This window comes from Aegilops tauschii, chromosome 7 (genome assembly GCF_002575655.3).
Source record: "Aegilops tauschii subsp. strangulata cultivar AL8/78 chromosome 7, Aet v6.0, whole genome shotgun sequence".
NCBI classification, from domain to species: domain Eukaryota; kingdom Viridiplantae; phylum Streptophyta; class Magnoliopsida; order Poales; family Poaceae; genus Aegilops; species Aegilops tauschii.
The window spans coordinates 49,970,514-50,042,132 of record NC_053041.3 but is presented as its reverse complement, the minus strand read 5'-3'; the positions used below and the strand labels follow the sequence as shown (position 1 = coordinate 50,042,132).

Genomic DNA, 71,619 nt, shown 5'->3' with positions numbered 1-71,619 from the left:
TGCGGCGGTCTGAGAGATGCTGTGGAGGAGTTGGCCGGCGCCTTGGACGAGTCCGTGCGTGCGTGACTTTTGCCCTTCTCTTTCTATGTTATAACTTATAAGTACTCTTGCTCTATCAAGGTTTGACTAGCTAGCTTTTCATTGCCGGTTTAGAAATTGGACGGATTGTTTGAGCAATAGATTGTTTGCGTAGATTATACCTCTAGACGATCAAAGAAGTAGGTGCTTAATGGATGGGTGGATGTTGGCTTTAAATCGGCTCTCACCTTAGTCTCCCTTATCACTGATAAGCGAAACTGTCTACCTTTGCTCTTTTTAATTGGATCTGTTTTGTTGTTGTATGGTATTGGCGTTGGTTAATTTTCCATGGTTCTTTAGGTGTTAAATAAAACAGATATTTATGAGCATAAAACATATATTTGCTTATATGGGAGGAGGAAGATCTTTTCTTGTGGAGGAGGAAAGATAAGGCGTAGTCAGGATTGACTCTGACTCGACTCTATGTGTTAAATCAGACACTCTGGATCATGGACATGCCATATAACTACCTGCAATACATTCAAGCTTTTCATCCGTGCTATGTACTATTAATAGGCTACAATTTATGCTCTCCATTAGCATTGTTGTTTGTCTCTCCTTCTTCACGGGGGAGACATGTTGCATGTCTCTTTTCATTCTATATACCATTCTAATTGATTTTGCGATTAGTCAACGGGGTTCACTGACAGTCACGGGGATCTTTCTTTTTTTTGCGGGTCCAGTCACGGGAATCTTTCTGATGCACATGTTATTCCAATGATAACATCCCATACTGGCTATTCAGTTTTTATTTGTCATCTCAGTGCTAAATGGGATTTTTTTTAAATTTATGTATATATATTATTGCCCGTAGCAACACACGGGCATTTAACTAGTAATGTAATAATGCCACATAGAAAGTTTCAACCCATTCAAACTTCTTTCATCCGCCCGTTACAAAAACAGCTCCACTTTCCATACAAAAGGGGTTTGAACTAGAGGCATGTGATAGAAGTGTCCAAAAAATTCTGAAATTTTTGGTGGGGTTTGGAAAAGCGATAAGAAAATTATGGGCAAGGTTTGGAAGTTAAGATTCGGTTAGAAGTTGAATGGGAATTTGGAGAAGTTGAAGTTGAAATTTAAAGGAGCAACTAAATAAAATGCTAAGGCTAACATTAAACTCTGAAGATATTCATTATTATTATTTCGATGTGAACTACTTAATGGCACGATGAAATTAAAATGCAAAATGCAAATATTACCACTCCAATAGGCATATTAATGTGGTTTAAAACTCTAGGCTGCTACTGAGAGGAGATGTATGGTGAGCGAACGCAGCATATCGGTCACATGCCAGCGGACAAATAGGCAAACCTCCGCAAATGGTAGGAGCAAGTAGTATGCCGGCCCATGACGAACAACAGCACTAGCGATAAAGCTGAACGATCCTGGAGCTGAAAAGCAAAGTGAGAGATAGACCAATGCGTGCCGCCACCCTCATGACCCCCAAAGAGAAATGGGAGAGCATAGTAGACAATTGTGCCAAAGCACGACGGCCAAAGAATTTGATCTTTGTAAATATTCAACACAACAAATTACTGGGGATTCCATTCATCAAATTTTGCCTTGCTGAACCTCCACAGAAAACATGCGGGATATATCCACTAATGTTTTTCTTGACGTGTATATCTTCTAATGTTTGGTTGGGACCCAATTGCCCAAACCAAATAACGTGCCATTTATTACCGATGCAAAATTTATTCGAGCATAGAATTCTATCCCCGAGACCCCGACGAAGGTGGGCATTTAGGGTTGCAGGTAGGGCACTTATCCTGGCACTCACTCCGCGTCCTGTAACACGGGCCGTGCTTATTGTGGCAGCAGTAGCACGTACCACTGTGCCCATCTTTGAAATGACATAAGAAAAAGCGGCTGCAAAATATCAAGGTGATCTTGCTCTCGCCTACAGACGTCGAGTTGACGATGGTAGCGTTGGTACTTGTTTTTGCCGCATGACCATCTTGGTTGACCACCGTTTGCTTATTATCGAGAACACCTATATATTATGTTTAAAATTAGTATGCAGTACCTCAGACGTATATGTATGTATGTTCTGAAAACTTAATGGCAAGAAGTTAACACGAGATGCTAATGACGAAGATGATACATAGTACTTACACTGTGCACACACCACAAAGAATCCAATGAAGAATATCATCGTCGCATGCACTAGACTGATCCCTCTCATATTGGTAATCTCTTGCTTGAAAAACTCAGTTCTAGTCTAGTGTAAAGTTCCACTAAGGAATAGTTGGACTCCAAATGTCACAGGCAAGGACTGCAAGTTTATAAATAGCAAGAGGCTGGGATATATTTTAAATGTTCATTACTGCACTATAAAGATTATAAAGATATGCATGCGCACGAGATATACGTTCGTTAATGTCGAGATTTTCGCACATATAATACTGAGCGAGACAAGCACTACCATATACATGCAATCTATCATTTTCCCAATTTTAGTTGTGGGTAGATTTTAGAAATTATGACTAGTCAAGTAACACCCTACACATGCAAGTATAAGAGTATAACAGCGGAATGTAGAACATTGCACATGTAAGTAAAAGGTAGGATTTGGAGAAGGCAAACGCAATGGAGATATGAAGATTTTTGGCGTGGTTCTGATAGGTGTGGTGCTATCGTACATCCACGTTAATGGAGACTTCAACCGATGAAGGGTAACGGTTGCGTGAGTTCACGGAGAGCTCCACCCACGAAGGGTCCACGAAGAAGCAACCTTGTCTATTCCACCATGGCCATCGTCCACGAAGGACTTTCCTCGCTTGGGTAGATCTTCACGAAGTAGGCGATCTCCTTGCCCTTACAAACTTCTTGGTTCAACTCCACATCATGTCGGAGGCTCCCAAGTGACACCTAACCAATCTAAGAGGAACCACTCTCCAAAAGGTAATAGACGGTGTGTTGATGACGAAGTCTTTTCTCTTATGCTTCAAATGATAGTCTCGCCAACACTCAACTCTCTCTCTCACGGATTTGGCTATGGTGGAAGAAGGATTTGAGTGGAAAGTAACTTGGGGAAGGCTAGAAATTAAGGTTCAAATGGTAGGAATGGAATCTCTTGATTTCAACATATGAGTAGGTGGTTCTCTCTCAGAAAATGAATGGTGGAAGTGTAGACACGTTCTGACGGATCTCTTTATGGAGAAGAAGGGGTGGAGGAGTATATATAGCCTCCACACAAAATCCAACTGTTACACACTTTTGACCCATCTCGGTGGCACTGATCAGAAAACTCGGTGGCATCGATCTGTTTAAAAATATGAACATTGGGAATCTCGGAGGGACCGGCGGGAACTACTAGGAGCGACCGATGTGTAAGGGCTTGGCGCAAACCTCATCTAGGTGGCTCCAATTGCATCATTTCGATGAGACCGAAGTGAAGCAATAAGACAATAGAGAATCGGTCAAGCCATCTCGGTGAGACCAATTGCAATTCTCGGTGGAACCGAAATAATTGTAACAAGCAATAGAGAGCCGGCAAGCCATCTCGGTGAGACCGAGATCCATATCAGTGGATCTGATTGCTTAGGGTGTTGGCAGTGGCTAAGTCCAGATGAACTCGGTGGCTCCGGATAGGCAATATCGGCGGAGCCGAGTTGGAATGTGGGATTTGGACATATTTGGGTAGAGAAAGTGGCAGTGGGTTTTGGAGCAATATCACTAAGCACTTGAGCAAATAGATCATTAAGCAACACCTCATCCCCTTTTAATACTATTGGCTTTCCTATGGATTCAATGTGATCTTGGATCACTTTACCAAAAATGAATAGTCTTGAACTTCTTGCCAATCCATTTCCTTAGCATTTTGAGGGATCCACATCTTTTGTCCTTGCCATGCCAATCATTGAACATCCTGAAATATTCATCTTAAATTAACATTCGTTCAATGAGATATATGTTGTTATGAATTACCAAAACCACTCGGTGATCAGTTGCACTTTCAAATTTAAATAAAATAGAAGTTTCACACATATATTCCAAAAATAACACAAAAACGACGTAAACATTTATTTCGCTTGAACAATACGCACATGAAAATGTGCATTTATATCATAAATAAGTTCTACACATTTTGAATAATGTTATGTATATTTTTAAATACCGTGACAAACATTTGATAAATGTACCCATACACATTTTATAAGTATATGCCAAACCTTTATTAATACATGATGAATATTTTTAAATACACAACGACTATTTATTTAATATGCCACAAACATTTTTATACAAGGCAAACCTTTTTTTAATATAAGATGATCTTCTTAACACATGCTGATTTTTTAATAAACTATAAATATATTTAATACGCTATGAAAATATCCGCAATACATGGTGACCATTTGTTTAGACAAGATGCACACTTGAAACAATTAAACATTTTTAATACATGGTAAATATTTTTAATAGAAAATGAACATTCATAATAAATCACAAAAAGGTTTTAATAAACAATGAATTTTTTAATACATAATGGACATTTTTAATAGATTATGAACATTTTTAATAGACAATAAATAGATTTTAATACATGATAAAAATTTCTTAATACATGGATCATCCTGTAATAGATTAGAATCATTTTCAAATAAACCATAAAAAATTTAGCACACGGTGAATATTTTTATAATACGCAATGAATTTTTAAAATACACGATGAGCATTTTAAATACAACATAAATATTTTTTAATATACGACAAACCATGTTTTAAGAGGCGAATGAGACTGTTTAGTACGTGATGAAGAAAAAAGAAACAGGAAACAGAAAATAAAAATGATGAAAATAAAAGAAAAACTTGAATCTTTATCTTTACCTAATAATAAAGGACGAAGGCTTTCATAGTTCTCCATACGTCACGCCTTTATATCTGTTGATTTTATGTTAAACATGAAGATTGACGGCTGAGATTTGAAAGGACCTGACGCCTTTATATCCGTTGATTTTATATTAAACATGCATATTGACGGCTGAGATTTAATATATTTCCATAGGACAAAAACATGTCATGGCTGGGCCTACACTTCTGTTTTGGTACATCACCCACGGACCGTCTTGGTGCAGGTGGAATTTATTAGGCCTCGGAATCCTCCACCGAGTACGATTCTTTTCAAACCTCTCTGACCTATATCTACACTATAGGCCACGGTTGTGTACGTGCGGCACTCAGGGCTGGAGCTCCGGCTGAAGAAGCAGGAGATGGAATTGCTGGAGGCCGTGACTGTCAAAGACGGTGAGGAGGATGAAGAGCTCGGGGAGGAGAGATTGGAGGGGCGGAGGCGGGAGTCGATCGCCATGAACGGCAAGTCAACAACATGTGCGACACGCGCATGCCACCACCATGTCCTCGATCAGTTGATCCCGTCGATTTGATCATCTGTAGCAGGATGAACGTAATCACTGGAGACGATGTGTCCATGTGCTGTGCTCTGGTGGTGGAGGAGGACCGAACTTGAGGCGGCGTCTCCATGTGTTGTGCTCGTGGTGGAGGAGGACCGAACTCGAGCATAGTAGCCGGAAACGGGGAACGGTGGGCCATCCCTCGATCCGGATTCATCGACCCAGAATCAGATTCGGGAAAGAGGGTCGATTCGGTAAGATTCGATGCGGATTCGGCGTTTCCGCAGCCGGATCGTCGATTCAGCTTTGACTCGACAGTCTTGGTTCTTGAATCGATCGAGTAAGCAAAAGGTCAGCCATATCAATCACGAACTCCTTGTTTTACTCTCTGCCCCGTTCTTTTCCACTCCCCTAAATAACTCCTCGTTCTGCTCTCCAATTACTCCAAGGCTGCTAATATATTTTTCATTGGGAAGGAGATGATTTATTTTAGTCTTCATGGATTGACGATGCAGCCAGTTGCTCCCAGCCCAGCCAGTTCCCTGTATAAGTACTCCCTCGGTCCCTCCCAGCCAATTATTCCCCGCATCCGTAAAGATTCACTTTCCTCGTTCCATGGTACCGTACCGGAATTGATTGGATCGCGTTTCCGCTTTAGAAAAATCGTTCTAGAGATGTATACCCCCGCTGTACCCTATTTTTTCCAGCCTCCGACTCTCGTCCCCCATTCCCGTTCCTCGTTCCCACCGTACCGGAAACATGGCAACTATGAACTCGAGGCGCCTCATCCCAGCCAGGTTGTTGATCCGTCGTCGGGGTCAGCGACACGGAGCTGTCGAGCACCGGCGTCGGTGGCACGGTTAGGTTACCGTCGAGGCGGCATGCGGCGGTTCAGGTCTGGACGAGGAGCGTGGCGGACGCGTCCTCTCAGACGACTTCATGGAGAGGCCGATAGATACAAACGTCGTGGCTGGGGAGGAGAGGAGCGAGGAGGGGGTTGCTGCCCTCTAGCTTGTGTCTGGACTATGGAGGAGTGGCCATTGTCCGTAGCGGGGGTTGTGATGTGCAGCAGAGGTCGGTGGAGGGGACGAGCTGTGGGCCGCCGGTCTTGTTGGGAGGAGAGGAGTGATAGAGGAGCCAGCGCTGCATCTCGCGGTTGTGTCTCGCTGAAGATCAGAAGGATTCCAACAGCTTGTGGAGAAGAAAAGGAGGCCCACGGCTGGGTGGATTAGAGGAGGGGGATTTGGGATTTCGTTGTATGTGCTAATTAAATTGATTTCAAAGCGTGGATCAAGCTGTGTCAAGATGTGGTCCAATTTTTAATCCCACTGCTCTTCTTGCTTCACACCAAATCAGTAACATTTCCTTCAGATTCAGATCATCAAAGCTTTGGATGTTGCTCTAAATGGAAAATTTTGCACACACGAGAGAATGAGCTGGAAGCCCTTGGTGAGAGGCCTCTGTGATGTTATTCTTTCAGGTTATCTTTACTCAAGTTGCTACTCATTTCACACTGTCCGTAATGCAGAACACATAGGCCAATGATTTTGTGCTTTTAGCCAAAGTCAGCTTCAGAGTTGTTCACTGTATTTTTTGGGCACAGCCATCAAGCAAGCCATCACCTGTTATTTAACTGAGGCAAAGGGCAGCTAAGCTATGAATGCTTCACTCTTTTTTCTGAACAAATGCAGCTATTACTTTGTATTTGATTTGAGTAAAGGTGCAATCAATTGAAGTTACTTTGAAGAACCTACACCTGAGTATATACGTTCTGTTTTTATAGGCTGCGGAGTCTGTACAGTAAAGTTTGTACATTTCGTGAATCGTGCTGTTGTAGTTTCCCTTAGTAGACAGTCTATATATACTGCATCAGGTTATTTACTATGTGCAGATTTGGTTTTGCCATTGCTGATCATGTACTTCTTTCTTTGCTAGGAAGCATAGTTTCATCGTATCCTCTACATTAGTATAAGTATATTTAGCTTGTACACTTGGCATTTGTTCATAAAAAGGCCCCCTCTGTGTCCTCTCGCCCTCCACAATCTTCCCATGGCCATGCGATCAACAAATTTATTGATCCATAGTGTTCCTTTTTCAGTGTTCTAATCATTATTCAGAAGGGACACTGCATGTTCCTAGAGGCACTGGATTACTAAATCTGGTGTGGGTTTGCCTTCGTCCTTCACTTCAGTGGAGCGTGGCGACCTAGGCAAGAATCTCACGGGAAAAAGAACCCATCAAGTATCTTTGAAGTTGTTGCTGCTGTGCATACCAGAGGGATCTCGCAAAGTTGACGATTTGTTCTTCTTTGCCATCCTTGTTGATGGTGAGCGTGGCCGGCGGTGGCGGGCTCGTCTTGTCGAGGTGGTGCTCCATCTGTGCGCCTCTGATCTGAGGAAGCACGATGGCCTTCCAGAGCAGGAAGTTGCCCCTCGTAAGCTTCTCTTGTGGTGGCGATCCGAGGGAGGTGGTGTTGGTGGAGGTGGAAGATGAGGCAAAGGTGGAAGATCAGGTGGTGGTGAGTGCACCCATGGTGCTTGGCGTCATGGCAGCGGCGGTGGTGGACATGATCTCGGTCGCGGAGGTAGCTAGATGCAATCTCTTCGATCTAATGAGGAAGAGCCTCTGTTACCATGTAAAACGATATGGGAAGCGTAGAACCCTTTGTCTCGGGCCGCATTGTATATATTGGGCAAAAGTCTTGGCATACAAGTTACAGAGAAAGAGATCGAGAGATCGACCAGGAAGGTCGTTACAGAGAGATCGGGGAAAAGAAGAGATAGAGATGAGGTACAGAATTTAAACAAACTCCTAACCCTATACATCTCCTATACGTTTATTCTAACCAGCACAACTGAACACTCCAACAACTAGCTGTGAAGAGCTAGCTGCAGACGTCATGATTGGTGATTGCACACAACAAACTAAGGTCCCATATTCTGTGTGCATGCCTATGTTCAAGAATACTCAGTTGGCCCTTGAAAAAATGTGTATAAATCTGTTACAGGAGCAAATTTGTGTGCAAGTGCCAAGGATGCCACATAGGCCAAAAAGTGATGTGGCAAAGCAATTAAAGAGGAGAGAGAGCATTATGATGACCCCAGAAAAAAAACAATGCTAAACACACGAACCTATCTAAAATGACTACCAACCAAGACATAAAGGAGTTTAATTATTAAACAATTTCATGAGAGGAGCTTAGGTACAAAATCTAAGTACCTATGCATTGAGGAGATTAATTGGTAAGATTTTTAATACACTTAACGCCTCATCTAAGCCCCTCGCAAAGAAAAGCCTCATCTAAGCACCCATGTATTGAAAGGGGCCTGGTATGGCTAGCTAGGCAGGAGTTCTTTTGCGGTACCTGTAGGTGTATTGCATGAAGACGCTGGAGTATGTCGGCTGGCTGCGTGCTAGCAGTTTCAGGGTGCTGTACCAAACAGGGGCGGAGCTCTCAGTGGGGCGAGGTGGGGCGCTCGCCCTACCTTGATTTCTTTCGATTTTTTCTTAGGTGTGCTTATTAGATCGATCGCATATGAAACCGGCTAAGAAAATCGCCTGTTCTTACAGTTACAGGCTCGTAGAAGGCATAGTCAACATTATTGGGCCATATTGGGCCACATGCAAGCCACTAATGCAACGCTCAAGAGTCCAGAGTCCACCTAACAAGTATGTTGTTAAAAAAGTCCACCTAACAAGTATGTTGTTAAAAAAGAACAGACTAGTACATGCCTTTGTTCTGTTCGTCATTCACGTACCTGCAGGCCACGGACACGATCATGCGAAGTCACGAACCCTAGGGTGGGTAGCAGCCGCCGAGCTGCGCACCGACGCGTGTTCCCCACGGCCAGCAGGAGAGCGCATGGACGGCTCTGCGATGGCCAGCAGGTAGCGCGTGAGGTCGGTGACCAGCAGTAGCGTCACCGGCGAGCACTGTCGACAAGTGCATGTCAGGGAGCTCCTCTTGGCTAACGGCGTCACAACCTCCGACGCGCTTCACGCTGTGGTGAGCATGAAATATTTAGAAGTCTTGATATTGATAAATTATGATTTTCTTTCAAAAGAAAGGTAGGGCACTCCTATTGTTTTGTTCTTAGACAATATTAAGTGTATCATTTTAAGTTGTTTCTATTCAAGGGTATTTATACTTCCATTTTATTTGTTCATTTTATTTGTTATGTTTAAGATCACGTAAAAACATTTGAGTGCATTTTAGTGTGTATGGACTACTTCGATTTCCATAGGAGGGGGGGGGGGCACTAGCCCCTTACTTCCTTTAGAGTACGCCCCATCTAATTTTTTTTCCGTCCTCCGCCATTGGTGCCAAATGTGTGATGCTGGTAGGCCCAGTTTTCTGTGAGCTCCGCATGTGTGGTTTTCAGAAGAACCAGACCCATTTTGAATGGTTGCCGGGATTTTTTATGTAAAAATTGACTATCGGTTACTGTGTGCACGGCCCCAATGGTATGAACAGTGTGAGAGTGGGTGCCAATCCAACAGAGCGTGTGCCATAGCAAACCGCATGGGGGCTCTCGAGAAGTCGATCAAAGGTTTTGCGGAGAGGACTGGCAAAAAGCTAAATGCGGCAAGTGTGGAGTTGAGGGCGCAGCAGGGGCGGACGCATGTTGTATCGAGTGGGGGCCCAGGACCCCACTCGATTCATCGTCCTCTTCGCACTACGTCCCGATGATAGCGAGCAGGCCCCCAGTCGGGCTATAGAAGGTGCCCCCACTCCCTTCCAGTTCGGCCTTTCTGTAAAGCCCAATACAAAAAGCTAATCAAAAAAAATTCAAGGGTGAAGGCGTGCGTCTACCCTGCTGCCGCCTGCCGCTTCGACTCTGGGAGCTCACAATTAATAGCGAGAAAAACAAAGAGGCGAGCCCTCGGCCGCCGCTTGGTTGGACCATTGGTGGATCGCGGCTTGGCGGGTGCCAGTCCTGTGCCATCCGGTCGCCGGCCACCGGCGGCGCCACCGTCGACGGGTGTACAGCAGCAACGGATGAACGGAGCATCCTCAGCAACTCATCTCTAATCAGGTCTGTAGCACCTTCTGGTCTCCTTATCCCAAACGACTACAAAGATACTTCTTAGTTCTTCATTTTGCTTGTTGTTGCCTGACTACACTCTGGTCCTTATTCTTCAGTTGATTCCTTGGTTTATCTCATGTCAAATCAAATGAAAACTTGCAGTTCGTACTACTACAGTAGTACTACTCTATCAGACATGTAGCCATGTACTGTTGGTTCTACCAAAAAATTATAGGATTAGTGTGACACACTACTTGTACTTGGAAAATTTCTATGGAATTCAATCTGGCATGCCATTCTACTACTAGTACTTTTGTTGGCCTACTAGTCTGCTCCACTAGAATGTTTTGTATCTGAACTTTTACAATTTGTGCTTCCATTATTTGATAGGGAAGACAATGGAGAAGTATTTGATAAAGAAATCAGCAAATGCCAACACCACCACCCAGCCCCAGGGGGCTATCACCAGCAACAATTCAAGTGGCAGTAGTAATGCATCAAGACCTGCACCAAAACATAATTCTGCTGTGCCTAAACTAGTTGATTTGAATAAGCTCCCTCGGGATCCAGCTAAAAGGAAGCGAATGGCAGATTATCACCCCAACCAACGTGACGAGATAAGAAGGAAGTATTTGATTTGGGGACCTAATCAGCCCCACAAATTGGAATTTCCATACAGGGAGATTGGGAAGAAGAAAAAGAAGAGGAGATTCAATCCGGATTGGTATGATGATTATACTTATTGGCTAGAGTACAACGAGAAGGAGCACAAAGCCTATTGCTTATGCTGCTATTTGTTTAGGGACAACATTAAAGACAGCCACCATGGGCACGATGCATTTGTAGTAGAAGGTTTCAACTGTTGCAACAAGATAGAGAGATTTGTAACTCACGTCGGTGATCTTAACAGCTTTCACAACAGAGCACTCAAGGATTGCGAGGATCTATTAAAGCAAGATCAATCAATCCCTGCAGCCTGGAATAGACAAAGCCAAACTGAAAAGAATGAGCATCTCATCAGGTTAAATGCCGCAATTGATGTTTGTCGATACTTGTTGCATCAGGGACAACCTTTCCGTGGCCATGATGAATCTAAAGATTCTAAAAATAAAGGAAATTACCTTGAGTTGATGGACTACACTATTAAGCAAAATGATGTTGTTGCTAAGGCATTCAAGAATGCTCCAAATAATAATCAAATGTTGTCTCCCAAAATTCAGAGAGATATTACCGAGTGCTTTGCAAAAGAAGTACTAGGCCATGTGATGAAAGAAATTGGTAATGGTGTGTTCAGCTTATTAGTTGATGAGTGTAGGGATGTTTCCGACAAAGAACAAATGGCGGTTGTTCTCCGATATCTTGATAAGTGTGGACTGGTCCAAGAGAAGTTTGTTGGTGTTGTTCATGTGGAGGAGACAACATCTTCTTATCTCAAGTCTTGCATAGATTTATTATTTTCACAACTTGGGCTGAATCTTGAACAAGTTAGAGGCCAAGGTTACGATGGAGCAAGTAATATGTCTGGTGAGTTTAATGGTTTGCAAGCTAAAATTATGAATGAGAACAAATCAGCATATTATGTACATTGTTTTGCTCATAAACTCAACTTGGTTGACTTGGCTATTGCAAAGAAGATATTCGAGGTCGGAGATTTCTTTGATATGGTTTCAGTTTTGTTGAATGTCGTGGGCGCGTCTTGGAAGAGAAAAGACCAACTTCGTGAGCATCACCAAGAAGAAGTGAGAAAAGCAATAGGATGTGGAGAGATTGCTACGGGGACTGGACTGAATCAAGAATTATCTCTTCAAAGAACAGGTGACACTCGATGGAACTCCCATTATAAAACATTGTTGGGTTTGTCAAAGATGTTCTCGTCGGTGGTTAAAGTTCTAGAATATGTTGAGAAAGATGGCACAGATACTGGAAAGAGGCGTCAAGCTAGAGGTCTTCTCAAATATTTCCAGACTTTTGATTCTGCATTTTTCTTACATATGATGATGATGATATTAGCTTTAACAAATGGACTGTCAAAAACCTTACAGAGAAAGGATAAAGACATCGTAAATGCTATTTCAGATGTGGAATCAACTAAACGGGAGTTAGAAAAGCTCAGAACCAATGAAGGGTGGGATTCTCTTATGAGGAAGGTATACTGTTTCTGTGAGAAACATGACATTCCAGTACTGGACATGGAAGATGCCTATGTTAACCCAAAGAAGCCAAGACAAAAGACCGGTATTAACAATGAACATTATTACCGCGTTGACTGTATCTTTCTGTTCTGGATCTGTTAGGAGAAGAGTTTAATGACAGATTTAATGAGGTAAATTCTGAGTTGCTTCTATGCATGTCTGCTTTGAGCCCAAGTGATTTATTTTCTCGTTTTGACAAGGCGAAGTTGCTGAAATTAGCTAAGCATTATCCTGATGACTTTAATCACAAAGATATGGTGACTCTTGAGCATGAACTTGGTCTCTACATAGATAATATACTCCATGATACAAGGTTTTCTAGCTTGGACAAAATAGGTGATCTAGCTAAACTGATGGTGGATACAAGGAAGCACCTCTCCTATCCTTTGGTATATCGGCTTTTGAAGCTAGCTTTGACTCTTCCGGTTGCCACTGCCACTGTTGAGAGATGTTTTTCAGCTATGAAGATTGTGAAGAATGCTTTGCGTAACAAAATTGGTGATGATTATTTGAGCCATAGCCTAATTTGCTTTGTGGAAAAGGGACTGCTGGACGAAATTACTAATGAAGTGATTGTTGATCGTTTTCATAAGATGAAAGATCGTCGTGGGAAGAACGAAATGTAATGATCCAATGCCATACACCTTTTGTGTGTTTACCATCTCCATTTGTATTTTAATGGCTAATACTAATATGTGTTTTTTCTTCGCAGATAACGGCATTTATCTTAGAAATGAATATTCTCTTTTGCAAAGCATGAACTGTTGGGATATGAAGTCTTTTTGTAGGCTCTGATCACCTTAGTGTTAACTTGTTGTGTTACTATTGTCTATTGGATAATGTATCTTTTTCGAACTTGGATGAAATATGTTATGACTTGCAAGAAAATTGCTAAATATAGCATATTTACATGTTCATAAGCCTATGTGTAAACATGTTCGAGAGTTTTCTATCGCTGTGTGCCCCCAGTCGGTTTTTCTCCTGGGTCCGCCCCTGAGTACATGTGAGCAGCAACCAGGGGAGATGTAGTGAGTTTAGATCAGACAATGTGTACTATGTAGTGTTAAATACATTAGTGTCAAAAACGCTTTATTATGGGATGAAGGGAGTATTTGTTAAGTTAATGGAAATTTTAGGATTTTTTTCCCAGACTGTGTTGTACGAAAACCGGAAATTGCCACCATATGCTGGAATGCTTTGGAGGGTAGTAACTGCTCCTTCTTGTTGGCTGGTGCCATATGTGCATCATGCATGTATGGTGCGTGCTTGTATACTTGAATTCAGAAATTGAAATGGGCGGGGAGGGACAAGGGGTCGCTGTTTGCAATCTAACCTAGGAGACTGGGGAGGTGGTGGGAGTAGAATGAGAACTGTTGGACTCGTGAAGCCCGCACATCATTAAATTAGTCTCGTCTTCGGCCACACGACTGCGAAATTGGTATAGTACCGATCCCAATCGGACCAACAAAAGTGGCAAACGCGTAGACTGTAGGTATATAAATATAGATATAGATACATATAGATAGATTGATAGATATAGATAGATAGATAGATAGATAGATAGATAGATAGATTTTGATCCAAATCCAGAGTACGATATTCAGGGCCGTCTCCAGAAATTCGGGGCCCCGGGGGAAAATCAAAATTCTCCCCTAGATATTCGAATAACAAAAGAACTAATGTAAATAATCTACTATATTGTTATCTCTTCCTATTGTCTATCTATAAACCAAAGAAATGTAATGATTCATTGTTCGAACCGGGAATATTAATGATACTAAATAATTATTTTAGTTTTTTTTTTAATTTTGGTCAAATCTGGTCAAACTACTTATTCAAGAAATATTAGTGTTACTAAATAATTATTGTTTTTTAAATAATAGTTTCAAACTCAAACAGTGAAACGTGTGACTTCATCGGTAGCTAAACTCCTGAGGGTTAATAGGATTGATAGCTTACTATTGTCAGGAAAACAACAAGTGCAGTCTTGGAAACTAGGAGAAATAGAACTCGGAAGTTAAGCGTGCTCAGGGTGGAGTAGTGAGAGGATGGGTGACCAGCCGGAAAGTTAGATGATTTGAAATGAATGATGTACACTTGAGCAGTTATGAGGGGTGATTAGAGACTAAATCGTCAAATAATTCAGATTTTCTTCCAAAAAAATCAAAAAAAAATCCTTTAGTCCTGGTTGGTGTTACCAACCGGGACTAAAGGTCCCCCAGACCACGGCGCGGGCTCGTGCCACGTGATGGGCCTTTGATCCCGGTTCGTGTTGAACCGGGACTAAAGGTCCATACGAAAAAAAAAACCGGGATTAAAGGTCGTTTTTCTACTAGTGCATACACAACACCATCGGAGAGAGATCAGAGAGACCATTATGGAGCACTGACAGTTGACGATGGCGCTGGCCAAGACCAGTGTGCTGCTGCTGTGCCTCATAGGCGCAGCGGGAGGCGCATTGGGAGGATTATGCATCCCGCCACCGAGGTCGGCAGCCAGACTACCACGCTTAGCCACCAGTGGCATTACTCCTACCACACCACGGCCGTCGCTTGATTGGCGTGCGCGTGGGGCTGTCACGCCGGTCATGTTCCAGGGACAGATCGGTAAGGAGATCGAGTTTGTTGCTTGCTCAGTACTTGTCGATGAACTACTACCACTACGCGCGGAGTACATGAATGGAACCTTCATTTGTCACTTGGTCGCTTCGATAGCCAACATAACTAAGAGCATCTTCAGCCGTTGGCCCCACGAGGCATAAAAATCGCTTCCTAGGGGCGAGTCGGCGATACAATCGGCGCTAAGGGCGGTTGGGCATCCAGCCGTCACCCCCAGGCGCCGATGTTGGCTCAGTTTTCGGCCCACTTTCGGCGAATAAAGGGCCCATATAGGCGAGAATAGGCCCATATTCGACGTGGTTCGTCGTGGCTCGGCGTTCAATTACCAACATAAATATTTTTTTATCACATAGTTCATCACAGAAAATCAAATGGTTCAACAAAACAGTGCAACAACAAATAGTTCATTACAAATTATATAGTTCAACAAATAAAAACTCATATTTCATCACACGTCACGCCCGGGGTCGCCCTTAAGCCTCCATAGGTGCTCCACCAGATCCTGCTGCAGTTGATGATGCACCTGTGGGTCTCGGATCTCCTAACGCATACTGAGGTAGGCAGTCCAGGTTGCTTGTAGCTGGTGATCAACTTCGGCTAGAGGACCCTGCCTGTAGTATGGTTCAGTGTCAAACACTGGCTCTTCTTGCTCGCTCTCAATGATCATATTGTGCAAGATGACACAGCAAGTCATGATCTCCCACATTCGATCTTTCGACCAGGTCTGAGCAGGGTACCGGACAACAGCAAATCGAGATTGGAGCACACCAAATGCCCGCTCGACATCCTTCCGGCAAGCCTGCACCTTGGCAAAGTGGGACTTCTTGCCTCCTGGCAGAGCATTTGAGATAGTCTTCACAAATATAGACCATCTCGGATAGATGCCATCAGCTAGATAGTACCCCTTGTTGTAGTGCCGCACATTGACCTCGAAGTTCACCGGAGGAGAATGACCTCAACAAGCTTGGCAAAGACAGGGGAGCACTGCAGCACGTTGATAACATTGTGAGTTCTGGCATACCAAAGAAGGAGTGCCAAATCCAGAGGTCTTGTGTGGCCACCACCTCAAATACCACACTGCAACCGCCTTTGGCGCCTTTGTACATCCCCTGCCAAGCAAATGGGCAGTTCTTCCATTTCCAATGCATGCAGTCGATGCTTCCAAGCATCCCAGGAAATCCTCTTGCTGCATTCTGTGCTAGGATCCGAGCAGTGTCTTCCACATTGGGTGTTCTCAAGTATTGCGGTCCAAACACTGCCACCACTGCCCGACAAAACTTGTAGAAACAATCAATGGTGGTGGACTCGGCCATGCGCCCATAGTCGTCGAGTGAATCACCGGGAGCTCCGTACGCAAGCATCCTCATCGTTGTCGTGCACTTCTGGATCGAGGTGAATCCAAGTTTGTCGGTGCCATCCATCTTGCACTTGAAGTAGCTGTCGAACTCCCGGATGGAATTCACAATCCTGAGGAAGAGCTTTCGGCTCATCCGATAACGGCGCCGAAATGTTTTGTCGCCGTGAAGTGGAGCATCGGCGAAGTAGTCGGAGTAGAGCATGCAGTAGCCTTCGAGACGATGCCGGTTCTTTGCTTTCATCCGCCCCGGCGCCGAGCCACCTCGCCGCGGCTTTTCATTGCTCGCCAGCAGCTGGGCGAGGGCGGCGAGCACCATGAGATGCTCATCTTCCTGGACATCGGCCTCGGCTTCCTCCTCCAGCAGCGCGGCGAACGCTTCCTCGTCTTCCGAGTCAATCGCCGCGGCAGGCAAATCGCCGAACACCTTGCGTCCGGTGGCGCGTGTACCCGCCGCTAAATTGCCCCTCCGCGGCCGGAAACGGCGGCAAAAACGCCCAGCTGCTGGCTGAGGGGCTGCCTCGGCGAACCTCTGCTCTTTTTCCGGCCGGGAATGGCTATCTAGCGGAGAAGGGCGGCGGGCGGCGCCGGGATACAGCTAGTGACGGCCGAGGGCTCGGGGGGTGGGAGGCGAGTCGGGGAAGAAAAACTTGACTTTTCACCTGACGGTGTGGGCCAGCCGCACTTTTCCCTTATGCCGGAGCCCCCGATCGCCCCCAGTGTGCCGGGTTCGTCCTGCAATCGCCGGGCCCAAAAAGGGTCGAACCGGCGATTTTCGACGTCCTGGGAGCGCGACTGGGGCGTTTTTTCGACGCCGTCGCCGAAAAAGTGGCCTGGGGGGCCTGTTGGGGACGCGGCTGAAGATGCTCTAATCTACCTGGACGTACACCAGGGGGCATCTTCCCGGGACCATGTGGGAAGGAAGCCCACGGGATGTTACTGGTGGGTTATGGCGCCCTTGCGGACTGCAGAGAATACTGGATCTTAAAAAATTCTTATGGCGTTCATTGGGGTGCCAGGGCTACTTCTACGTGCAACGTGGCGCCTACCATCTGCCAGGCCTCTGTGGCCTTGCGTTTCTCGTCGCAGAACCCGAATAGACTCTAGGCTACTCCATCCCTCTTTAAAAAGAGAAGGCTTATAAACTTTATCTCTAGTAAATAATGATACAAAGTTTGATGAAGTTTGTAAGGGAAAACAATCAATAATTACAATACTAAGTAGATACAATATAAAAATATGTTTCATTGTGCAATTAGTGATACTAAGTTTGTATTCTAATTGTGATACTTAGTTGTCTGTAAAATAATCAAACATTATTGCATTTGATTTGAGATAAAATTTGATTTTGCACTACTTCCAATGCAATTGAGTGCATGAAGCATGCCTATAGATAGTTGAGCCACTAACAAATTAATATTACATTTTCTGCAGCCAAGTGATCATGGAGTGCCCGACGCATCTCAAGCTCAAGACTTGATAATTGTTTTGGTCCGCATACATATCAAGCTATAAAGCATGGCGATAAACTTATATATCTCTTCATTCCTTGCTTCTTATATCTATCATAGTAGTCATCCTCACATTTGCTATACGATACCTATTATAACATAGGAACCACCTCTTGGTGCTAATATTATAACATGAGAACCACCTCTTACATCTATCGTGGTGGTGGAGTTGGGTGGGTGTGGGTGTGGGTGTGTGTCGGGTGCTCAAATTAATATTGTATGGGTGCTCAAATCGGCACTACTAGGAAAGGGCTATAGATGGAATGGCCACTAATGGCGCACCAGACATGTGGTGCGTCATTGCTATATAGCAGTGGCTCACCATGTGCTGGTGCGACATTAGTGTGAAAGACACTAATGGCGCACTAGCCACGGGGTGCGCCATTAGAAACAATTTTTTTAATTATTCCAAACATACTAATGGCGCACCAGGGCACAGTGCGCCATTACTAGTTCTAACTAGTAATGGCGCACCAGCCACATAGTGCGCCACTATATATTTTTTTATTTTTTATTTTTTTGCAAAACTACTAATGGCGCATCAGGGAACGGTGCGCCATTACTTGTTTAAACTAGTAATGGCGCACTGTTACCTGGTGCGCCACCAGCAGGGTTACTAATGGCGCATTAGGTGGTGGTGCGCCATTAGTAACCTGGGACGAGCTAGATATTTTGGACAGCCACACCTACCCACTCACTTTCCCCACTTCATTCTCTCCACCTCCTCCTCCAAGCTTGTCTCGGCTGCCTCCTCCTCCTCACCTCATTTGCATCATAAATTCATCCAAATTAAGTGGTTAAATTACCTTTTTTTGATAGGTAAGTAAGGGGGAAGCTATCTTTATGTTGTTCTCCCTCTCGAACAACGTGCACATGCACTTTTTATGGCCTAACTAGATCTATGTATGTTTGTGGTGTTGCATATGTTTGTGGTGTTGCATATATGTTTGTGTTTGCAGGTACCGGTATTTGAAATGCGATAGTTGCCAATATTTTGCCGGAATGTTGATTCATTTCCGTTTCGGCGAGAATTTTGGCACTATGCATTCTTTTTGGTCCTATTTTTAGGGAAAGTCATGCCAAATTTTTTCTTGGTTCTAAAATATCGTTTTGCTCTACCCCGCAGGCGACCATGGTCCGCACGATGACCGAAGGCATCGTGAATAGGTTTTTGAGCTCCGTGAAGGCCGAGATGCTTGAAAAGAACGAGTCGGAGATAAGATGTCCGTGTCAAAGATGCAAGCTGAAGAGCCTTATTGCGGACCCGGATTCCGGGCAGGTGCGGGACCACCTGCTCTTGCGTGGTTTCATGGATGGCTATCGGTGGCAAGGTGATGAAGATGACTATGAAGTCGTCCATGGGGGTCGGGCAAGAAATGAGGATGGGCAGCAAGACAACCACCGCGGCTCGGGTGGGCGAGAAGACGAAGAATCTCCAGGACATGATCATGACGGTGATGCTGTACACAGTCATCATGTAGAAGATGTCGGACATGATGATGAGGAAGATGCGGGAGCAGACGAAGGGCATGATCATGAAGATGAAGATGCCGGCGGAGCAGACGACGATGGACCATCGATGGGCTGGGTGCAGGACCCTCATATTCAAGAGCTGCTTCTCAAGCAAACGGATAACGCAAGAGCTACCGCCCGAGAGAAAGCCAAGCTGGATCAACTGGAAATAGACGCGGTTACTCCATTGTATGAAGGATGCAGGCCCGAGGATACCCGCCTGAAAGTAACGCTCATGGCTCTCGAGATGAAGGTAAAACACAAAATGACCGACGCATGCTTCGACGAGAACATGTCATTCTGGCACGAACGTCTTTCCAAGGGGAACAAGTGCACGACCAGTTTCGAGGAGGCGAAGAAAATTGTGTGTCCTCTGGATTTACCGCACGTGAAATACCATGTGTGCATGAACAATTGCATCATTTATCGGGACGAGCACGCGGAGTCTACCATATGTCCGGTGTGCGGCGTCACTCGATACAAGAAGAGGAAGAAAGCTCCTCGAAAAGTGGTGTAGTACTTTCCGATCACTCCTCGTCTGCAGCGGTATTTCGCGGACCCTAAGGTAGCAAAGCTCCTGTGTTGGCATGCGGATAGGGAGGAGAAGAAGCGAGAAGATGACGCAAATGATCCGGAGATAAATAAAAAAGACAAGATGCTGAGTCACCCTAAGGATGGGAGCCAGTGGCAAGTGTTGAACTTTGAACAACCAGAATTTGGGAAGGATCCAAGGAACATCGTGCTGGGCGCGAGCACCGATGGAGTCAATCCGTTTGGCAGCCAGAGAAGCACACATAGCACCTGGCCTGTGTTTGTGTGGATGTACAACCTTCCCCCTGGTTGTGCATGAAGAGGAAGTACATTCACATGAGTATGCTAATTGAAGGGTCGAAACAACCAAGGAACGACATCAATCTGTACCTGGGGCTGTTGAAAGAGGAGCTAGACACGCTGTGGAAAACGCCAGCCAATACGTGGGACGCCGCAGAGAAAGAATATTTCCCTATGAGAGCCGCACTGCTCACGACGGTGCACGACTATCTCGGTTACGGATATCTCGCGGGGCAGGTGGTCCACGGATTTTCTGGATGCGTCAGGTGCATGGATGACACAATGTATCGCCAGCTAGATAGAGATCCCGGGTCTTCGAAAACCGTGTTCATGGGACATCGAAGGTGGCTTCGCGACGATGACCCGTGGAGGAAACGCAAGGATCTGTTCGATGGTGAAACCGAACACCGAAGACGCCCGCGTACGAGGAGCGGCGAGGAAATAGACGAGCTGTTGAAAAATTGGAAAGATTGCCCACTGCCGGGAAAGAAGCAAAAGGCACCAGAGCAGGGAAAGAAGCGAAAGGCGCCAGAGCCACTACTGAAGGTATGGAAAACGAGGTCTGTTTTCTGGGACTTGCCGTACTGGAAGATCCACCGTGTGCCTCACAGCCTTGATGTCATGCATATCACGAAGAACGTGTGCGAGAGTCTGCTTGGTACCCTGCTCAACATGCCAGAGAGGACCAAAGATGGGCTGAAAGGAAGGGCAGACTTGAAATCAATGGGCATCAGGGAGGAGCTTCACGCTAATGATGATGATGATGATGATGATGAGGCGAAGCAGAACACGGAAAGTCGTCGCAAAGGCAAAAAGGCCAAGAAGACCGGAAATGACTTCCCTCCCGCGTGCTTCACTTTAAGTCAGGAGGAGATCGATCAGTTTTTCACCTGCCTCGTAGGAGTAAAACTTTCTTACGGTTACGCGGGGAAGATAAGCAGATACCTAGACTCAGCGAAGCAGAAGTTCAGCGGGATGAAGTCTCACGACTGTCACGTGCTGATGACGCAGATACTTCCAGTTGCAATCCGTGGGATCATGGACGCGCACATCCGTGAAACGCTATTTGGCCTATGCAACTTTTTCGACGTCATCTCTCGGAAGTCGGTTGGCATGAGGCAACTCAGAAGGCTACAGGAAGAGATCGTGGTGATACTATGCGAGCTTGAGATGTACTTCCCGCCCGCATTCTTCGACGTTATGGTGCATCTGCTAGTCCATATCGTGGAGGATATCATCCAACTCGGGCCGACGTTCCTGCACAGCATGATGCCGTTCGAAAGGATGAATGGTGTCATCAAAGGATACGTTCGCAACATGTCACGTCCAGAGGGAAGCATAGCCAGGGGCTTTGTGACCGAAGAGTGCATCTCCTACTGCACGAATTATCTAGGCATCGAGAACCCCGTTGGTCTGCTCGTCAACAGGCACCTCGGCAGGCTCGCTGGATGGGGTCACCGTGAGGGTCGCCTAGACGTGGTCGATCCTTGGGTGGTAGAGCACAAAACGTTTATTGAGAAGACGTACAATGACCGAGGCCAACAGAGGACGGACGGAGATATAATCAAAGAGCACAACTCATGTTTCACGCGTTGGTTCAAGCAGAAGCTTCTGTCGTACCCTTTACATGAGGATTCTTTCGTGGAAGAACAACTCATATTCGCCTTGTCACAGGGCGCCGAGCACAACCTGATGACGTATGAGGCGTACGATATCAACGGCTACACATTCTACACCGAGGACAAGGACATGAAGAGCGATGGTTATCAGAACTCCGGGGTAACGATGGAATCCTACACCGGTAACGACAAGGACAGATACTACGGAAGGATCGAGGAGATCTGGGAGCTGAGCTACGCTGGAGAGAAGGTCCCGATGTTCCGTGTCAGATGGGCCAAGAGCGTCATAAAAGAAGACCAGTATTTCACCACCATGGTTATACCCGAAGCCAAATCCAAGACCGCAGGCGCGAACGTCACCGCGAAAAATGAGCCATGGGTACTGGCTTCCCAAGTGGACCAATGCTTCTTCATTACCGACCCGTCAAAGCCCAGTCGTGTTGTCGTGAGGAGAGGCAAAAGGAAGATTATCGGAATGGATGGAGTTGCCAATGACCAAGACTTCGACAAGTACGACGATGAAGTATCAGCATACACCACAAGAAGAAGCAGGACCACCCTACCTAAAGGACGTCCGTTCAAGAGAAGAACTCCATTTACGAAAAATATGGGCAAGAAGATTGTGAACAGATTGCTAGCTAAGATCGATTATATTTAAATTGTAGCCTTCATTTCTCGATTGTATTTCATGGGCACTTTTTGAACTCATGAATATTTTTAAATTTCATGGACACTCGATCTCGATCCCCCTCCATCTCGATCGCTATCCCACCTCGCCAGATCCGGTCCCCCTCGCCGCCGAGCACCCCCCGCACCCTCTACCCCGCTCCACCGGCCGCCGTCGGCGACCCCCCGCACCCTTCCCCGCTCCACCGCCGACGACGACCCCCCGCACCCTCCCCGGCCCGCTCCACCGTCACAAATGAATGCAACTAAAATTGCAAAAAAAACAAATTTGATTATATTTTCAAATAATAAATTTGATGTTTTTTTCATATTCATAAATATTATTACTGTTTTTATAAAAAATTATTACAGTTTCAAATTCATATTCATTTTCTAAAAAATTATTAGATGCAACAAAAAATAATAATAATAAAAATATTACTAATGGCGCACCTCTGGCTGGTGCGCCATTGCTATATAAAAAAAGTTTACTAATGGCGCACCGATCGTGGGTGCGCCATTGCTATATAAAAAAACATTCTAATGGCGCACCGCTTCGTGGTGCGCCATTAGTAAGCTTCCCCCCACACTAAAATCCCCAATCTCTCACATTTCTCTCTAATCCCTCCCCTGCCTCATCTCACCCGCGCCCGACCACCATCGACCACCACCGCCCCCGTGCTCGCCGTCCCTGGCCGTGCTCGCTGCCCCCGCCGCACCCGACCACCACCGCCCCCAACGCCCCCTCCCCGAGCCGAGCGCCGCCTCCCTCGCCGTCCCCCCTCCGCCCGCGCCCGCGCCCTCGACGTCCTCCCGCCCAACCGCCCCCTCCGCCCGCGCCCGCGCCCTCGCCGTCCCCCCTCCCCCCGCGGCTCCACCTGCGTCAACCTCGTGCTCACCGTCCAACACCGCGCGGCCTGCCCAGGAGGACTGCCGCCATCTTCCTCTTCTTCACCCCCCCCCCCCCGGCGTGAGCTCGGCGGCGACAAGGAGTGGCGACCGCAACGACCCCGTCGCCAGCGTGATTCTCCCCCGCTGGACTCCACCCCCGCCGCCCCCGCGCCCCCCACCACTGCAGCCGGCCGGCGCCGTGTACGCCCTCGACTGCAGGTGAGCCCCTCCCCTCCACTTCCTTCTTCTTCTTCTTCCTCTTGCCCTCAACCTCTGCTCTGAGTCTCGACCGCTGTGCAGGGCCCGTCCATCTCCGGCGAGCTCACCACACCGCGCGAGCTCAACGACCGCTGTGCAGGGCACCACCACGCAGGTGACCCTCCGAATGTCAAAATTTCAACATTTTGATAGAGTACAATTGTTACAGTACAGTCAGAAATGTGTATGATTGTGCCTAAAGTAGATAATAGTGGACTTTAGGCTTTTTTAGAGGCAATACTAGTGAATTTCAGTTAACTCCTTACAGTTCAGTTAGGTACAGAAAAATTCAGTTAGGTACAGTTACAGAAAAATCCAGTTAGGCTTTTTTAGAGGCAATACTAGTGGATTTTAGGTATCTATTTGCTTGTCCTTCAAATAGGGGCAAGACTGTTACAGAAAAATTACTAAATACAGTTAGCTACTGTCAAAAAATTCAGTTAGGTACAGTTAGCATCATGTAAGAAAATGACCATAATGTGCCCTGATAATGATGTATTTTGTCATAAAAATATCATATTTGTGACAGTTAGCATCAGTTAGGTACAGTTAGCATCAGTTAGGTACAGTTAGCATCAGTTAGTTGTCATAAAAAATTCAGTTAGGTACAGTTAGCATCAGTTAGGTACAGTTAGGTACAGTTAGCTACTGTCAGGCTTGTTAGATTAATCTTCAGTCAAAACAAGCATACGCAGTCAATATACAGTCATTGTAATTCTTGGGAGTAATTTTTGGTGTCAAATCACTCAAGCAGTAACTGAATTTTCAAACTGAACTTGACACAATACTATTCATCAACATGATTTCTTTATTTTCTGTGTCATACATTTTACATATCTTTAGTCATTGAGTTCGGTAACTATTTTCACTCTGTCCTGAAGGTTTTTGTTTTTCAGCAGTTAATTGATGGTTTGATACATGATACATTTCATGCACAGGGTGACTAATGAAGCACTAGGCTCATCCATGGTACAAGTTCACCTGTGAACACTTGAAATTAGTCAGGACATCCTGTCCTGATAGATGTAAATTGTGTCCAGTAGGCTTTGAAGCACCAGTTTTTCCTATTTCTAACTCTGAATCGGATATAAACCAACCGTTGGCATAAGTGGTCTTTTGTATATGTGATGATGCTTTGTTAATATAAAGCTATAGATGATGTTGTACTTGTGATGATGCTACTTGTGATCTTCTGAAATGACCCATTGGCGACTTCATTACGCGGGGATAATGATTTTGCAAGTACCCCGAGAGGCCCTTGAGTTTGCCCGGAATGTCGATTAACTTCCGTTCCGGCAAATTCGGGTACTCCATATGTCCTATTTTCAGCAAAGGTCATGCTGAAATTTTCCGTGAATTTTAGCATGACTTTGCTAAAAATAGGACATGGGGTACTTGCGACTAATGCATGGGCCGGGGTATCTTAGTACTTAATTAAGTAGGATCAACTGCCTCTTGTGTTATACATATAGAAGTGTGATATGTTTACTGTCTCTTGGTGTTTGTCCTTAATTAAGTAGGGTATATTATTAGAAGATACCCATATATATCAGTCAACCTAGGGTGCCTCGGCATCGATAAACCCTAAATGATGAAAACTTAACTTAGCATTTAGGGTGCCTCGGCGTCGACAAACCCTAAATGATAAAACCTTGGCTTTTAGGGTGCCTCGGTGTCGATGAGAACCTAAATGATGTACGCTTAGGCTTTTAGGGTGCCTCGGCGTCGACAAACCCTAAATGATAAAAGCTTAGCTTTTAGGATGCCTCGGTGTCGACAAACCCTAAATGATGAGACCATGATCTTGTTCCTTGACAATAACCAACTTTTTGACCAAACTTTTTTCCTATTTAGAGCGAAACATGGCCCACAACGATGAGGCCGGCAGTTCGGGCGGCAAGCAATTCTGGGAGCTGTCCCAGGAGATGGAGGAAGAACCTCACCGCTATGAGGACGCCGCCGCGGAAGACACCGATCCTGACTACACAACCCCTAGTGGCCTCGGGGATGACACCACTGATGGTGCCGCCAAGGATGCCACCACTGATGATGGCGGCGCACGCACAGATGCCAGCCAACCGAAGAGGCAACGGAAGGACCGGCGCCCGAACGTGCTCGGCACCATCAAGGAGGAATTTAGTGAAGTGAACTCCGACGGGCATCCAACAGCGCCCAAACATGTAGTCAAGGGGTACTCGGTTCAGCTCGGGTGCATTCTCCGGAGCACCGTCTCGATCAACACCGAGAACCTAAGGCATAAGGACCGAGGGAATTTGCGTAGCCTCCTCTTCACGAAGCTGCACGAACGATACAAGTTCCCCGCTGAGTTTGCAAACACACGCCTCTCAGGGAATAAAGTGAACAGTGCCGCCCTCACGAGGATGAGCACGGCCCTGTCTACATGGAGAAGCACGGTGAAGGCAATGATTGAAAAAGGTGATAGTTATGAGAAGATCAAGGCGAAATATCCTTTGATGAGCGAAAATGACTACAAGGAGTTCAAGATCAAGTGCGAGAGCAGCGCAACCTCCGAATCAAGTCAGTGGGGGAAAGAAATGCGGGAGTTCAACTTAGGTGTCCACCAACTCGGTCCCGGCGGTTACAGAGTGGCGGAGCCTATATGGGACAAGGAGGACGCGGAGCGTGCCGAGCAAGGCCTACCGCCCCGCTTCGAGAAATTACGTGACAAGCAGACCAGGAACTTTGTCAGGGCCCGGTACAAGGAGGACCCGGTAACAAAGGAGCTTACCACGGATCCGAAGACCAGGGCGCTTGAGCTTGTTCTGGTAAGGAATACACCCCCGCGTAATTAGCTCCATATGGTTGCATTCTAATTAATGAAGCCAAATTTCTAAATGGTTCACATTCCTTCCGCAGGAGGCTGAAAGAAGTAGCACGGGGTCGTCTCAGAGCTCCCCTTTTGACACCCCTTTAAATAGGGCGTTGAACGTAATGAAAAACAAGGATAAGCTCAGTAAGCCGTCGTCAGCTGGTCGTGTGGCCGGCAAAGGCTTGTCCACAAAATGGTCGTCATACTATACCGCTGGTGGGCGAAAGGAGAAAAAGACCAGCTCGGAAAGCCAGTCGCGCGAGGTTCAAGAACTCAAGGCACAAGTGGCGCGGATTCCGGAGATTGTCCAAGAGCAAGTGCAACAACAACTGGGAACGACGCTCACCGCCATTGTGCCTACCTTGATTCAGGGTCTGACGACGTGGATTGCGGGCGGCCAACAGGGGCCTCCCCCGGTTCCCAGCTTCATGGCCAGCAACTCGCACAACGCGCAGGCGGCGCCATTGGTGTCTCCGGCGGAGGCGGTATTCGTGTCTCCGGCGCCGGCACGGGCATTGGAGCTTAATGCACCCGGGTGTACGCCGGCTGGCACCTCGCCAGCAAGCGGCCCCTCCGTCAGTTGCACGCGCACGCCCGCCGTTGGCGGTGCCTCGACATTAGCCGAGCTCGACGGCTTCAGGGTAACTAAGCCTCTCGGCCGATGACTTCATCTCCTTGCCTTTGACTGGGCATCCCTGACGCCCTACATGTTTTCGCAGGGCGCCACCGATGTTCCTTGCACTCTCCTGCACTTCGTGGGCGGCGAGTTGGTCGATGTCGCCAAGGGCAGAATCGTTCAACCGGGCAACCGCGTGTTCCACGGTAATCCGATGCCACCCACCTTGTATAGGGTTGAACTGGTTCGGGTGCTGCCAGGCTGCGACGAGTTGTTACCTCCGATTCGACCCGCTGGGGCCGACGAAGATGATGTGATGACCCTCAGCGCCTGTGTAAGCTGGCCCCTGCTTTGGCCGAAGAGCCAGATTTGTTTGGGGGCGGGGGACACCACCCCACAGACAAGACCGCCAGTCGTGCCAGCGCCAAGCCATGGCAAGAACGCCGCAACGCTACCGGACATGCCGGACATCCCTATGGCACAGGATCCGGACATGCATATGGCACAGGATCCGGACGACGACGACAACGACGGCAGTACATTTTCCAACGTCGATAAGTACTTTGCCGAACATGGGTACGGTGACGAGTTCTGTGGGCCTCCTTCTCAAGAACCCAACCCTGAAAAAGACGACTGCGATCTAGCTGGTACGGCGGAGAAACCCAATTGCAACAGGCGTCGTCTGGCGTTCAGTTCTCAGGAGACGCCTCCAGCTGCCGCCTTCACCGAGCCTCAGATAGCTGAGGTGCCAAATATTATCAGCCCCAACACGCTCAAGAAGGCGGTCTATGAGCAGAACTCGATCCCATTACAGCAGATCAGGAAGAAGGGACGAAAACGAAAGACTAACAAGGGCGCCAGTGCGAGCCAGCCGGCACCGAATACGATCCGTGCTCAGGACGGGCCACCTTCACCTAAGGATATCTCGAGGAGGGTGCATGTGGCGGGTAGGGCGATGCTACCGACAAATATGCTCAATGCTGCAACCGGTGCTATGCGGAGTCTGCATGACAGTGTTCTTTCTTTGGAGAAGTGGCGTCTCAGAGAGAATGATGTGGCATACCCGGTTTTCGTGGCCAAGGTGCCAGAGGGCAAGGGCTTTGTGGATAGCGCCGTCGGGGGTACGATCGTCCTGCGGTTTGATGACATCTTTGCTATGCTTAACCTTCATCCGCTGCACTACACCTTCGTTCGGCTGTTTTCGCTGAGTATGAAGATGCGGATCATTAGAGACAAGACCCCGGACATTGTGATAGTCGACCCCTTCTACATGCGTGCCAAGATCTTGGGCAGCGCTGGGGACCGGCAAGTCGCGAGTTCACACCTCGAAGGCGTCATTCTGGCAAACCCAGATAAGGATAACTTCCTCGTGCCTTACTTTCCCGAGTAAGTCATCTCCTAACCGCCCCGTAACATATGATTTCTTAGATTTCGATCGTTCTTTTTTTTTCTAACATTCCGTGTTCTGTGCAGTGACACACATTACACACTCATCCTCTTAAGCCCGAAATATTCCATGGCCACGTATTTCGACCCGGACCGTGACTCCAAGATAGACTACACAAATATCAAGAAAGTTCTTGATGATGCTCTCCCCGGCTACGCCGCATCTGGAGGTACCTTTAAGAGGCCAGTTCGTAGGTACGGCAGGCACGTGTTCACCCACAATACAACGTTCCCCTGCGTCAAGCAGCCGCCTGGCGGTCAGAAGGATGCCTACTACGCCCTCCATCACATGAGGGCGATCGTACGGGACCATAATCACCTTCTGCTACCAAATAGTCTCAAAGATTGGGCCGCAAGCTTGGCGGCAATCCAGGACGCGGACACCCGACAAGAATTCTTTCGCATCCAGTCGGAGTTTGCATAAATCATCCATCAAGATGTCCTTCGTACCTCGGGGCAGTTCTACCTCAAATTTCAACCGTCCAACAGTGAGATAGACACAACGCTACAAATGCAGGCTGACAACGCCCGCGACTTCATGACCATCACGATAGACGGCGGCTTCATCCACGCTCCGGTCCCATGAGTCGAGTCGAAAGTAATGATGCTATGTGTAGTTCTGAAACATTGATTAGCTCATGTTGTAATTAAACTTTAATGAACTTGTATGTCTCTTTGGTTTGGACAGTCGTTCAACTTAGATGTAATCGATGCTATTTATTAGTAGGACCATGAATCGTGCTATTAATGTCTTGCTTTTCTCCTCCGATCCTTTTGTTGCATACTTATATATTGCTTATGTATTGTCTGTTGTTTGGCTAGTGCATAGAGATGCCGTCGTATGTCGTGTACAAGGGTAAGGTTCCTGGAGTCTACGACGACTGGGAGGAGTGTCGGAGACAGGTTCACCGTTTCAGCGGTAACAGTTACAAAGGGTACACCACTAGGGCGGAGGCGGAATCTAGATACGCGCGCTATCTAGCAGGAGAGAGGAGGGAGCGTTGGAGGAACCGGATGAAGACCAGTTTCATCACGATGATGCTCATCGTGATGACCGCAGCTCTCTTCTATGTGATGGTAGTTTAGATGATCGATATCGACTTGTAATGTGAAGACAAACTCGCTACTCGCGGTCTCGAGACTTGTAATGTTCTATCTTTGTTCGGTCTTTTGAATTCGGAGACTAATATGATGAATTGTATTCGGAGACTAATCTTCTATTGTATTCGATGAATCTGCTGTTGCCGTGTGGTGCTGCTTATATTCTGTCCAATAATATATTTTGTAATCTGCGCAAAAATCAGAAAAGAAAAAAAATCCCTAATATACATACTAATGGCGCATCACACCAACGTGCGCCATTAGTATGCCAAAGGATACTAATGGCGCATCACACCTCAGTGCGCCATTAGTATGCCAAAGGATACTAATGGCGCATCACCCCGCAGTGCGCCATTAGTATGCCAAAGGATACTAATGGCGCATCACCCCGCAGTGCGCCATTAGTATGGCAAAGCACATGGGTATATATGGCCCCCTGGGAGGCATACTAATGGCGCATCGTGGCCTATACTAATGGCGCACTGCCTGGTGCGCCATTAGTATACCAGATACTAATGACGCACCAGTGGTGCGCATTAGTAAAAAATACTAGTGGCGTGGTACTAGTGGCGCACCAGTGGTGCGCCATTAGTAGGCAAAACTGGTGCGCCACTAGAGCTCAAAAATCGGGGTGCTCAAATTAATATTGTATGGGTGTCGCATGCAGTCTTTCTATAAAGAAAATGGTACATGTTATAAGGTGTCTTGGTTGGGTGAGGATGTAAAAAGAAACACTAAATAAATTTAATTCACTAGGTAAATGCCAGTGCATTGCAACGGGGCATACTATTCTAATGGTTTAACAACAATCATGAGGCACTACTCTTCTCTTCTTATTTTTTGTCCACTGCCTTCATGTCTCCGCCTTCCTAATTCAGACTCATCATCTCTGTCAATGGCGCATCTGGCTCACAATCCCTCTCCCTCAACCACCTTTCAAACAAACACTTACTTTTCCTTGGATAACAACGACTCATATTCAGCTTCTATCATTGGGCATCCAATCTGATCACCCTAACCATCCAACCATAGGTTGGTTCGCATTTAACCTAACTTTGTTTAGGAGACTATTATTTTCAAGAGAACAAAAATATTTGTACACCATCAGATCGAATCAGGCACTGCATTAGTTACTGGGCAAAGGGGGGGTGGTGGCGGGGGTGGCTTCAAGAGAGAAGCGATGGCTATGTGTGGCGGTTGTGCTTAGAACGAGGAGGCAGCGCCCATGGCAAAGATGGGAGCGACGGCGTCAAATCAGATCGGATCGAGGATTACATCGTGATAATTTCAGATGCGGTGAATGTAGGCGTGGGAAAAAGCAGTCGACGACGGGCGAGAGACGCGCTGGCCTTTCCCTCGGGCCTTTTCTGGGACTGCGCATGTTGGCCACGTGGACAACAGAACGAGTGCGAGTGCGCGACGAGCGAAGGCTGGACGAAGATCGTCATCGTGAGCGACATAAGACGGGAAACGGCACCGTGACACTCTCAGATGCCACATATCGTCATCGTGAGCGCGACGAGCGAAGGCGGGACAAAGATCGTCATCTGAGAGTGTCACTGTTCCATATCTATACTATATGTGGGGCTGGGCCTCTATATGAGATGATCAGTGACACTCTCAGATGCCACATAGGCACTTTTACCGGGTAGGCGCACCCCAACCAAACTCAAAAGCTTTAGCAATGAATAGTTGGTAATCCAACTTCCACGCTAAAGAATATTGCATCTTTGCAAATCAAAGTTTCTAAACATCTATGACAATAGACTAAGTGCAAGTCACGCAATCGTTTACTTCGTGTGGTTTAAAACTCGTAGTTTCTAGTTCTACAAATATCTGCTTTAACACACGGCGTGTTATCTGGTAAGAGTAAGATGTGTTATATCATAAATATAGCGACAAAGCATGTCTAAAGGCGGTACCCAAGACTACATCATCCACTACTAACACACCTGTGGCGTGTCATCTACAAGTGACTGTCGAGTTTCCGATATCTCTCAAGCTCACAACTTGGTAACACTTCGGCCCCGTGCAAATGATGGTTGAAACACAATGATAAGTTTGGGTCTCACTTCCTTGCTTGCTTTCTCTCTCGCAGCTCAATCTTGTATACGTAAATCCACCTTGGGTGTGAATATATAATATCTTACAAAATAAACACAATTGAATGTTGAAGCTCATAATGCCTTGTTGTACTATAAAAGGACTTCAATAATAGTGTTAAGGTTTTCTTGTCAATTGTGCTCTATATCACACTATATGTTTCATGTATTCACCGTGGAACTATACTCCGATCTATTTGCCAAGCGCATGCAAATTAGTCCCTGAAACATGTCATGGATGGAGCTTGTTGAACACAAAAATAGTATTGTGATCGGTTAGCAGAAAGACAGAAACCACATTTTTTTTCATGTTCTTTCTGTAGGGCCTCACATGTGCTCAAGGAGTAAAATTTCTTGTGAATCAAGTTAAGAAACTCGTTAAAGATCAAGACATCAAGTTTCTAAATTTATAGCTTAATTACATTAATACATTATTACTGAGCAATAGACATCATGATCAGCAACTTTAGTGGGTCAAGACTCAAGAGCAACCATACTGATTAATTGCCCATCTACAGCAAGGGGTTGCTGGTGATTGCTGGGAAGGTGCAGTGAGAAGGAGCGCACCATGGTGATAGGAGCATCAATGTTGTCCCATTGGATCGCCCCCGCACAACAAAAAAAATAGTGGATACCTCTAGTCTCAAAGTTTAGACGGTTGGAGCTTGGTATTGGGGAGCTCTAACTGAAGTTGTTTTCCAATTCAGAAAGAACTGGATCTACATCTCCTATTCGTTTTCCTTGTGCATCCAAACAACAGAACTGTGCCATATTTAATTCCAGTTCGAGAACTTGAAACCTAACTTAAACATCCAAACGAGGTTTAAGCTTCAAGGGGGTCTACTTTTCTTTTACCAAAGCGACAAATTGCACACAGAATTGGCATTGCCGTGCTTCGAGGCTTTTCTGTGATTTGCAAGGCCCACCCATGTCACCACACTGAGAGCAAACCTTGGTCGAGCTATGGATGTTTCCTAATGGATCTCACCCTCCATCCTCTCAAAAAAGAAAAAAAATTGTCACCATCCATTACTTGATTATTAGTTGGGGGTCAGCTCTCACCCCCCACTAGTTGATTCAGTTGGAGGTTACCTCTCACCGGCACAACGGCTCTGTTGTACTCAATCACTCTATCCGTTCCATATTTGTGTGCTTCACAGAACAATATGTGTGGTTTTGTCTAAGACAGTCCTTCTCCCTAGTGCCCATTTTTTTTCCTAAATGCTGGCTGTGCCTACTTGACGTGCCCAAATAGCAAAAAATGCAACCTCATTTCTTGGCTACTCTGAGCCAATGAAATGCCTCGCCAGTAAGAACGCTGAAATATTAAGATCTAATATGGACAAGTGTAATGGCTCTGGGTTTTCTTTATTAGGTCTATGAATAAATATGTGTGTGTCCTGGGAAATGTGTATACGCCACATAGGCAATATTGTATGATAAGGCTGCCGTGTACTCAAAGCGATAAATATGCGTGTGTCCTGAAAAAGTAGCAGGGATAATTCGATTTGGTTTCAGAACATTCAGAGTAATTCAAGCGACAAAACAATATATCTAGGTGTCATTGTAGATTTGGCGGCAGTAAATATATGTGAGTAAATTCAGTTTTTATAAGATAACGAAAAAGGTCCACTTTACTCCCACTTTTACTGAGACAATAGTCCAGGATGTTTCCTTCTTTATTAGGTCGCATAAGGCATGGTGGTGGCACTCTATTCAAGGTCGTGGTGGTACGCGGCGGGAACGAGTACGAGTGGCTCCTTTCGGTGCAAGATGAGCCTTCCTTCTTCCTCCATGTTCACATCATCCATTGTCGTCCCCTCCGGGAGCGCCCACTCAAAACTGAAGAGCAGATTGGCGAGTGTAAACTCGATGGTGGCCATGGCCATGGAGATGCCTGGGCATATCCGCCGTCCCGCGCCAAACGGCGTTAGCTCTGGATGCTCGCCTTTGAAGTCTATATCATTTACTTCAAACCTATCAGGGTTGAACTCATCTGGGTCGTTAGACCAGCTTATCGGGTCTCTGCCGATCGCCCATGCATTCACATAGATCCGTGTCTTGGCCGGCACATCATACCCACCGATCTTGATGTCTCGCATGGTCTCCCTTGGCAGTAGAAGCGGTGCTGCCGGGTGCAACCGCAAGGTCTCCTTCACCACCATCCTGAGGTAGCTGAGTTTGGGCATGTCTTCTGGTTTCACTCTCTTGTTGCCTCCCACCAAGGCCCTAATATGGTCCTGCACCTTCTTGAGCACGCGCGGCTTCCGGACCAGCTCCGACATCGCCCACATAATCGTTGCTGCACTAGTGTCAATGCCAGCAACGAACGTCGACTGCACATCATCAATGATTAATGTTATTACCAGCTTTAATTTCTTTTCTTAAGAATCTATGCATGGGCTGTAAGTGTTGAATTATTATGACTTACAAAGATTACGGCCTTGACGTGGTCCTTGGTGAACCTAAATGTGCCACGTGGTTTCTTCCAGAGGTCGATGAGGACATCAATGAGGTCGCCGCCATTCTCAGGTAACACACGCTTAGGGTCCAAGTGATGCTCAATGACCGTCTCAAAGAAGGAGTCTAATTGTTTGAATATTCGCTCGCGGCGGGCTATGAAGCCGGTAAGGTGGTCAACAAGGCGGCCGACGACTCCAGGGAGCAAGTCCTCGGCGGAGGAGCCGGAGCTGGATAGCATCTCCATTACATCGTCGAGCGCATCCTGGAAACTATTATTTTGGGAGAACTTATCACTGCCATAGATGTTGCCAAACGCTACCGTGCCGATGATACCATCGGAGAGGCTCAAGATGTGCTCGTCCAGTGCCACTGGCTTTGCTTCTGCATGGCTCAGCGTGCTCATCAGTTTCTCCACCTAATCATGAATACAATATACAACATTTAAGTAACTAGCTAGGCAGACTGTGCTCGTTTGACTGCCGATATCGGATGTAAACTCTACGTGATTGTATCATCTTGATCGAGTCAATGAAGGGTAAAAGGTATACATTTTCGGTGCACCGTGACTAGGCATACGGCATACCTGCTCATGGCGTGCGTACCAAGCCGCCTTGACGCGGCGCGTGCTGAGAAGCTCGACCGTGAGGAGCTTGCGCACCTCCCGCCAGTACGCGCCATAGGGCGCGAACGCCACGTTCTTGAGGTCGTAGGTCAGCCGCTTTGTGCCCGCGGACACGGGCCGCGTGCAGCAGTCGAGGTCATGAGCCTTGAGCGCCTCCCATGCCGCCTCCGCCGACGACAGCACCACAGTCGGCGCCTTGCCGAGCTGCAGCTGCATCACCGGCCCATGGACCCGCGCCAGGTCTCGCAGGGTCCGGTGCGGCATGGGGCCGAGCTGGTGCAGGTTGCCAAGGAGAGGCACCCTCGCAGGGCCTGGTGGCAGCTTGAGCCGTTTCCTGGACGAGCTCCTTCTCCACAGCAGGAGGGAAAGGATGGAGAAAAGTGCTAAGAGGACGGGCTGCCATTGTTGGGGTAGGGAGAGGAGCAGCGAGGTGAGTGGGGTCGCCATTTTCTATGTGGTGAGAACTGACTACTTCAGCTAGCTTGTGTACGTGCGAACTTTATACCAAATATGCTGTTCAAAGGGACAAAACGAAGAAGAGACTTTGCATTGCCACATGTGGTCAGCTATCTTAATTCTCAAGTTAAGTTGATGAGTATTTGAAGGAGAAGAAGAGACGACTTTGCATCACAACGACTTGAAACAGTCTATTCTTCCCCGGCTGCTAAGCTAAGTACTACTCTATGGCTGCGAAGTCAGCCCTTCCTGAACTTGATGGTTGTTACAACTGCTTGGTGCTCCTTTGGAAAGAAAAATATATGTACTAATGGATATGTCTGGTTTGCTTGGATAGCTGGCAAAAGTTTACACGAGAGGATTTGTCTCCTGTGCGCATGATGCTTAGATCCATTTTGCTGTTTGAAAGTATCTGTGTACACTTTGTAGAAACGAACTTTGGGCGGTTTCTCTAATAGAAATCGACCAGCGCCCCTCACAAACCCACTAGCTCAACATAACTGGTGTGAATTAGCAAATGAACTGACTACTTCAGCTAGCTCATGTCTGTGTAATTTATATACCAAGAATGTTGGATCGACTCGACCGGCCACCTTTATTTCGTTTTTTTTTTTTTGAACGAAGACGCTAGAAGCTTCCGGCTTTAAATTAATAAAGCCACCAGGCAGCATTCAACAAGGTTCTTAAGCTTACAGACCCACATAACCAAAAGAAACGAGGAAAACAATGTCCAAATAACGCATCAAGTTCGAAATATGCGGAAGCACAGACACATGGAATACAACTAGGAGATCAACAGGCCTATCCTTCCGTCGCGAACGAAGACTCCAAAAGCTCAGTTTGTCGGTGTGGTCTGCCGAGCCAGCGTTAGGGTGCTCTTAATCTTCTCCATGATCTCCAACATGCGCTCAGCATCGTGCTGCTTTCCCAACGGTGTCCACATCTGTAAGAAGAGATGACATTTGAAAATAATATCAGCTGGATGAACTAGAAATTCTCGCTTCCAGGCTTCATCAATGAGCCTATGAATTCGCATCCACTGTGCATGCCACTCCGGCGGCCGATGGCCGGAAGGGGTATCCCGGTGCCTCCTCTCCGGCTAGTAGTCTAGGTTAGGATGTTTTAGTCCTCGCAGGTGCGGCACTCGGGCCGAAGGCGATGTTTCTTCTTTAAGTTTGTCTTCCGGCTCTGGTCCTCCTGCCGTCTCCTTGATGGCGAGGTTCATCATGCGTGCGCAATAACGAGATATGGTGTCAGGAGTTGTAGATCTTTTCATGGGATCAAAGGCAACCACTGTGGCTCCAGACGCTGATCTTTGGGGGCACGTGTACGGAGACTTCGCGGATGTCATCGTAATTTATCTATAAAGCGGAACAAAATCCTATTTCGAGAGCAAGGTAGTGGAGACAACTGCTCGTTCTGATGGCAGCAGGGGTCGTATGATGGTCTAAGGATTTTGATGTAATTTTTATTATGTTGATGTGCTTTGTACTTCATATAAATTTTTATAATAGATCCGGATCCTTTTGGCATAAAATAAAATATATACTCAAATATGTTGAGCAGTGAGGAACCAAGAAGACGTGGGGAGTACTCATCACATGGTTATTACTCAATACAAAAGGCACGTTTGAAGACGTCCTACACGGCACGTCAAACACAAGGAATTGAAACTTGAAAGTCTTAGTCATCTCGAGAGCCAAAATGGCCTAATACTAAACCCATAATCCATGCCAAATTAGTCCATGAGTAGGTAGGTAGTAGGTTCGGGGAAGGACCCAACTCACGCCAGCCACATACAAGAGTTTTCACCATGCAAAAAAAAAAACATACAAGAGTTTTCTGTTGATCGCATTACTCAAAGATAAAAACAAAGGTTTTTCCTGCACAAATCCAAATCAGTAGTCAAGTACCGCAGAATCAGCGCGTTTCATGCGAACCTGCAACGTGCGGGGCTATTGATGCAGAGGCCAAGCCTCTCGAGCTTTCTCCTCGTGGGCGCCGATCTCACGGCCACTGTCTGCGGCAGTGACGATGGTAAATGGTCCAGCATTTCGGAATATCCTATGTGACGCACGTTGCGGCAAACTGTCGAGGAAACGCACAGGGTTCACGCGCGAGCGACGCAATCTGGGCCGGCCCATTAGCGGTTAGCGTAAGTACGGTCGGATGATTTCTCCCGGTTTTGGGAACCTTCTAGAAGGTTCCCCGAATCGGGTTTTTTCTGTTGTTTTTCTGGCTTGCTTTCTTCTAGGTTTTTTCTTTTTCGTTTATTTTTTGTTCTGTTTCTTTTTTTATTTCCGTTTTGGTTTTATCTTTCCTGTTTCTTTCTACTTTCTTGATTTCTTTTCCTTTTTCTGTGTCTTTCTTCAAAAATTCGGAAATTTTAAAAAAGTATAGAATTCAAAAATTGTTCGCAAACTTGAAAATATGTTCAGGGTTTACAAAAAAATGTTCGTGTTTTCAAAACAATGTTCAAAATTTTGAAAATATGTTCTTGTTTTCAGAAAATGTTCGCTTTTAAAATATAGCTTGGATTTTCCAAAAAAAATCCAGTTATTCTAAATTCCAAAAACTGTTCACAAATTCCAAAAATTGTTCATGTTTTCATTTTTTAGGAGTTTCAAAAAATGTTCCTGTTTCAAAAATTGTTCCCATTTTCAATAAATGTTTGTGTTTACAAAATTGTTCGTGTTTTTAAAAAAATTCAAGAGTTTCATAAAAGCTTCCAGTTTTCCAAATTTGTTCCGGAGTTTAAACAAATGTTCGTGTTTTCAATAATTGTTCGCAAATTTATATTTTGTTCGGAAGTTTAAAATGTTCCCGTTTTCAAAAAAATGTTTCTGTTTAAAAAATTGTTCGTGTTTTTTTTTTAAAATTCAGGAGTTTTGGAAAATGTTCCCATTTTCAAATTTTGTTCCGGAGTATAAAAAAGGTGTTCGTGTATTCAAAATTGTTCACGTTTTAATATTTTGTTCGGCAGGTTAAAATGTTCCCGTTTAAAAAAAACTAAAAAATGTTTGCGGTTTAAAAAAAATTCACGTATTTAAAAAAATATTCCTGTTGAAAATGTGTTCTGAAATTCAGAAAATGCTTGCAAATTTTCAAAATAAACACTTTTAAAAAGTACACTTTTTTTTAAATCACCTTCACAAATTTTGTTCTCGTTTTTCGAAATTTTCATAAAATTTTCAAAATCTGTTTGAAAATTTACGTTTTGTTCACATTTCCACAAAAATTCTTTTCGTGTTTTCCAGAGTGTGTTCAGTTTTCAAAAATCTATATGCTACATTACATGGTCAGAAAATAATATACAAGGGGCATACCCCGCAAGAATAAGTTCTTAAATATCATAGCGATGGGTTATACTTCACGTTCGTAGACTTTCTCTGGTGGCTTGCAGCGCTGGTTGTGGAGAGCGATGTCGCGGGTTCGAATCCTTGCTGTTTCACTTTCGTTTTTTGCGATTTTTATCGATGTAGACACACCTCGCGTTGCCTCTTAGTGGGCCGGCCCAGCCGCACGCCTTCTGTGCGTTGCGCTGGTTATTTGCCGCAAAACGCGGCACATAGGAGGTCCCCAGCATTTCACCAGCAATAGCTTTGCGGCAGGGGCAGGCCCATCTCAATTCAAGGGTATTCAAATGAATAGCCATTTTTTGTATAAAAAAAAGAACTAGGTATATATGGTGTATATCATATGTATGCACAAGAAAAAAACGAGCTGGGAGCTCCTAACCAGCGCTGTCAGCGCCGGTTCCACGTCCTGGCGCCCGAAGGCGATGGGACTGGGCTGGCCCAGCAAAAAAGTTCAGTGCATAGAGGTTGTTTGCGCGAAAAAACACAAAGAAAATAGTACAGGTAGAGGATCCAACTCGCGCCCTCCAACAGCGAACAACCAAGGAAAACCAATTGGACTACCAAGCGGTACTGACCGAATCCAGGGCCAATACATAATGTATATTTGTAGCCGCGCAATTTACTACACATGTAACGTTTAATATAGCGCTATCATTTTTTAATTATTTGAAAACGTTTAGGAAAAAGTTCAATGGCTTTCGAAAAAATCATTGATTTTTAAAAAAGTTCATCAGTTTTGAAAAGAATTCATTGATTTTGAAAAAGTGTTCATCAATTTTGAAAAGAGTTCATTGATTTTTAAAAAGAGTTCATCGGTTTGGAAAAATGGTCATCGGTTTTGAAAAAAGAGTTCATCAACTTTGAAAAGAGTTCATCAACTTCGAAAAGAGTTCATCGATTTTGAAAAAAAGTTCACCGATTTTGCAAAAATAGTTCATCAATTTTGGAAAAAAAAGTTCATTGGTATTGAAAAAGAGTTCACCAACTTTGAAAAGAGTTCGTCCATTTTGAAAAGAGTTCATCAATTTTGATAAAGAGTTTATCAAATCGAAAAAAAGTTCATCGGTTTTGAAAAAGTGTTCATCGGTTTTGAAAAGAGTTCATTGGTTTTGAAAAGAGTTCAACGATTTGGATATAAATTCGTCAATTTTTAAAAAGAGTTCGTTCATTTTGAAAAAAAGTTCACCGAATTTTAAAAATAGTTCATCGATTTTGATAAAAAAGTTCATTAAACTAGAAAAGGTTCATTGAATTCGGAAAAAAATCGCACATTTACGAAGAAAATAAAAAGGAATAAGAAAAGAAAAATGAAAAAAGAACAGGAAAAAGAAGAAGAAGAAAATCTCGCGACCTGAAGAAAGAAGAAAATAAGGAAAAGAGGTTGACAGGCACGAAGTGGATCATTGCCTGGTGGTAACAGCGCTGCTCTCTCTAACGACACATCTCAAGTTCGAACCATCACACTCGCCCTTTGCTGATCGATGCAGTTTTAACAGAAAAAGGATTAAATGGGCCGGCCCAGCGCGTTGCGGGGGGTATGCGCCCGTTTGCGTGCAGCGAAGAAACGGGCGCAACGGCCGCCGTTTAGGATTTGCCGCTTCGCCAAAAGAAAAAACTATCGATCCAGGCGGCAGGGCTGATTGCCATCGACCATCGCATGTTCACACGCGCTCACGGCGTCAGGTACTGGCGGGCGGCGCAACGCGGCGCGTCAAACAGATTCCAGCAGCACGGCATCCATCCCTCACTCGACCTAGTACTGATCTTTGCCTTCAATTTTACATCCCTAGGTTCAACTAGCAGTACATATGATCTGTTCATTGAAATTAGATGTGTTCGTGTGGTTAATGCATTACAACTATTATAATTGAGATCTGGGATTGTTCCTCTCATGTCGATTCTTAGTTGCCCTAAATTCATCTTGCTAATTAGATGTTGGCTATTGATTTCTCTCTCTATCTCATGATTCTAACACTGTACTCTAACACTGTACTCTAAAATTGTACTCTAACAGACTAACACTCACCCTCACATCTCTATACACCTTTGCACTTATGACGTGGGCAACAGAAGCGAGGGCAAGCTGCAATTATTATTGTGTTTACTAAGTTTTGCACCCTGAAAAGGCCGGATGAATGTGAGGATCGGGAATTTTAGTCTAGGAACGCTCTGCGACCATGGATCACATGCGCAGACCACACATGTGATTGACACTATCGACTACATAGGCCCTAAACTAGGACATGCCTGCAAGGTAACCCCCTGTACTGATGGGTTCCTGTTCAGGGCATTCCTTCTAGACGTCACCTATGGGAGGAGGCCGACTGCACACAAAATTTCCCCCGCAACAGTTTAAAAAAAAGCACTATTTTTCTTGGTGCCTTTAAAGCCAATTTGTATAACTGGGGCTCACGCACAACAGGGTATGACCCAGCCAAGCTAAGTTTTTTCAAAATATTCGGTTGACTAGTGGGCCTGCGACCATTGACCGGTCCACAAATGACCGTTGGCAGTGACCACTGGGAGTTGACCATTGACTATTTCAAAAAGGGAAAACATTCACAGACTTTTTAAAAACTTCAATTCTTTAAAAAGTTAAATTGTTTTGAAGTTTTTTATTAAATTTAAAAAACCCAGAAATTTTAGAAAAGTTCACGATTTTGAAAAATTTCAAGACTTGCAAAGTTCGTAATTTGGAAAAAGTTTGCAAAATTGAAAATAAATCCACGAATTTGAAAAAAACCACAAATGATTGAAAAAAGTTCATAAATTTGGAAACGTTCACAAATTTAAGGAAAACTTCACGGATTTGAAATGAAAAGTCGACAAATAATAAAAAATGTTTTGGAATTATAATAATTCGTGAAATTGGGAAAAATTACCGAATTTGACAAAAAAGAAAAAGAAAAATGGTACAAAATCAAAAAATGACAACAAAATGATTAAAACTAGTGAAAAGAGAAACCTGCATGGGCCGGCCCATCTAGATACCAGTTTATTAGACGGAGTGTGCGGCGATTCAAAATACACTCTATTCGGCGCTTAAGGCGCCAAATAGGAGTTGGGATTTTTCTTTACCATATTCTAAATAAGCAATGACAGTTATCGGGAGTAACTAACCAATGAGCGCTTCTTCGGGAGTCTTCCCAAGGATCACTACGGGTGGCCTGAGAGCGCGCCACTTGGTGCGCTCGGCGCGCTCTCAGCTATTGCCACATGTTGCGCTCTGGGAGCTCCTTTGCGTTTTCAGCTTTTTAATGTGTTTTTGGGGTTTTTTTTTTGTTTTTCACCGGTCTTTCTTTGCTTTTGGACCCAAAAAAATTTGCACAGAAAAAATGGTCTTTTTTCCTTCCGCGCGTGCCTCTCGTAAATGAAAAAACAAACGTTTTCTTTTTTTATTCCGTGCCTCTCAGAAATGAAAAAAATGTGTTCTCTTTTTCCCTTCCGCTTCCGCGAGAAACACGGATTTGCTTCCGCGATAGCCATGGTCGTGCCTCCCGGAAACGGAAACATAAACAAGTTTTTTTTTCTTCTACGAGAGGCACGGTTTTGCTTCCGCGAGAGGCACGACTATGCCTCTCGAAAACGAAAAAAAACATGTTTTCTTTTTTTTTTCCTTCTGTGATAGGCATGGGTTACTTCTCGTAGAGGCACGGATTTCCTTCCGCGGGAGGCACAGGCGTGCCTCTTTCGGAAAGGAAAAAAAAGCATGCTCCCGGTTTGGTTTTTCATCCGGTTTTTTCGTTAAAAATAGCTCGTCCAGACCTACCAACAGGTATCTTGTTTTGAAGATCTCGACGCGAGCAATCCAATGATGAAAACGGTTTAAAACTCGGACGCACGGTTTAAGAGATAAAACATTTTGAATAAGCGGATCTACGAAAAAAGAGAAAACTCCCAGACAACGACAGGTGGCGCACATGCACTGCAGTAAGAATGACCTTTGCAAAAGGTGCTCTTTAATTAGTGATTTTGACAGTTATTAGTCCATTTAATGGGCTTTTTAAAACATGCTTAAGTCCATGCTAGATGGGCTGATATCAGCCAAACAAAGATAATCAAATAGCAAGAGATTAACTTTTTTTTTAGGGGTAAGGCCAAACTTTATTAATCAAAGTCCACTGTATCAAAAAGAAAAGATAGGATCACAAATTAATTATTACCCGGCCTCAGAGATAAGCTTCTTCTAAATGAAACATCAAAAAGAAGTTGAACACATACAGACAACTTCATCTGCCCTCGGTGAGAAAGGTCATCGAAGACCCATAAGACACCGCAGCAGTACTAGTCGCTGATGGAGGGTACGACATAATGTACGAATCGAAGCCGTCATTCTGCATCAGCGCCAACATGCTGTAGCTCATGTAAGTCGGCGACAGATCAGGAACCGACTGCCCACGATCTAGGTATTGTGTAACCTTTCGCATACTAGGCCTTGCATCAGGCAATGGGTGCGAGCACAACAAACCTAGTTGCAGCACGAGGGTAACCTCCTCTGTGTCAAACTTTCCCGTTAGTCGTGGGTCCACCGCCTTGAGTAACGATCCACTGCGGTGGTGCTCAAGCACCCAATCAATCATCACTATAGGGTTGTTTCGCTTGCCACGCTCGATCGGTCGTCGTCCACATGCAACCTCTAGGAGAAAGACACCGAATGCGAAGACATCGGTTAAGGGTGTTGCCTTCCCGGTGCGCACAAGCTCTGGTGCAAGGTATCCCATGGTGCCAACAACATGGGTTGTTTGAGCGACGGTTCCATGATCGTATAACCTTGCTAGGCCAAAATCGCCGAGGCATCCATTCATCTGTTCATCCAAGAGCACATTGCTTGCCTTGATATCTCTGTGGATGACAACCTTTTCCCAATCCTCGTGGAGATACAGCACGCCTGATGCAACCCCTTTGATGATCGAGAACCTTTCAGGCCAAGATATGGCGGGCATGTTTGGATCGTGCAAGTACTTGTCAAGGCTGCCATTTGACATGTAGTCATACACCAAGATAAGCTCGTCCTTGCGCCGGCAGTAGCCCAATAACTGCACGAGATTCCGGTGCCGGAGACGGCCAATGCTCGCCACCTCGGCAACGAACTCCCGCAGTCCCTGCCTTGATTCATGCGACACCCTCTTCACGGCGATCTCCAAATTGGATTCAGAAAGCAGGCCTTTGTACACTCTCCCAAACCCTCCGACGCCAAGTAAATTTTTTTCCCTGAACCCATCAGTGGCACGATGCAGATCTTTGTATGCATATCGGTGGGGGCCGAACTCGTCTTCCCAGCCTTCACGCACCTCGGCGAACCGGCGCCGACGCCAGAGAAAGAAGAAGACCGCAGCCAGCGCCGCTGCGACGAGCAGCGCGCTAGCCAGCGGCAACACGATGTCCAGTACCTTGGACCGAGGCTTGGGTCCCAGGCGTGGCAGGGCAGGAAGCTTGGAGAAATCAAGAGGCGGGGCAGGCCCGTCCAAGCTGAAGCTCCATCCGAGCACATAGTGATGCCCCGAGATGACTCCCGACGACGCCGAGAAGCCGACGTACATGGCGTCCGCCATGACCGTGGAGAGATCGATGGCCTCGGAGAGCAGAGGCCTCCTGGGCTTGGGCACCTGCACGGGCGCTAACGTCACCTCGAGCCGCTTGGACTGGCCGTCGTAGTCCACCCACAACTGCATGGGCTGTCGGCTGTTAAGCCTGAGGTCCCGAAGGGCGCCGCCGCCGTCGTCGTCGTAGTAGCCAGCCGGCTGGGCCTGCCGCGACACGAGGCTGTTGACGTCGATGCCGACGTGATTGCTGTTGATGTCGCGGAACTCGGGGCTGAGGATGGTGTCGAGCTCGACGGCCAAGATGGGGGCGCTGGCGGTGCCGTTGGTGGTGTTGAGGAGGCCGAGGTACTGGCCGGAGTTGGCGGTGGTGAAGTTGGTGGTCGGGGCGACGACGAAGGCGAGCCCGTGGTCGCTGAGGCCGTCGTAGCCCGACACGATGGCGAAGACGAAGGACGTGGAGAAGGAGCGCACCGCCGTGGCGTTGGCCGAGCCGCCGAGGAAGCGGAGCGGGGCGGGGTGGAAGGCGTGGGCCTTAGTCTGCTGCGTGAAGTTGGTGAGCGCGAGCAGGCCGCCGGGCATGACGGCGGCGAGGCCGTCCAGGGTAAGGTTGGCGCCGGCGAAGCCTTGGTAGGCGAACTGGGCATCGTCCTGCGACGAGGCCACCTCGCCGTCACGGCTCAACAGCAGGAGTATGAGCAGAAGAAGGGCCGCCGGCGCCATAGTTTCCTGGACAAAAATCGGTAGTATGACGGAATCATAGACTAACCAAAATTTGCTTCGTTTGTGATCATGCGCTAGACTTTAACGGTGTAGTGGTTGTGTACACTGCACGGCACAGATGGTGGTTGTGCAGTTGGTGCATGAATGTGCCGTTGAGCATGCTGAAAGTCAGATTACTACACAGAGATATGATAAGGACATACGTACTGGAATGCTACTCCAACGGCTATGGATGGATCTTGAATATGTCAGCGTAAGACTAGTCCTCCTTGAGAAGAAAAAACAAATTCCTTGCTTAGATGACACGGCACCGTTATAGGCCACAGAAAATTCTGCGATCCATCGTTGTTACCATCACAGATTGCTAAGTTTTCAACTGCCGTAGTTCGACTTGTTTACTAGTATAAGTATAATATCTTGCGAGAAAAGCTGGGCAGACGCCGTGCCCTGCACTGCTGGGTGAGATCGTTGTCACTACGTAGGAGAACGATGCATATTGGCTGGTCAAAGAACCCACGCGTTGATCTTTTGGTGCTGCCTGCAAGAGGCCAACTACCATAGCTGTTCACCACCGATGAAATATCTTGTAGTTTTTTATCTAGCAAAATGAATCTACTTTTATTTTTGGGGGAAAGCAAGATGAATGTAGTTGAATTTATTCTACCTTGTCTCTACAAAATTGTTGATTTCAGGGGCACAACTCCAATTCATCTACATGTGATATGGATGTCTGTATTTCTAAGATTTCTTGCATAGTGCAAATGTGAGTGTGTATACTGTAACGATGTTTTAATTTGTTTGTCATGACTTTAGTTACCAAGGGTTGCAAGTATGTTCTGTTTCAAAGTTTTCTAGTCATTGAACATTGCATGGTGTAAATATTTTTAGTCAACAAGCATTCATTTCCACCCGCAAAAAAAAAAAAAAAGCATTCATTTCTTGCAAGATGTCTAGTCACCGAACATGTGCATGGTGGCTAAGCTACCAAGTGCCCCTTGGTCACTATAGATGCTATAAGTCACCACCATTTGGTTGGTAGCTATTGCTTTCACTTAGTCTCACCATGCTGTAGTCGGTAGCTATTGATATGACTTTTAGTGACTAGTAATCACTAATCACAATGGTGGTCCCCAAATATCTGTAGCGACTATCCTATAGCCGCCATGAAGAGACCAAGTAGTGTTGGTAGTAACCAAGTTTGAACTTTTAGCAACCAACCACCTGATATAGCGGCCAAAAGTCATAGCTCTAGTAGTGTTGACCAACAATCGTTGTTTGATACAACGTATTAACAATTTAACATCAATCAAATCGAAGTAGATAAATGAAACAGTCCTCGTCAGATGTTGAAATGAAAGTAGGAACATAGAAAAGTAAGGGATTCAAAGTTCTGATCTGATGGGAAACACATCGGTTTCGACAAATAAAATATTATATTTAAAAGTGTCGTGAACTCGCTGGAAACGTATAAGAAGTAGTAATATATGGGGCCTACTATGCGTCCGCCGGAAGATCAGCCGTGTGTCTAGCTATCCGATTGTGTGCCACGAGCATTCGAATCGTTCCTATTCTCTGTTCTTTATTTTCCTGCAACAAGACATTTGTTGCAAAACTCCTGCAATAAGACTCTTGTTGCAAAAAAAATGCAATGACATCCTTGGCCTCTTCTCTATACTCATGCAACAAGACCTTTGTAATAAAACTACTGCAACAAGACCCTTGTTGCAAAAGATACAACAACATCTCCGGACTCTCCTTTGTATTCCCGCAATATTTTCGTTGTCGCAAAAAATGCAACAAATGTGATGTTGCGAACATCGACACATCCCACAGTATCCCTAATGTTGCAGACATCGTCGTGTTCCATATCATCGCCGTCGTTGATGGCCGGTTTGCAACACCGTCATAACAACTCCACCATGTTTCTGTCCCAATACGGCAGCAAGCGGTGCCCATCTGAAACACTTGTAGCATCAGCTCGTGGATTTAGTCCACACCTCGATGGTGAGCGACACATGCTTATAGCATCCTAGGCCTACTCTACAACGTTGGCACCTTGAGGCAGGCACCAGTTCGGGAGCCACGTACTTGTTGGGCAGCAGACTGAAGAAGATGCTGGATCGGAAGGAAGAAGAAACCTCGTCAAGGAGAGAGAGATACAGGAGGGAATGAGTGGCTGTCGTGGAGATAAGATGCAAAGCGATGGAGCAAGCGCTAGGCAGCCGTGCAATCGCATCCGATCCGGTGGTAGCATGTCCGGCGGATGCCCATCGTGGATCAGCCGGCTGAGGAAAAGCGTTTTCTCTAATATATGCACATCTACCATGCATAAACATGAATCGGTTAGGAACATCTATCATAAGCAGGTAGAATGGATTATTCACCTGTTTTTTATAAACATACATCTATACCAAAAGAAAGTAAACTATTACAATCATTCAAAATTAAATATCAAAGCATCAAACAAACTTCTACAAAGTGCTAGTTACATCTTACAAGGATATAAAAGCATTAGAAGTCCAACTCAATTATTTTAGCACGGCATGCTCCTTCGTCACCTTCCTCCGGAGAGATCAGAGATGACACCCACATATGACGTTACATTTTTGTTAAAAAACTCTGCGCTGTACATCAGCTCCAGCATGGTTGAGCCGAGGTACTCTGACGAAAATTCCGGGAGGGGCATGTCATCGTCGAGGTACTGCATGACTTGTCGCATGGTTGGCCTTGCATTGGACAAAGGATGGGAGCACAGAAGCCCGAGTTTTAGCACTAGAGAGACCTCGTCAAGACTAAAGTTGTTTGGCATCCTAATGTCTGCCGCGTTAGTGATGCAACCCTGACGCCAATGTTCAGCAACCCAGTCCACGAGCATGACACGGTTGTTCCCCTCGTCTTCCTCGATCGGCCTCCGCCCACAGGTGACCTCCAGGAGGAACGCGCCAAAGGCGAAGACATCGGTTGATGGGGTTGCCTTGCCGGTGTGGCCTAGTTCAGGGGCTAGGTAGCCCATGGTGCCGACCACGTGTGTGGTCCGCGCATCGGACCCATGGTCGTAGAGCCTTGCTAGGCCAAAATCCCCTAGCCTTCCGTTCATCTCGCCATCCAAGAGCACGTTGCTTGCCTTGACGTCTCGATGGATGACGATTTGCTCCCAACCCTCATGGAGGTAAGATAACCCCGAAGCTACTCCCCTGATGATGTGCAACCTCTGAGGCCACTCCAATGTAGCCTTGCCAGGCCTGGGATCGTGTAGGTATTTGTCGAGGCTACCATTTGGCATGTGATCGTAGACCAAGAGAAGCTCACCCTTTCGTCGGCAATAGCCGAGCAGCTGCACGAGGTTACGGTGGTGCAGCCGGCGCATGCTGGCGACCTCCGCGACGAACTCCTTCATCCCTTGCCTCGACTGGTGCGACACCCGCTTGACGGCCACCTCCGTGTCCATGTCGGGCTTGCGGAGCACGCCCTTGTAGACGCTTCCAAAGCCTCCGGCCCCGAGGAGGTTGGTCTCGCTGAACCCCTTGGTCGCCTGGTACAGGTCCTTGTAGGAGAAGGGCTGTGGCCCGAAGGCGACCTCCCAGTCCTCCCGGACCTCCGCGTACCTGAGTCGCCGTCGGACGATGATGTACGCGGCGATGCCGACGGCCAGAACCACCGTCGCCGACGCTATGGGCAGCACGATCTCCAGCACCCTGGACCGTGGCTTGGGCCCGGTGGGCGGCAGGGCGGGCAAGGAGGAGATGTTCAGCGTCGGCGCCGGCCCGTCCAGCGCGAAGCTCCAGCCGACGACGAAGTGGCGTGCGAAGAGGATTCCGGTGGCCGACGAGAACCCGACGTACGCCGTGTCCTGCTGCTGCACCACGGCCGAGAGGTTCACGGCGGTCCGCAGCAGGGGCGTCTTGGGCCTGGCGACGCCCAGGGGAGCCATGGTGACCGTGATCTCCGTGGCCGCGCCATCGTAGTCCACCCACACCTGCATGGCCTGCCTGCTGATCAGGCTCAGGTTCTGAAACCGGCCCGTGGCGTCGTCGTAGTAGCCGGCGTCGGCGGAAGCTCGCGACACCATGCTGTCGAGGTCGACGCCGACGTGGTTGCTGTTCATGTCGCGGCACTCGGAGTTGAGGAGGGTGTCGAGCTCCACGGCGAAGATGTGGGCGTTGGGGTTGGTGTTGTTGGTGGCGTTGAGGAGGCCGAGGAACTGGCCCGGCAGCGCGGTGGCGAGCACCTCCTTGGACGTGGTGACGAAGAAGGCCATGCCGGGGCTGCTGAGGTCGATGTACTGCCCGAAGATGGCGAAGACGAAGGCCGTGGAGAAGGAGCGCGCGGCGCGGAGCGGCACCGGGGACGGGTGGAAGGCGTGGCCTTTCTGCTGGATGGTGCCGTTGGTCAGCATGAGGAGGCCGTTGGGCGTGACCTCGGCCGCGCCGTCGAGGTCGAGGCCCCTGCCCGCAAAGCCATTGTAGGCGAACTGCCGACCGTCGTCGGCGCCGACGGTGGCCGTGAGACCTCGGCCAGCAGCCACGAGGAGAAGGAGCAGAGCGACCAAGTAGAAGCGCTCGAGAGGCATGGCTTCTGCACCCGTTTGCTTGCTCGATCGGACGTTGCAGTGGCGCAAGAAAGCCTCTGTCTCTTTGGTATTTCACTGATTTGGATTTTTGTACTAGTAAATCCTCTGTTTGTGTACTTCTTGGGAGTTATCAAGAGAAAACTCTCTTGTCAGTGTCTACAGAAAGGCATGGTCATGTCACGGCGATCAATGGTGGAGGAAGAAAAATCAATGGTGTGGTGTGGCTAGCGGGGGTTGGTCGCTCATTCCACGAACCTACCTACTGAAAGCAATGGGTGTAATTGGGTCTAGGTAATACTTATTAGGGAAAAGTCTAAAAAAAAACCCTGAATTAAGTCTGAATCAAACCTTAAACTCCCAATCCCTGAAATTGCCACCCTGTACTTTATAATCCCGGCTGATTTGTGCGAGTACTCGTTTGTGTTGAGCGGGTTTGCGTATGTGGCAGATTTGGGACGGGAAATACTCACCAGCTGGACTGACCACGGGCCCTACCATCGCAGCTCTTAAACCTCACCACCAAAACGCCGCCTCCCTTGACGGTTCCCCTTCGTGTCCCTTCTCCTTCCCCTTCCTGTGCGGCGGCAATGGCGATCGGGGACTGACATAGGGGATAGCAAGACGATCGCGACGGCTGGTGGAAACATCGGTAATCCTCATCCATGTTTTGACATTCTTCTGGTAGTTGCATCTGCCGCTAATCACAGGCTCTAGTTAGGGTCGTGAGCTCTGAAAATTTTAGGTTTGTAGGTCTTTCTGTTTGTGCGAAAAAGTTGGATTTGATCTTCAATTTAGTTTGGATTAGTTGTGTTCGTCGTTGATTGTTGGAAAAAAATTGTGGCAATGCAGGCTAGGGTTTGTGTGGTGACCATGGATCCAAGTGAGAAATTGACTGTGCGGTTTCATTTTGGTGGGCAATTTGTTCGAATTGGGCCAACTTTGGATTACGTTGGTGGGGATGAGGCAATGTCAGAGTTAGAGAGGGACAAAGTGTCCCTACCTGAGGTCAAAGGCTTTCTTGGTGATCACATAACTTTTAAAGAAAGTATGAAAATTTACTTTCTATTGCCTGGTATCAATTGGGTGACTTTGCGTGAGAATGCGAACGCGTGGTTGTCATTCTCCAGCAGACGCGTACGTCGACCAGCGGGAGAAGCCTGGGCCATGCAAGGAAAAAGTCCAAAACAAACCTTACACTTGTAGATGAAAGTTAAATCGGACCGTGAATTTCCAATCCCTAAAATCAGCACACCAAACTATACGATCCCCGTCTATTTTAAACCTTGAGACTGTTTCGCTAGGATTCGCTGACTTGGCAAGTCAAATCGGGCCGGGCCATGAGACCAGTGGCACCCCCCCCCCCTCCCGCGCTCTGCTATGGTATTCATTTTTTTTCCTTTGGGTTTTCTTTATTTCTCATCGGTTTTCTTCAGCTTTTTTTCCTTCGTGTTACTTTATACACTTTCGAAATTTTTCAAATACATTATGTACATTTTTTTGAATACATGTTTTCAACTTTTTTTGAATACACAGTAACTTTTTGCCAAATATATGTTTAGCATTTCCTAAATGACAATGAACATTTTGCAAAAGTATATGATTTTTTTTAGATTGTTTCAAAAGTTGCTCCTACTTTTAGTAAAATGAAAAGTGTTCTGTTTTCAAAAAGTTGTTATTTTCTTGAAAGTATTCAACCTTTTTGTCACACAGTTGTTGAGGTTTCAAAAGTTGCTCCCATTTTTAAATATTTCAGAAAGTGTTCGGACTTTAAAATTTTGTTTAGTTTTCAAACAAAAATCCCATATATTCAAAAAAGTGTTCGCTTTTTCGAAATTGATTCTGTTTTCAGAAAGTTGTTCATATTTAAAAAGTACTCAATGTCCACTATCAAAACTTAACTACACTTCAAAACTAAACAAAACTGCACTTCAAAACTGAGTAAGCTAGAAGATGCGTTTTTTCCACTATCAACCCCTAAAAACCCAACTCTGCCTAATGTAAAGTTGCCAAAGTACGATTAATCTTTAGACTTGAAAACTGTAGTAATTAAGACACCTGGGGAAATAGGGATGCCTCGATACATTACCCATAATATGTGCAGGTATTAACATAATTTGATAGTCATTTGATTTGAATGCTATATGAAGAACATAAGCCAAATGATGGAACAAAGTATACTTATTTGCAACTGGGGTCTTCTAAAACATGAACATTAATACGTTCTCTCGCGAAAAGAAGATATTATAACTTAAGGAACTTACTAGAAATGACAAACTATCTATCTTCCGGCGGAGGCGGTGGCGCTGCTAGCCACACCAACCATCATTTTGGAGCATGACTACGATGACGAGATGATGGATGGCGGCGCCAATCCAGAAGCAATGCAGGTGGTGGATGGTGCCGACGATGCAGAGGCGGTGGGGATGGTGGTTGCCGCGCCTCATCCCAGCGTTATAGCCATCCCGCTTGAGGCTAACGACTACCCTGTGCGTGAAACCATCCGCCTCTCAGCACGCCTCGCGGCTCGCAACGCTAGAGGCCACTGAAGTTGGTATGTTATCGTAGCATATGCTACTAGTAGTCTCAGTTTGATGGTCCGACTTTGTGGATACCTTATGTACTGTTAACTAGCTATCGATCAATTCAATGGTTCTATGCTTATATCTATCTCGTATGTCTAGTATTTGTTTTGTCCTCACTCCACGAACCTACCTATTGAAAGGCGTGGGTGGAATTGGGTCTAGCAAAACGGTAGTGAAAATGGAATTTTTTTTATGCGGAAACGAAAACAAAAACGGAACGGTGTTTTCCGGTGAAACAGCGCGTGAAAACGGAACTTTCCGTTTCCGTGAATACGAAATTTTCGTTTTTACTATAGACCTATGGCTGCTTTGTAGTCCAACCACCAAACAAAACACAATGACACAATAAGTAGAATTGTTCTTTTGAGGCTGAACTTCTACTACCACACATGTCCGCAGCTTGATGGTATACGCAATTGTCTAGTACTACTACAATGCTACGCTAAGCTGCTAACATAATGATATTATTTTATAGCCATGTTAACCATTCAATAAATTTGTTCGTTTTTGTGTTTATTTCTCTATGATCCAAGGGGGTTTTATGCTCCGGTAAATGCCCACTTATGTTTCCGCAAACCAAAGAAAAGTTAGGATCACAAATTAATTATTGCGTGCCCTCAAAGATAAGCTTTTTCCAAATGAAACATCAAAAATAAGTTCATCTGCCCTCGGCCAGAACCATAGCCGAGGACCCCTTTTCCCAATGAAGCTTGCTTGCCTTGATTTCTCTGTGGATGACAACCTTTTCCCACGGGATCAACGGTGGGGGGATAAAAATCAATGGTGTGGTGTGGCTAGCGGGTGTTGGTCATCACTCCACGAACCTACCTACTGAAAGGTTGGGTGGAATTGGGTCTAGCTAGTACTCCTTCCGTTTCAAAATAGATGACCCAACTTTGTATTAACTTTACAACTTTGTATTAACTTATAAAGTTAATACAAAGTTGGGTCATCTATTTTGGAACGGAAGGAGTACTTAGTACTGAGACTAATTTGGGTATTTCGGTGACTTTGCGTGAGAATACAAACGCGAGGTTGTCATTCTCCAGCAGACGCGAACGTCGACCGGTAGGAGAAGACTGGGCCGTTTCAAGTCCTTCTAGTAGACTTTAGAGTACAGTGACGATGAGATGATCAGATTTTTCGTTGATCCTTTGCTGCCTTTGCTCAGCAAACTTGTATATAATTCACGCATACCCGAGCTAGCTGAAGCAGTCAGTTCTCTATCTACCACCAACAAAAATGGCGATCTCACTCACCTCGCTGCTCCTCTCCCTACCCCAGCAATGGCCACCCGTGCTCCTAGCACTTGTCACTGTCCTTTCCCTCCTGCTGCTGACCAGGAGAAAAGGGCTGAAGCTGAAGCTGCCACCAGGCCCTGCCACGGTGCCCCTCCTGGGCAACCTGCACCAGCTCGGCCCGCTGCCGCACCGGGCCCTGCGAGACCTGGCGCGGGTCCACGGGCCGGTGATGCAGCTGCAGCTGGGCAAGGCGCCGACGGTGGTGCTGTCGTCGGCGCAGGCGGCGTGGGAGGCGCTCAAGACTCACGACCTCGACTGCTGCACGCGGCCCGTGTCCGCGGGGACGAGGCGGCTGACCTATGACCTCAAGAATGTGGCGTTCGCGCCCTACGGCGCCTACTGGCGCGAGGTGCGCAAGCTTCTCACCGTCGAGCTCCTCAGCGCGCAACGCGTTAAGGCGGCATGGTACGCACGCCATGAGCAGGTACATACAACTCAATCCATGTGTCACATGCATTCTCACCACACATGGCTAGTCATGGACTCATGCTGTGCTGAAATAGTCTTCCTAGTCATGGCTAGTCATGGAGTACTTTATTAAGTAGGGAATACGGAGTAATAATGTATATATTTCTGTTAAAAAGTCCTAGCCTTTGCGTAGGTTGATGCACACAACTATTTAAAATATTAGGTGGAGAAACTGATAAGCACCCTCAACCGCGCGGAAGGAAAGCCAGTGGCCCTGGATGAGCACATCTTGAGCCTCTCCGACGGTATCATCGGCACAGTGGCGTTTGGTAATATCTACGGAGGCGATAAGTTCTCCCAAAATAACAATTTTCAGGATGCGCTCGACGATGTTATGGAGATGCTATCTAGCTCTGGCTCCTCCGCTGAAGACTTGTTCCCAATAGCTGTCGGCCGCCTCGTCGATCGCCTTACCGGCTTCATCGCCCGGCGCGAGCGGATCTTCCTGCAGCTAGATGCCTTCTTTGAGATGGTCATCGAGCAACACCTGGACCCTAACCGCGTGCTGCCTGAGAATGGCGGCGACCTCATTGATGTCCTCATCGACCTTTGGAAGAAGCCGCGTGGTGCATTCATCTTCACCAAGGACCATGTCAAGGCCATAATCTTTGTATGTCAATAATTCCACACTTACAGCCTATTCATGGATTCTGAAAGAAAAAAAAATAGGTATTGACAATAATAATTATATTAATCCATCATGAGTTCCATTTATGATGTGCAGTCGACTTTCGTTGCTGGCATTGACACAAATGCGGCGACCATTGTGTGGGCAATGTCAGAGCTAGTGCGGAAGCCACGCGTGCTCAAGAAGGTGCAGAACAGTATCAGGGACGTGGTGGGAGACAACAAAAGTGTGCAATCGGACGACATTTCAAAACTCAGCTACCTGAGGATGGTGGTGAAGGAGACCCTACGGCTGCACCCGCCGGGACCACTGCTATTGCCGAGGGAGACCATGCGACACATACAAATTGGTGGTTATGACGTACCGGCCAAGACAAAGATCTATGTGAATGCATGGGCAATTGGCAGAGACCCGGTAAGTTGGCCCGACGACCCAGAGGAGTTCAACCCTGATAGGTTTGAAGCGAATGAGATAGACTTCAAGGGCGAGCATCCTGAGCTGATGCCATTCGGCACGGGGCGCCGGATATGCCCAGGCATGTCCATGGCTGTGGCCACCATCGAGTTTACACTCGCCAATTTGCTCTTCAACTTCCAGTGGACACTTCCGGAGGGGACAACGGCGGACGATGTGAACATGGAGGAAGAAGGGAGGCTCATCTTCCACCGCAAGACGCCACTAGTCCTCGTTCCCAAACCATACCACCAATGTCTTGAATAAAAAGCGAGTGATCACAATTTGAATAGATGCAGTTGTCTGCACACCCTAGAAAGGTTGGTGCCAGCAGGACAAAAAGAATTACTCATTTATGTAGCAAATAAATTTGGAGGCTAATCCAAACCAAATAAAAATAGAATAGTTTATCATTATGTATTGCTCGTGTAAAATGTAATGAATTATAATGGCATGTTCTTCGCCTTTTTGGTGATATTTATTTTGTGTTAGGATATCATTACTTTCTTTCCCCTCCTCTTGGTAATGATTTGGCTATGTGGATATTTAATGTCTTTGAGTAGCTCTTGATAAGTTTTTTTTTGCGAAAACATCAAATCAATTATAAAGATTCACCGGAAGTACAAAACACCTAAAACATATTAAAAATTACATCGAGGTCCATGGACCGCCGAACGACCATTGCTGCCGCTAGAACGAGCCGGCGACGCGCCGCTGTCGCCGCTCCCATACCAGAGCGGGCCTGACCTTGTCGATGACAGTCGAGAAGTCTTCGTGCACGTGCCCCTAGGGACCAGCATCCCGGAGCCGCAGTTGTCATTGTTGAATCATTCAATCGATCTGAAGAATTGACACCAAATATACCCTAACCTTGCTGCCCCCAGGAGCTGGCAGGAATCTTCGCCGGAGTTCCGTCTAATCCGTTCCAGTGAATGAACTTGAGGAGGATAGGAGCCCGAAAGATTGGCTCGAAGAAGAAGCGCCGCCATCCGTCCAAACGCACCCCTGCGAGAACTAAAACCCTACCTATCTACTAGTCGGAGACGAGAGGCACCAGAAATCATCTCCCCGTCACCGGCCACCGTAGCGGCAGGCGGAGGGGTGGCGAATCCACATGCTCGCCGGCGGAGATCGAAGGGAGGGAGGATTTTCCTAGTCACTTTGCGAAAGGGGAAAGAAAAGCAATCTGGGTAGAAGTTTTAATACGCCAATTAGTGAGGCCTTGATATGGTGTTGTTGCGAAGGTAGAGTTTGATTAGAGCGTCCACACATGCATGCGTGCAATTCAATGGATTCGACACATAGCAGGCCGAGTGCATCATGGCCAAAAAAGTCACTTTTCACTAAAACGGGAATAAAGTAAACCTATTTATTTATCTTAATTAGAAAACAATGTCCTCTCATATAATATCTTTGAATCTACGATAACACCTAGATGTGTCATTTTTGCCCCTTCGGTTTCTCTGAATTGCTAAACTAAATACGATTATCCAGGTTTGCATTACGCCACTGGTAGAAAACAGGGCTTTTACCCCGGTTCATAAGGGCCTTTAGTCCCGGTTCAGGAACCGGGACTAAAGGGTCGTTACTAATGCCCTAGCCCTTTAGTCCCGGTTCTTACACGAACCGGGACTAAAGGCCGTCCATGTGGCCGGTGCGGGGAGCCCAGGCAGGAGGGCCTTTGGTCCCGGTTGGTGCCACCAACCGGGACCAATAGGCATCCACGCGTCAGCACCTGGCAGGAGCTGAGGTTTTTGTTTTTTTTTTGAAAGGGGGGGTTGGGGGTTTTGGGGGGTTAATTTAGGTTGTTATTAGGTAGCTATTAGAGAGAAGTGTCCTCTCTTATATCTCCGTGCTTGGTTTACCAACGCTACGTACTGCTATGCCTAAACATGCATGGCTTAGATTGAAGTGAAGGCAACATGTGGTGCATGTCGAAAGTAATACTAATCCGGACTTGATCAAGTTTGGATTGTACTACTTTCGACATGCACCACATGCATGTTGCCTTCACTTCAATCCAATCCATGTTCATTTCACCCGCTGATATATAATAACTCTTCATGCACGCATCATGCATCATCATATATAATAACAAGTCCTACTAATCATCATCATACAACTTCTACTTGTTATTACTAGCAAGTCATACGATCATCATCCTCACAGTCATCGAACCAACCCTACTTAATAGTTCTTAGCACATGATCATCAGTATTAGGTAGGACCGAAATACCCTCTTTAAGGTAAAATAGCATAAAACAATATAGACCCTGACTCTCCATTATGGAGAATGGAGATCATCCTGTCTCCAATTCTTGCGCCTCGCTTCCTTTTGCTTCCAAGAAGCTCCTTGCGACTGTCCATACATTTTTTCTATTCTTTGATTTGCATGTCTCCACTTCTTTTAGAAATCCGGTATGGACAGTTGAGATTCGTAGGATGACCTGGTTGTATATTCAAAACATCAAGCCTACCATTCTGATATATCAAATGAGGCACACAATCCTCTGGGATTATCTGTTGAAAAACATAGTAATAACTTCATAGTTAGCAATGATAATGCACTAGTTTTAGAACTATGCAAAATATGCACGGATGTCGTAATAGTAAGAAATCTTACCAGGGTATCTCCATAGTAGTTACCGTAGTTCACCACGTGCACTAGTGGCACGTATGGAGGACCATAATGATGAGGAGTTTGATTGTAGATATTGTAATTCTCAATATCAATACAAAATCCGACCAGATGAGTTTTCTCCTTATAAGTTAACTCAAAGCCATCGGTGTAGTAGGTTCTGTCTACCATGTTCCACACATTGTTTGAACAATCAAAATAAGCTGTCAATGAAAATAAGCTGTCAACTATTTTGAAATGAACAATATAAATTAGCTAATAACTATGTTTGAGAAACTCACATAGAGGTAGAATTGGAGGCGTATCAACAAGGACCCAAATGTCCATATTGTCTTGCTCGATGTCAGGATCACCAAGATCCATGGTGACAAGCATACCCTCATCAAAACCATACATCTTGCAAAATGCTTCCCAATTTTTGCAACCAAAATGGGTTACGCTCTCAGAATTATACAGCTTTACTTCAAAATCTATATCATGATGGGTCCTTAGGTGAATTTTCTTTGTTTCCATACTTTCATGGTCTTCAAAACCCATCCTCTCCAAGACGTAGCGTCTTGCATGGCATGGGATAAGCTAGCCGAATTGTAAAAGATGAAAAGTACACGTTGAAATAGTTGAAGTCGTGCTTAATTACGAAAAAATAACACTTGTCGTCGTTGCGTACCGTTTCAACATCGAACGTCTCCTCCAGCTTAATACTGAAGCGCCGATCTTCGTCCAGGTGAGGCCTGTCGCACTGACCTCGGTCGTCGTGGCACCAGTCGCACTCCCCCGGGAGACTTTCGTCGTCCGAGTACGACATTTCCTATGTTCATATATAATTCAAATATTAAACATCTACAATTAAATATATGTACTAAAAAACCTAAGTCAGATCATTATTATTCATCACGGGTTGACTATCGGTTTGTCGAGTCTTTTCTTGAAAACTCTCAGCTCACGTGGTGTATACATTCGACCGTTGGTGATGGTCGCTCCTCCCTTTGTCCCCGTGTGCATTACACCAAAATGTCTAGCTAGCACACGGGAACAAAGGAGAAGCGACCCCCACGACAACAGTCGGGATTCTTCGTCCTCTCATATATATATGGTGGAACTCTCCCTCACTGATTCCTCTCTGACATTTGCGACCGTCGGTGATGGTAGCTCCTCCTTTCGTTCTCGAGTGCATTACACCAAATTGTCTAGCACACGGGAACGAAGGAGAAGCTACCCCCACGACAACACAGTCGGGATTCTTCGTCCTCTCATATATGGTGGAGACTCGATAGACTTACAGTCAACCGGAAATATCGTTTAATTATCTTTCTAAAAGAGGATTTGGCTGGTCTCACCTCGATGTCGGAGGGGGCGGTGACGGGGACGACGGCGGGGATGATGGAGGGGCCGGGGGGCCGGGGCTCCTAGATTTCTGCGAAAACAAAAACCCTATAAGCTATCAACTAATCATAGTGCTCTCCAATTTTAGCATTCAAAGTAGGATCGGAGTAGTTTTCCACTTTGAGCATTCAATAAGCAAAATCAAATCATAAAATAAAGTAGTATCCAAATTAGGATGCATTCAATTATAAGCAAAACTACATCATCTCCATGCGTCCGTACATCGCCGAATATTATCACTAATACACCTCGAATACTATCTCACATATAGCATCGCTAGTACAGCTAGAACAGTAGCGCCCGACGGACATCGGCGCGGGCGGTGGACACCCAAAGGGACGGAACCATCACAGGATCATAGCTCCAGTGAGATCCCTGAAGAACCTGCCAGGTACAGTCGAACCTGCCCTCCAACGCAACCATGTAGCGACGGACGTGCTGGTCCTCCTCGCTGACACGGTGACGTACCTCCTCCGCGGTGTCCGGAAGCCTCGGCACCATCACTGGCCCACGCGAGCGCCACCAAACAAGGATCGGGTCAACGACGGGCTGGTTCCTCACCAACCTACGCCCACCGGAAGGTAGCACCTCCCAAAACCAGCCCGGCGGAGCCCAGTCCCGGACATGGCCCCTCTGATCAAGCCGGCCTCCTCCGCCGAGTCGACGACGAGGATGCGGGATAGGCATCGTCGACGTCGATGCGGGAATAATTGCTTTAACTAAAAAACAAACTAGTTCTATTAATTTCCTTACTATAAATAGAATAAAGTAGTACTTACTAAAAATAAACTAGCTAGTTTAACTAGTTCTATTATTTTTCTAACTAATTCTATTAAACACTTTCTAGGTAGTACTTACTAAAAGTTATCGGGGAGGGGGGTACATATATCGACAACGACATACCCGATAAAAAATAAGAAGAGGAAGAAGACGCAAAAAAAGAGGAGAAGAAGAAAGGAATAGAGGAGGAGATCGAAGAAAAAAAAGAAAAAAAGAGGAGAAGAAGAAGAAATAGAATAAAAGAAGAAGAAATAGAGGAGAAGAAGAAGAAATAGAATAATATTATTCTATTTCTTCTTCTTCTCCTCTATTTCTTCTTTTTCTACTCTTTTTTTTCTTCTTTTTCATCTTCTTATTTATTTCTCCTCTACTTCCTCTCCTCTTCTTCTCTTCTTCTCTTCTTCTTCTCCTTCTTATTTTCCTTTTTTCTCTCCTTCTTTTTCTTCTAAATATGAACATACATAAATGACTTTGATCATACACAATTTCTATGAACAAAAAAAATCATAAAAATTCTATGAACAAAATTACAACAGAAAAAATCATAAAAATTCTATGAAAAAATTGATATATTCTTTGCATATGAACATACAAACATTTGCATATTCAATAATAATATCACCAAAAAAATCTAAACTACACATCTAAATTAATACATCTAAATTACAACAACTAAATTATCTAATTAACTACACATCCAAATTAATACAACTAAATTACAAATCTAACTACACATCCAAATTAATAGTACACATACAAATCTAATTACAACAACTAAATCTAACTACGCATCCAAATTAATACTACACATACAAATCTAATTACATCCAAATAAATACTACACATACAAATCTAATTACACAAATCTAACTACACATCCATATTACAGGGAGGAGGAGGAGGGGATCGGGGCGGCGCTCACAGGGTGGCGGAGGGCGACGGCGTGGGTGGCGGAGGGCGACGGCGACCGCGGCGGGCCGGGAGCGGAGGGCGGCAACGGTGACGTACGGGGCGACGGCTCGGGGGCGCGCGGCGGATGCCGACGGCGACGGGGGCGGGGGGCGGAGGACGACGGCGACGGGCGATGCCGTGGGCTCGGGGGCACGGGCGACGGCGACGACGACGGGGCAGCCTGGCGGCGTAGATCGAGCTCGCGGCGTCGTCGTTCGGGGGGACACTGGCGATGGAACACCGCAAATTTCCAAAGTGCTACTTATATAGCAAAGGCTTTGGTCCCGGTTGGTGGCTCCAACCGGAACCAATACCCACCCTTTGGTCCCGGTTGGTGCCACCAACCGGGACTAAAGGCCTCTTTTCACCAGCGCAAAGGGCGGGAAGCAGAGGCCTTTGGTCCCGGTTGGTGGCACCAACCGGGACTAAAGGGGGGGCATTGGTCCCGGTTGGCCACCAACCGGGACCAAAGGCCTTGCGCTGCCCGCGGCCAAAAGTTTAGTCCCACCTCGCTAGTTGAGAGGGGCTCGGAGTGGTTTATAAGCCCCACTGCGGCTGCCCTCTCGAGCTCCTCTCAAATGCAGGCGTACGGGCCTAATGTCACACTGTGCTGTCTGTGGGCCTATTGGGCCTTCTGCGGGCCTGAATCCTGGCCCAGGTTGGGTTTCTAGTCGTATTCAGGCCGTGGTGGCCCAATAGGTGGCAGTTTTTTAAATTTTTTGCATTATTTATTTTCTTTTGTTTTTTGCTTTATTTTTAAATTCTTTTTGCTTTTAGGTCAGCAAAATTATGAACTGTCTGTTAGTGCCATTAGTTTTAGAAAACATATAAACTTTCTATTAGTGCCATTAGTTCTTTATGAAAATTCTTTTTGCTGTATTTAGTTTTTTTATTTTCTTTTTTGCTATATTTATTTTGTTTTATTTCTACTTACAACAAAAAACTTATTTATTTTATTTTATTTTGTTTCTAATTACTTATTTATTTTACTTTATGATAATTCTTTCTGCTATTAAAGTTTCTATCAAAAAAAGTTCTTTATGAAAATTCTTTTTGCTTTTAATGATTAAAAATAAAAAAGAGGCGCAATGCGCGTTGATTTGCTTCAAGCCTTTCGGAATAGTGTAGACTGCACTGCACATAGCTCGATGCAGTCTACCTTATTCCTCAAGGCTTGAAGCTAAGCAACGTGAGCATTGCGCCTCTTCTTCATCGTCTCTGCACTCAGGGCTTATAAACCGCTCCTAGTGCCTCTCAGCTAGCGAGGTGGGACTAAAAAACTGCTTAGCTAGTAAGAAACTCTAGTACCGGTTCGTGCCACGAACAGGTACTAAAGGTGCTCGTGGGGCCACAGCCTCATTAGTACCGGTTCGTGGCACCAACAGGGACCAAAGGGTGGAATTGGTCCCGGTTCGTGCCACCAATGGCATGTTACAAAACGGACAATCTCTTTCAAAGTATCAGGATTTCATCCGGAAACTCGTCTGTTACAAAGGGATTTCATTTTTTAAAACTTATTTGAACTCCTGACTTTTTGTGTGTTCAAAATGCACCATTCAAAGCCACATCATCATTTGTTAATCCTTTCTGACTTTATTTGTTATTTTTCATGCATTTACTAATTATTTTGAGCTATAAGACCCTAAAATTGAAAAACATTTCAAATGAACTCTGAAAAGGTTGAAAGTTGGCATGATATCATCATTTCATCCACATAGCATGTGCAAGAAAGTTGAGAGGGTTACGGCATAAACTGGATGCATGCACTTCGTGGACAAAACGGACAATCTCTTTCAAAGTATCAGGATTTCATCCGAAAACTCGTCTGTTACAAAGGGATTTCATTTTTTAAACTTATTTGAACTCCTGACTTTTTGTGTGTTCAAAATGCACCATTCAAAGCCACATCATCATTTGTCAATCCTTTCTGACTTCATTTGTTATTTTTCATGCATTTACTAATTATTTTGAGCTATAAGACCCTAAAATTGAAAAGCATTTCAAATGAACTCTGAAAAGGTTGAAAGTTGGCATGATATCATCATTTCATCCACATAGCATGTGCAAGAAGTTGAGAGGGTTACGGCATAAACTGGATGCACTTCGTGGACAAAACGGACAATCTCTTTCAAAGTATCAGGATTTCATCCGGAAACTCATCTGTTACAAAGGGATTTCATTTTTTAAACCTTATTTGAACTCCTGACTTTTTGTGTGTTCAAAATGCACCATTCAAAGCCACATCATCATTTTTCAATCCTTTCTGACTTCATTTGTTATTTTTCATGCATTTACTAATTATTTTGAGCTATAAGACCCTAAAATTGAAAAGCATTTCAAATGAACTCTGAAAAGGTTGAAAGTTTGGCATGATATCATCATTTCATCCACATAGCATGTGCAAGAAAGTTGAGAGGGTTACGGCATAAACTGGATGCACTTCGTGTACAAAACGGACAATCTCTTCCAGACGCATTTTATTTTTATTTATTTTACTGCTGCTATTTTTATTTATTTTACTGCTGCTATTTTTACTTAATTTATTAAGGTTTATTTATTGTAGTTACTATAGTTTATTTTATTTTATTTATTAAGGTTTATTTAGTTTTATTTATTTTATTAAGGTTTATTTATTTTATAAATATAAAAAAATGAAAATAGATGCGCTTATAGAGAAAATTCATAATAAATTTTCTATGAAATTTACTATGAATTTAGGTCAAATTCCCTGTATAAGGGCATCTATTTTCACTTTAAAAGGCAGAGAGGGACGGACTTATAAACTGGTGTGAGCCCCCTTCGGTTGGCGAGGTGGGACTAAACACTGGCCGCGCCCTTTAGTCCCGGTTTGTGGTATGAACCGGGACTAAAGGGTGGTGGGCCAGGAGCGTGGCCCATTGGTCCCGGTTTGTACCACCAACCGGGACCAAAGGGTCCATACGAACCGGGACCAATGCCCACGAGGCCCCGGACGCCCCCTGGGCTCACGAACCGGGTCCAATGCTCACATTAGTCCCGGTTCGTGACTGAACCGGGGCTAATGTGAAAACTGCCCTGTGACGTTTGCCCCGTTTTCTACTAGTGCGCGGGCAGCCCACATGGCACCATGTTATATAAAATATTGTTTGTGCGGCATCAGACATCTGCCAAGACATAATCTCCAATCTGTGGTTGGATGGTTAGGAGAATAGTGGTAATCCCAGCCCAATAGGGTTCAAACCCTATTGCTCACATTTATTCTTGGGTTTATTTTAGGACTTCTGGCCACGTGCTTTCAGTGGGAGGAGACGTTCCATCAACTATGTGGCGTCTTTGATGACTTCGTTAATCTCAAGATGATATGCCGGCTAAATCTCTGGGAGGTGCTCATAGGGGTAGAGTGTATGTGGGTTCATAGGGATAAGTATATGCACGTACGTATTAGCGCCTGCTCTGTATTGTGTTACAAAAAGATGAAAAGGGTAGTGTTTCTTTTGATGCCGGGCAGGGTGCTTTCTTCAACCTTAGGTACACTACCCTTCTCTCTCCGTTTTGGGTTTTCTCTCCTATCTCTAGTTTTTTCATCGGTTTTCTTGAAAACCATCTTAATCGCCCCATCTTTTATTGACTTATCAAGTAAAATTATTTTTTTAAGTCAATAAATTCTTTCCAAATATGTGGTTAAACAATAAAATCCTAAAATTTATTCTTAGGTAAATCATGGCAGGATTTGATAAATATTTATCTACATAATAACATTAATATGGCAGGTAAATCATGGTCTAATTGTATTAGAATATATAAATTTCATTGCAATGCACGGGTAATTATTCAATATTAGTTTAAGTTTCTAGGTAACTTGTAAGAGCATTTGTAGTTATTACTTTTGAGACATGCAGTACCGACACAGGCGCTCATAAACATGTAAATACACTTATCCCTATGAATGCACGTGGGCACATATTTATGAGCATCTCCGAGAGATTGAGCCGGCGGGTCTTGAGATTGACGAAATCACCACAGTGTCTTGCTATCGACGGAAACGCCGGCTCCTGTCTAAAAGAATATTTCTGCCTTTTTAACACAGTACATACATAGACGCTCATACATATACACCTACACTCACCCCTATGAATGCACACGTGCACACCCAACCGCTGTGAGCATCTCCAAGAGACTGAGCCGAAACATTATCTTGATATTGACGAACTCGCCATAGACGCCTGCATAGTTGACAAGAACGTCTCCTCCCATTGAACGCATATTGCTGGAAAGCCTGAAATAAATCCAAACAATGCGAGCACCAATATTCGTGTGAGGTGGGGGCAGGGGTGGGCTGTTGACGGCGGGGGACGCAATATTCGTGTTTTTTGTGTAGAGGGCTTTCAAACAAAATGCATTTTAAATACTCTGTGTAGTGTTAAAAACGCTATTATATTATGGGACTGAGGAAGTACATTTTAACGAGTTTTATAACTTCATTAAGTTTCAACTGCTGAAACTTGGGACGAGCAAATGACAACATTTCAAGTTTCAAAAACAAAATCTATCCAATGACTTCGCGGATCACAAGGCAATCAGACTGTAGGGCACGACTGGGCAGGTGCATGCCCCCGCACCTGTGTGCCACTGCGACTTTCTGATACAAATAAGAAATGAAGAAACCTGAAAAGATGTAACAATATGCAGTAGATATCTTTGTGTCTTCCTCCTCACGCCGTTGCCAGCTCGTGCTTTCAGCTTTGAGAGTTCCCGGTTCCAACAAAGAGGTGGAAAAAGGCGTGCACGTGTTTAGGCAAGACTCGGAACCTGACTAGTATAAACGAGTGTTGTGTATCGCGGCTCGAACAGTTCCGTAGAATTTTCCCGGTAAACCCACCAGGAACGTTGGACAGAGATGTCTAGCCCCATTGAGTACCAGCCAACAGTGCAACAAGTCTCCTAAAACGAGATTCGGTCAATAGTCTGTTAGATAATCCAAACATCAGTTAGTTTCAATTAGATAAGTTACCAAGTATTTGAGTCTATACGTATAGAAGTTTGAGTTAGAGTCGTGTTAGGCTTATGATCAGCGTGGCCGTGTAATTAGATTAGGCAAGTGAATTTGTGTCCGGCCAAAAGTAGTAGTATATGACCGTGTCTTAGTAGGCTTTGCCTTTGGCTGTGTCCGGTGCAATCCGTTTAGGAGTCAGTTTAGCTCACGAGTCTAGCTTGGAGTCGGTTTTTTGGGGTCATGGCTGCGCCTATATATAAGTGAGCCATGGCATCGATTTGTAACCGTGAGCACAGAGAAAACCAGAAAATAGAAATAAAGAGGAAAACAAAGGACACGAAACGGGCCCTTGGCTATCAATTTTGTGTGCGCGTCTTCATCGTGTGATTTGATGTGATCGATCATGTGGGTGAATTTCCAACATAGTCTTGGTCGCCGGTCGTCGCACCATGAATGCAGAGTTGTAGCGAAGTCATGGAGGCTGACAACGAATTTTTGAGGAAGAAAACAAATGTCAGTGTTGTAAGGCCAAGTGGAAGCTAGATTTAGGTGAGAACTAGATACTTTTCCGTCCCTTCAGGTGTACTTGATTTGGAGCATGACGGTTTAACTAGGGCAAATAAACACACAAACCATATAGCTTACGCCTATATTCCATGGAACATTGTGTGGCTGATGTCGTCGGAGGCTCTTTCATCAATTAATTTCAAGACCACTTCAAATTTTAAGTGTGCATGTCCGCCTGTGAGTTTCAACATAGCCAGTACTACCACCGTCCTGGTTTACTAGTCTTCATCGTATTTCGGGTCAAAATGTAACCACATATTTAACCAGCAAAATGTTAATGCATGTTACTGAAAATTATATTGTTGGATTCGTATTTGAATATAGACTTCAATGATATTATTTTGCTACATACAACATGTATCTTGTTAGTTAAAATTCTGGTCAAAATATGGTTTGGAATACAATGGGGACTAGTAAACCAGGACGGAGGTAGTAAGTTCCAAGATGGCGATGTACAACTGACTTTAGTGTCCCACATCCACCGGAAAATATCAGGTGCTCTCACAGGCCACACCTAAATATTTCCATGCTCCAAAATTATAAAACATAATTTTGAATGTTCGAAAAAATGTGAAAGCGATTATGGATGTTCACAAGACATGGCTCTATAATCCCTAAAAAACTCAAATCCAGATTTCTCTTTTTTTTTGTTTTCTCCTTGTGTATTTCAATTTAGATTTGTATCTTTTAGGTAATGTGGTCACATGTCTTATGAACATTCATGTTTTTTCCAGATGTTTCAAATCAGAAATAAAAATGTTTTTTGAAAGAAGGTAGAATGGTAGTATTTGGGGATTGGGATGACAGGATATGTAGTCCCAAATCCACATCCAACCAGAGCTCTAGTGAAGTTTTTTCAAACGACACAACATCAAGGAGGACCAGTTGTCAGCTGAGGGGGTCTGCGCACATCTTGTACCTACCCGAGGGTAATATCCCTAGATACCCTTTTTCATTGCATGACTTCTCCAGTAGATTGCTTTTGGTTCCTTGTGACTTCTCTAGTTGTTTTCCAACCTTGACAAGGACTTGTGTGGTCTGCGTGATCAAGATGAGAACTATATGTCGGGTAACATTCAATCTGAGCAATCTACACCACTTCATGGTCTTCATGTGGGTGTTGAGCATGGCAAGATGAATGGCATTCATGAAAAGTTTTACATACAAGCACACGTGGGGAGTTCTTTAGTCCGTCAGAAGCTTCGGAATGAAGACTTCCATATAGGAGGCGTCTGAAAGACGGCATAAGGATCATCTATATTGCCATATGTAATTCATGCTAATGCGATCTCACCACATGACTACAAAAGAAGCTGACCTTCCGTTCAAGCGAACTATTGCAGAGAAAACGAGTAGAAGAATGGAGCATCAAGACTAGTGAATTCTACTCTACAGGGTGCGAGTCTCCCAAATGCGGGTTCTTAGGAAACAGGGGCCAAGGATCAAGGCATTATACAGAGGAAATCTAGCTGCATGTAAAACCCTAAAACTAACTATAAAGAGGAAACCTAGCGGCATAATTGCTGGGGTCACGATGCTAGTTTTAGTTATGTGAAGACAGAAAGTAAAGGGAGTAAATTTGTTGCAGATTGGGTAGTACGTGTAAATACAATCAGGGTGCTTGTTATTTAAATCCCGATCATGTGGGTTATAGTTGGTCTTATTATGTGGGTTATAACAAACCTTACTAATAACTATTGAAGATTGAAAAAAAATTATATTCTCAACCCACTTAGTTGTTAGTAGTGACCATAGTTTCCGCTGTGGGGAAAGCCAAATCTTGTAGACAACAGTCAGTCTCCAATATGTGGACTAAAATGTGCATGCGTTTGGGCAAGACTCGGACTATAAGTGTGCGCCGTGTAACGGGTCAAACGATTCCATGGAATTTCCTGGAATATCGAAATACATCCAACGGGAGGGATCACAATCAAAATATCGTTAGTAGATAGTACGTTGGATTGAGCTGTCTAGCTAGTTTCCGAATAGAAGAAGAGTCGTACCTAGTTAATGAACCATACAGTAGAGTCGAACAAAGTCTCCCGAAACAATATTACGGTCAACAGTAGTCGTCCGTCGTCACACCATGAGTGAAGAGTTGTAGAGAAGTCTTGGAGGCTGACACCATGAAGGCTTTGTGAGGAAAAACAAACATATGATGGTGTTGTAACTAGTTGATGGACCATTTAGTACCAGGCAACAGTCCAACAAGTCTTCAGAACTTCTCTGAGCGTGCTAGCCAGGTGAGAACTGATACTTTTCCATTTCTTCTAAGGGACTTATTTTGGCGCATGAATGGATTGCTGAGGGCAAGAACGCAAACAAAACGTATTGTACATTTCGAGTTAGCATGCAACTGTGTGGTCAATGTCGTTGGAGGCTCTTTCATCAATTAATTACAAGACCATTTCAGTATTCATGGGTCCCAAGTTGACGAGTGCGACTGTGGGGTCAATGTCATCGGAGGCTCTTTCCTCAATTAATTACATGACCATTTCAACTTTCATGGGTCAGTGCCTGCCAGTAAGATGTTCAAAGTTCCAAGATGGTGATGTGCAACCCACTGTGTGTCCCACACCCACACATCCAAGCAGAGGTCTCGTGAAGTCTTTTCAAACGAGCAAGGGCAACATCAAGGATGACCAGCTGATGGAGTCTAGGCATCAGGCTGCTTTGTTGAGTTGCCTAGAGAAGATTCCACAAGTGGTTTCTATGCTTCCAGAAGTTCAAAGTTCCAAGATGGTGATGTAGAAGATTCCACGGGATCTACCTAGTATTAAGAGATGTGAGACGAAGGTTGCATCAAAATGAAGTTCAAGGACTAACACCACACTTCACCATAAGTTGAGGGACTAAAAGTGCACTTCAATCTTTTTCCAGTCCCATTTTGTAGTGGCATTTATCCAATTTCCAAGTTAGAAAAGGTGTGGGAGTGAAGATAGTTTGGGGTTCTGCCCTGTCACAGAGAAAACCCGAAATAAGGCAAATCAAGACTCGAGAGTAGACAGAAGTACTGTGGAGTCTTCTGAGAGATACAAAGAGCTCATCATAGAAGACTTGGGGTGTAGGGCAGCTGTAGTAGTCACAAGTACCGTATAATACACGACTTATGGCTGTCATCTTCCATGCATGTTCCAAATTGTGCATTTCCATGCTAATAGTTAATTTGAAGTTAACACGTGACTGGTCTTTCAAACTCTTCTGACTGATAGGTCGTGTTGGTGAATTGTATGATCCTTTTGTGTTTATGTTACTTGTAAACTTGTTATCAAACTTGTTGGAGTTGTGACAAACTTGTTGTGATTTGACTTGTGAACTTGTTGGTATGGATGCCAAACCAATTTGCATAACTTGTGAACTTGTTGTTGGTATGTGACTAGGTTGGTATGAATATCAAACTTGTGAACTTGTTGGTATGTGACTTGGTTGGTATGGATATCAAACTAGTGAACTTATCATTAAAAATATGGAGGGCTTAAGAGAAATCCAATCATTAGAAGCACTTCAGTAGCTTTTGCTGACAGCTAAACTCGGTAAAGGTTAGCTTTGCCGAGTACTGTTCTCGGCAGATGCGGCACCTAACTGTTCCTAGTTCCTATCAACATTCAACCGGTTTGCCGATTTATCATCTCAGGAACTCAGCAAAGGTCATTCATAGTTCAAAATAATTAATATAATTATTCGCCGAGAGTCACTCCACTCGGCAAACCAGGCCACGTGACAGCACATGTGAACACCTCTAAAACTATACCAAGTTCCTTGTCAGAGAACTCGGCAAATCTTTCTGCACGAAGAAAATGTTTTTTTTTTCAAAATCGCTGTCTAGTGATGTTCGCGGGGTACTCGGCAATCCGTCCCGACATCACCGATCCGTCAAACCCAACCGTTTGTGCCGCGCGGCACCTTGTTATCGAGTTTCATGTGTCGAGCTCACGGCAAAATGGTGTACTGGCCAAGCCCTTTAATTCCGTCGAGTTCAATTTGGTCGGCTCTCCGCAAAACTTTAGTCTCTGCCGAGTTTTCATGTTCGCCGACTGTTGTTCTCGGCAAACAGTGTGTTCGTCGTGATCTTGTGGAACGGAACTAGGCAAAGACGGTAAAACTCGGCAACAGACCGAATTTCCTGTAGTGAACAGTACGCAGTAAGTATTCTGTGTGTCTTCCTCCTCTCGTCATTGCCAGTTCGTGCTTTGCGCTTTGAGAGTTCCCGGTTCCAACAAAGAGGTGAAAAAAGTTGCGCACACGTACGTTTAGGCAAAACTCAGAACCTGACTATAAACGAGTGTTGTGTATCGGGTCGAGCAGTTCCGTAGAATTTCGCTGGTAAATCCAACAAGAGGCAGCACAATCAAGATAACGAGTACTTCCTCCGTCCGGGTTTGTTAGGCCCTTTTTTATTTTAAGCTAAAGTTTGACCATGAACTTAACTAATAAATATAAACTTTATGTCACAAAAATTATGGCATAGAAAATCTCTTTCAAATACAAATAAAGCAATATAATTTTTGAAGCATATAATTTATATATTTTGAGTCAAATGCATGATCAAAGTTGGACCCAAAATACAATGAGGTCTAATAAACCCGGACGGTAGTACATTTGGACTCAGATGTCTAGTCAGTTTCTGACAATAAGAGTCATGACGCCAGTGGGCGGTCAACAGTGCAACAATTCACCTAGAACAAGATTAAGGTCAATAGTCTAAGTCGCCGGTCGTGGCACCATGAATGAAGAGTTGTAGAGAAGTCCTAAAGTCTGACAATTACTTTTTGAGAAAGAAGCAAATGTTAGTGTTTTAATGACTTCTTAAGAACTGGGTACTTTTCCGTCCCTTCAGGTGGACTTAATTTGGAGCATGACGAATTAACTAAGGCAAATATGCCTATTGTCCATGGTACATCGTGTGGGATGTCATTTCATCAATTAGTTACAAAATCACATCCATTTTCTAGGGTGCATGCCCGCCTGTAATTTCAGCACGGCTTGTAAGTTCCCAGATGGCGATGTACAGTCCACGTCCACCGAAAAATGTTTCCATGCTCCAAACTTTAAAAAAGCAATTTTGAATGCTCCAAGAAACTCTGCAAGAATTTATAGATGTTCACAGGACATGTTTATAATCCCTAAAAAATTCAAATCCAATTTTGTATA

At 45.4% G+C, this 71,619-nt stretch overlaps 4 protein-coding genes and 1 pseudogene across 4 annotated transcripts; 2 read left to right on the top strand and 3 right to left on the bottom strand.

The window, feature by feature from the left end:
- Positions 1 to 11,334: 11,334 nt before the first annotated feature.
- On the top strand, positions 11,335 to 13,781 carry LOC141026417 (uncharacterized; annotated as a pseudogene).
- A 19,890-nt stretch (positions 13,782 to 33,671) lies between these two features.
- On the bottom strand, positions 33,672 to 35,590 carry LOC109737957 (4-hydroxyphenylacetaldehyde oxime monooxygenase-like). The gene is made up of 3 exons (XM_020306578.3): positions 35,059 to 35,590; positions 34,444 to 34,890; positions 33,672 to 34,348 (listed from the first exon to the last, which is right to left on the bottom strand). The coding sequence occupies exons 1-3, from the start codon at positions 35,542 to 35,544 to the stop codon at positions 33,725 to 33,727; spliced, it is 1,557 nt and encodes a 518-aa protein (XP_020162167.1). The 5' UTR covers positions 35,545 to 35,590; the 3' UTR covers positions 33,672 to 33,724.
- A 7,400-nt stretch (positions 35,591 to 42,990) lies between these two features.
- On the bottom strand, positions 42,991 to 45,443 carry LOC109747538 (L-type lectin-domain containing receptor kinase SIT2). Its single transcript, XM_040396883.3, has one exon. The coding sequence runs from the start codon at positions 45,173 to 45,175 to the stop codon at positions 43,142 to 43,144; it is 2,034 nt and encodes a 677-aa protein (XP_040252817.1). The 5' UTR covers positions 45,176 to 45,443; the 3' UTR covers positions 42,991 to 43,141.
- A 2,061-nt stretch (positions 45,444 to 47,504) lies between these two features.
- Positions 47,505 to 49,957, bottom strand: LOC109747542 (L-type lectin-domain containing receptor kinase SIT2). The gene has a single exon (XM_020306582.4). The coding sequence runs from the start codon at positions 49,743 to 49,745 to the stop codon at positions 47,730 to 47,732; it is 2,016 nt and encodes a 671-aa protein (XP_020162171.1). The 5' UTR covers positions 49,746 to 49,957; the 3' UTR covers positions 47,505 to 47,729.
- Positions 49,958 to 53,522: 3,565 nt separating this feature from the next.
- LOC109747544 (4-hydroxyphenylacetaldehyde oxime monooxygenase) lies at positions 53,523 to 55,654 on the top strand. Its single transcript, XM_020306584.4, has 3 exons — positions 53,523 to 54,052; positions 54,260 to 54,706; positions 54,821 to 55,654. The coding sequence occupies exons 1-3, from the start codon at positions 53,570 to 53,572 to the stop codon at positions 55,442 to 55,444; spliced, it is 1,554 nt and encodes a 517-aa protein (XP_020162173.1). The 5' UTR covers positions 53,523 to 53,569; the 3' UTR covers positions 55,445 to 55,654.
- The last annotated feature ends 15,965 nt before the right edge of the window (positions 55,655 to 71,619 follow it).

Coding starts and splice junctions, on each gene's coding strand:
- LOC109737957 (XM_020306578.3), bottom strand. CDS start 35,544: ATGGCGACCCCACTCACCTCGCTGCTCCTCTCCCTACCCCAACAATGG. Junction 34,891..35,058: donor GGTACGCACGCCATGAGCAG/GTATGCCGTATG, acceptor ATTCATGATTAG/GTGGAGAAACTGATGAGCAC. Junction 34,349..34,443: donor ACGTCAAGGCCGTAATCTTT/GTAAGTCATAAT, acceptor GATGATGTGCAG/TCGACGTTCGTTGCTGGCAT.
- LOC109747538 (XM_040396883.3), bottom strand. CDS start 45,175: ATGGCGCCGGCGGCCCTTCTTCTGCTCATACTCCTGCTGTTGAGCCGT.
- LOC109747542 (XM_020306582.4), bottom strand. CDS start 49,745: ATGCCTCTCGAGCGCTTCTACTTGGTCGCTCTGCTCCTTCTCCTCGTG.
- LOC109747544 (XM_020306584.4), top strand. CDS start 53,570: ATGGCGATCTCACTCACCTCGCTGCTCCTCTCCCTACCCCAGCAATGG. Junction 54,053..54,259: donor GGTACGCACGCCATGAGCAG/GTACATACAACT, acceptor TTAAAATATTAG/GTGGAGAAACTGATAAGCAC. Junction 54,707..54,820: donor ATGTCAAGGCCATAATCTTT/GTATGTCAATAA, acceptor TATGATGTGCAG/TCGACTTTCGTTGCTGGCAT.